Here is a 72,089-nt window from a genome sequence, read left to right as displayed (position 1 = left end):
AGAAACTTTTCATCACAGTCAGGTAAACAGATCCCTGCAGGTCCAGGCAACTGACCCCTACAGCCAAGAAAGAGAAAAGCCTGGCTACTGCTTCAGCTAGCAGCAAACCTTGGCAGCATCCACAAGGTGCTGATTTTGGGTGCAAAGAAAATGCACAAATTGTGAGGGTAAGATGGCTTCCACCTCAATTGCAAAGGTCCTGGGAGGCCAAGCAGTGTGCCCCTGTGAGGGTAATTTGTGAAGATGTAAAGGGGAAGGAAAAGGTGCAGTGGAGACCCCAGAAGTTTGCAAAAGCCAGGAATGTAGGTGATCCAAGGAAAGCTGCAAAAAGCAAGCAGAGAGGACTTAAGAGAGAAGCTGCAGGAGCTGATATGCCTGGAAGGGCCATGGGGATGGAATCATCCAAGCCTTTTGGAGCTTACAACCAGATTGCTTCAGATGCTGAGCATGGAACTCTAGAACTTAATGTTTGTCCTGCTGGATGTTGGACTTGCTTTGTTTCCAATGCTTTATAACTTTTGGAATGGTAATGTTTATTTTGTGCCTTTGCATTTGAGAAATATTTAATCTTGTTTCATTTTTACAGGGGGTTACAGTTAAATTTGCCATAGATCTTGGAGGAGACTTGGGACTTGGACTTTTTAGCAATGCTGAAACTGTTAAGACTTTGGCAACTTTTGGAGGTGGACTAACATGTTTTTTGTATAAAGGATTAACATGAGTCCTGGGGACCAGGAGTGGAATGTCATGGTTTATGTCTGTGGCCCCCAGGCCTCATGAATTTGACTTTGTTAATGGCAGGAAGAAGGTGTGTCTTGCTCTTTGCCAGTTTCTGTTTGTTGTTTGCAGCTGCCATGAACTGCAGCCTAGCCATGTCTGCCTGCCTTGGAGCCAACTGAGTGTGGACTGAAATCTCCAAAAAACTGTAAAAAATAAACTTTCCTTTCTCAACTTTGGCATCAGGTATTTTGTCTCAGTGATGAGCATAAAGTAATTAAGACACTATTTGATGTGTTGTAATCTTTCTTTTAAAACTCTGATTATAGTAAAATTTTATTCTCTTAATTTGTTGAAAAGTTGTTATTCATACTGTAAATCATACTCCCTATTGCTTGAAAGTCTGGGAAGATGAATATGTTTCTCGAGCCTTTTGGAACACAAACCTAAGAAATCACATTATTTAAAAAATATTTTTTGTTATTTCCTTTCACTGGATCGTAGGTACCATTTCAATGTGGTACCTACTATCTAATTTACATGCAGAAAGAAGCACACAGCCAAAAAAGTATTATTGTGAAAGAAAATGTATAAGAGAATAAATTAAAATATGATCCACTAAGTCAGTCTCTGCCTTAGTCTCAGCATTATGTAGGCAGTGAACATTATTTTATGTTCTCATTCTATGAACACAACACACATGAAAGTTACATTACATAACTTGTAATTGTAGTAGCCAGAAGGCTGAGGCAGGAGGATTGTGAGAGAACAGCAAGGGTCATGCTGTAGCAAAGACTGTTCTGAACTACTGTAAAGCAAAGCATTTCCTTTAGCTAATTGTTTGTGATGTGTGACAAACATTTGATTCTAGAAAGACTTTTTCCTGTGATAAACACATTTCAGGATAATGAATTTTGTGTTTGTTTCCTTTGCTAAAAGTGATTCTAAAAGTTAAAGAAATAATCATAAAAATCACACAATGAAAGGAGATAAGATGCCTAATGTTGACACACTACACACCTATAACATGCCATAGGTTCTTGTATAAATCATATATTATCTCTATATGTTTTGATCATTTCTTAAAAGCAGAAAAGGATGTCAGATTTCCCTGTAATTCATGTCATTAAAGTTTTGAGAAGACATAAAGCTCCTCAGAATTTTGAAATAATGTAGGTTTTGTTTATTATTACAAGGCTACTTCAAAGAATAACTAATGTGCTGCATATTAACAATTGAGAACAGTTTTACAACTGACTTTCTACAAATCAATGCAGTTCACAGCACTATCAAATGAAATTAATCATCAATTATTTTATATGCCCTTATAGTAACATGTTTATTAATACTTTATAGCTAGCGTTTGGTAGTAAATTAGACAGCCAAGTAAATTTATGAAAATAAGGCTGGTATTGATTGTTAAGGATATGAGGTGAAAATTAATTTAACAAAGGGGCTATCCAGTTTAATTATGAGGTAAGAGAAAGTGGAGTATTTTATAAATGTTGAACTTCATAGCATTTTAATTGCATATTGGTGGAAACCTACTACATATTCAGGCATCCATAAACTTAGAAGGTATGTCTTAGTCTCCTTCAGGAGAAGTCAGGCTTGGTCAGTCCTGGGACTTTACGGTGGTTCAGCAGACTTTATGTGAGGCTCAGTGTTTTCATAGTCTTACCTACCATTATTTACATGTAGTTCTCATCTTCATAGAATCAGAGTTGATGCAGCTCCACATACTGCATTTGCTTTTCACCCAGGAAGGAGAGTGGAGTGAGAGTGCTGATGCTGAACAAGCATTTCATCCCACTGCTGATTTCCTCAGAAAAGATTCCAACGAAGTACAAAATTATGTTTCCATCTAATAGCTAACAAATGGGCAATATGGTTGATTTTACCTGTAGGAGTGACTGGGAAGTATTTACTTTTTTCTTCAAAATAGATCATAATAAGAGAGAAAGGGAGTTGTGTCTAGTGTTGGAGTAGTGAGCTCACAGTATCTCTTATCACTGCATTGAGCAAACAATTACAATTCCCTGAGTGTAAGCCACCTATTGTCAGTGATAAAAAGTTAGAAGTGGTTGATACTTGAACAGCTGGCACAATGATGATTTCTCCTATGGGGAAATTGGCTTTAATGAAAGGGCATCTCTTTGGAAAAGGTACTCTTACGGGGTTGGTAATTTATACCAGGGTGTTGAGGAAGAGGATTAGGAAACTATTATGAATGAGAGGAAGTTTTTAGTATTTTAGAGAAGTGATTTAGTACAAATTTGAAAAAAGTGACTTCTTTGCATACACTTTAAAATGTGAATAAACTTCATAAATTCTGAAAAGCCTTATTGCAACTTAATTTTTTGAAATTTAAGAGGTGCTTCATGTTGGATTCTGCTTGATGTTAAAGAAAAAATAGGAGAAGCATGTAAAAGAAGTTACAGAAAAACTGCTGAAATAACTACATTGCAAGGTTTTATTTTTATTAGAGAGAAATTTAGACAGTCTCCAAGACATTAGGAGTTTCTTGCAAGCTTGTATAGAAATTTAAAGGAAGGAAAACCCTGTTGACATGCAGTCTAAAAAAACCAACCTTCCCAAATAAAACAGTAAATGACTAGCAAATCTGAATCTTGGCAGAAATTAAAACATATCTATGTGTTAAATAAATAATGAGTGCGCTTGAATGTGTACACGGGCATGCTGTAAATATCATGCTGAAATTTTTTCAAGTTATCATCACTTTTGTTAAAATTTAAAAGGTACATTTGGCCTGAGGGGATATTATCTATTTATTATTGTACTGTTATCTAATGAGTTGAACTGCAATTAAAATTTTTGCTAATTACAGTATTTAAAGTTTTCTTTTAAAGCAGTAGGCTAGTGAAATCCTACCTCAACAGTATTTAAAGTAGTTGCACAGTATCTGATACATGTTTACACCATAATTTATTTAGTCCATTCTGTATTAATAGACATGCAATATTTTCTAACATTTTGTGGCGATAAGCTATACTGTAATGGCACATAATATTGTTCTTATAAAATGATTGTCTTTAGGAATGTATTCCTTGGACAAAAGTATAAGACAATAGAAAATGTTTAGAGTTTAAATTTGGAAATAAATTGCCAAAATACCTATGAGGAATGTTGTACCAGTTTATCTTTTGACTAAGAAATTTTACTCACTATTATTAAAATACTAGCAATAGCTGATAGAACTGTGGGGGACTGGCAGGGGCTAAAAAGATAAGAAGTATGAAATATAAATGACCTTTATTTTGAGCATGCAGAGAGAGACAACCCCGATCTCCTGGGGCGTGGCATCTCCCTCAGGGGTCAGTGATCTCTTCGTGGAACATGTGGAGTGGAGGCATATAGGTAGCCTAGGTTTGGGGTGGAGCCTGAGGGGGCATTAGGGATGCACAGGTAGCCCATTGGTATTCTTTTGGTGCCATAGGTAAATTCCTAGGGGTGGGGGAGATAGGAGCTCTTTGGTTCTGCCTGAGGCTTTTCCAGCTATAGTGTCTGACCTGAGCCAAAACTCTTTCATATCCCATCTTATGATTATTATTATGAAAAGGGTGAAGATTTCTCTCTTTAACTGCTTCCTGCTGGAAGAGGGCACTGTACTGAGGTCTAGGGGAGTTGACGGGATGACAGTTGATGCCCATGTAGAAGCTGGTGCCAGGTGTTTTAGCCAGGATAACTTCACTGGTGAATGCACGTATGTTAGATTGGAAAAACAAAAAGACAAGATGTTATGAGGAGTCATGGCATTGTCATATTTAAGGACCCAGATGAAGTAAAAGGAAAGGTGCCTTTGATTTAGATATGTCATTATATCAGGACCATGTTGAGGTAGAATCATTGCTACAGTAAGGTAGAATTCTGAAAAATAAATGTGGGGTTAGGAGGAGTGAAGTTATGGGAGGTCATTACTCCCCCATCTGAAAGGATAAAAGTTAAGATGTTAAGGTTTGTCTCTGGTATGTATGATGTTGGAGTCTGTAGGAAATATTCAGAGTCCTGCTGTAAAAAAGAATAAGAAATTAGAAACCAAATTGGATAACAAAACATGACAGCCTGTGAGTCATGGCTTTGAGGCCTTGGTAAGGCAGAGATGAGTAGGCAACAAGATGGTTAGATCTAGGGCCTGAGTCATGCGAAACCAGAATGGCAGTCTAGCAACTTTGATCACTGTTGAGGTTGCCAAGAATATCAGGTATGGGTTGCTGTAACCTGTTTGTAGTCCTTGGAATGATTTGCTGTAACAGGATTTTAGTAAGTATATCAGCAGTTTCCCTGGTCGTGGGAAAGGCTTTTATGTATGCTGAAAAAGTATTTAAAAAGTGAGAAGGCAAAATTTATCTGTCAATCTTGACCAAGGTTGCCTGAGAAATTGGTGAATAAGAAAGGAAGGAGGTGGTCTTATATCATTGAGGAGAGGTTTACTAGCAATAACAAGTGTAAGCTGTTGAGGCCTCAGTGTGTCTAAGTCAGTCTGTATTAACACAAAGGAATGAAAAGCAGTTTAAGATTTAGGACTGAAGAGTGAGTGGTGGAGGGAAGATTTGGCACCACTGGGTGGACTGGGAAGAAGCAGTCTGTAACCTGCATGAAATAGGTCCTGTTTGTAAATGGCATAGGTTGACCTTTAATACCTCTTAGAGACTGAGGACTTAATATAGCAGTCTGAAAACTCAGGAAGAACTCTGTATATATGGCCTCTATGTCCACAAGTATAGAGAATGTCTTACCTGAGACTCTTAGTGGGACTTGGACTCCGAGACGGACACCTATAAAGGGGCTGTTGTTGGCCCTGAGCCCCATCAGTCTTTAGCAGCAAGTTTAAGCAAATCTGTCGGCAATGAATCTGGCAGTGTGAGGGCTAGAAGTTAGGATGGCTTACCCATACTCTGGTGGTTAGGATAGTTCAGTAGCCCTGGTGAAAGGTCTCAAAGGAACGCCAGGATGGGGCACTCTCTTGCCCAATGTCCTTCTGCTGCATTTGAAGCATGGTCCATGGGGGGGGGGCAGGAAGCTCCACCTTGAGTTGGTTTACCTGCCTCAGAACTCCAAGTGTCACAAGTGTTATTGTTATCACTGTTGTTGCAAACATGAAAAGTCATATTAAGGTTTCTATGAGGTTTGAAGGTCAAGTTTTGCCTTTTTGTTTGGGATTTGGACTACAGTAGAAGGTATCTGTAGAATTAAGTAAGTATACAGGTGTCAAATATAATTGGTAGGGTATTTATTAGTAATGACCTACCATAAGGAGAATAGGTCCAGAGAATTTTAGGAACTGACATGTTATTTATGTCATATACCTAAGTATCTCCTTATGTTATTAAAATGTCTAATGCCATCTGATTTTTAGAGGATGGTCTGTTTAATTAATTTTTATCTTTTTATTTAGGAGAGAAATCAGCTATGGTGTTATTTAATATCAGTTGAATATAGTTAATTATGGCTCGGTGGAGGGCTGAGCCAGGGGAGGCAGACAGGCTGGGAAAGGTTTAAGTTTGGCTTCTGCCACAGTGTCGGTTTTGTTGTTTTGCATGTATCATATAACCCTTGTTTTGGAAAAGAGCTAGTGGTTCCCAGCAAAAGGAATTTATAATTATTTTTAAATTTTAGTTGTTAAACAGATAGGTGATAATACAGTATAATATACGCAGTAAGCTTAACACAGAACATTAATGGTGATTTATAGCAAAAGTAATTGATAAATATCTCTTAATTTTAGTTGTTAAACAGGAGATTACTGAAGGCTTTAATTGATAAACAATGCTGGTAAATTTACCAGGTGGCCTCTGTCCGGTTTATCAGCCAAAGTCTTGTCTATTGCTGGCTTATTTAACCTTAATTAAATAGTTTGAGAATGTAAAAAAAAAAAAAATAGCATCTCTGAGCTGAGCCCCCGAGCTGCTGTTTATGTGTTTGTGTTCCAGCATGACAGGAGAGCACACCCAGTGTGGTGGAGGGGCAGGCAGAGTGAAGGCATAGCACTCGGGGCGGGCTGGGACTGCCCCCAGAAACCCACACAGGGTAGCAGTGACGGTAGTGGGCAGCACACGGGGGCGGAGCTGGGAGGTGAAGCTGGGGCTGCTCCCGGAGGTGTGGCTGGTAGCCCAGCGACACGGAGCTGAGCCGCCACAGGGAGGAACCATTCATGGGACACACAGATTAGGGCGCAGCATTAGAGCTGAACCCCACGGGGACCTGGAGTGCCACATGAGAGCCAAGATACCGTGCATGGGGAGTTGGGGTGTGGCATGAAAGCTTAAAGTAGCCTGCGCATATCTCTCAACACTGTTTGGGCTCATTTTTTTTATCTCAGCGGGGAATGGGTTGGCATGTGGCGGGGGGGGGGCGAGCGGAAGCAGGGAGGAAAGGAGACACTGAGAAAGCTCTGAAAGGCTGCAAGGGAAGACACTATTATCTCTTTAAATATGGGGAGTGGGAGGGATCCTTAAAGAGCAGGAAAGGACACACATTCCCAAAACAAAGGCTTAAAGATAGAGTTTGTAAATTTGTTGTCAGTGTGATAAGCCATAGATAGGTATAGTTTAATTGGGGGGAACAGGAAGTGGTCCCCAAGATAAAATCTGGTGTGGGGTCTGGCCCACAAAGTTATAGCCAGATGAGACCAACAGACCGTGGTCTACTAAGTGTAAGTCATCATTTTTTACTTATAGACTGATTGGTATTATATGGTTCCAAAGCTTGTAATAATTGACTGTCACCAATATATGAGTGGGTTTAGTAACAGCTCTGCCCATGAGAACTTAAAAAGCTCTGAAGGACATGCGAGTCTCCCAGTGTGGACACAGGTTGGCCCAGAAAGACTCTGCCTTGGGCTATCTAAGGACGTGAGAGTGTCATGTGAACCCACGGAAAGGGGGAGAAAACCCGCCTGGGGCCTGGCCCAGTGGCAATCTCCGAGGGGTTGCTCACCTATGATAAGTTGGGTCGGTGTTGTTTGCAAACTGGCAGCAAAAAGTTTATAGCTTCCAAGTGTAGAAGTGAGGAATTAATGCAGGATGCAGTCCGGTCCTGGTCCTGAACGGCAGGGGACTCAAACTGGGAGGGCCCAGGAGTCTCTCGTCTGCTGTTCCCAGTCAGGGAACCATATGATAGAACTGTGGGAGACCGGCAGAGGCTGAAAAGATAAGAAGTATGAAATATAAATGACCTTTATTTTGAGAATGCAGGGAGAGACACCTCCGATCCCCTGGGGCGTGGCATCTCCCCCCGGGGTCAGTGATCTCTCTGTGGAACACATAGAGTGGAGGCATATAAGTAGCCTAGGTTTGGGGTGGAGCCTGAGGGGGCATTAGGGATGCACAGGTAGCCCACTGGTATTCTTTTGGTGCCATAGGTAAATTCCTAGGCGTGGGGAAGATAGAGTCACAGGTAAATTCCTAGGGGTGGAGGAGATAGGAGCTCCTTGGTTCCACCAAGCTACAGTGGAACTTTTCCAGCTACAGTGTCCGGCCTGGGCCAAAACTCTTTCAGTAGCTAATATATTTTGTTAAGTGTTGGCTTGATTTAATTTAGAAGTTCTTATTGTTATTCTTTATATTTCTAAAGTTAATGAATAATTTGTGAAAACAGTGTATAGGATTTTAAACATATTCTTTAAAATGCAAGTGTTTGTTGCAAATGACTTACTACTTTGTTATTTATATTTTAGTTTTATTTATTAAATTGTCACAATCTGTTTTTCATTTTAGATTATCAAATAAATCAGCTTTCTACTAGATTGTTTCTGGTTCCATTTTAGATTTTTCACAATCTATTGATGAAAACATGTTCACTGACATTTTTTCTGATATCCTGACAGTAGTTTTTTTTCATTTCTTATAAAGGTAGAATTTATTTTGAAATACAGAGTAAACTGAGAGTCTAGCTTTTAATTTTAAAATGGCGAGTCCACAGACTTAGTAAGTAGTATGAAAGAATAAATGTAGAGTTTAAATATATCTCCTATCTCCATCAAGAGTTTAAATATATCTCCATTGCATAAAAGATAATGTAAATTTTGTTGAATTTTGATCTCACTATTCTGTTCATTTAATATGTATACTGAGTGGCTCAAATAACTTTCCTTGTTAATAGAAGTGGTTCTCTGTGTATGAAGGATAATTACACAATATATATATTTAAATATACAATTAAATGAATTATTTTGTAAAAAGTTGATAGTTCAAAGAAAGGAAACATGTCTTGAGTCTATTGTACTCTTGATAATGCATTTAATTACTATTTAGGATACTTCCATTAGAAGATAAACATGGAGGAATTATTGAAATAGTTCTGCTTTAAGAGAGTTACTTAATGAGGAAGATCCAAGTGTTAAAACACACCATTTGTGACCGTCAATTTGCATCCTTGAAACAAGTCTATTGCATCAAGATTCTTCCTCCAATTTCTAAACAGATGACCCTGTTTTTCTACATTGTATGTTCTCATTACTCCATAACTGAGGATGATCCTGTTAGGTATTTTCAGCACAGTTGAAAGATAAAGAGAGATAAAGAGGCCTTTATTATTGTGGATCTAGGAGGGCTACAGAAGTGTGGAAGATCCCTTAAAAAGGAGCCTCTGGGAAACAGCTTTTATGGAGTTGGCCTGGGGGTGAAGTTGGGTAGTTGTGGAGTCCCAGGATTGAAGAAAGCTTGGCACACTTGCAAAAAGAATGTGGGAGATTTGTTTCTGGAATTATAGGAAAAACACAGAAGTTACTTTGGAGAGATAAGTTGTTTCTGGAGCCAATGTAGGGTTTGGCAGATGTCATGTTAGATAGAGATAGCTAAGCTCTAGGCTAGTAGATTCTATCTGTTGCTTGTTCAACGTTTTAAAAAGCTTTCTTATTGCATCCAAGTATAACTAAGTTTAAGATGTGTGTAACTTGGGTTAATTAATGTTCATAATTTCTTTTGTATATAAATATTTCATCCTTTAAAACAATTTATTAGAACAAAGCAATCCCAAGGGAACTTTTTAAGACCTTGCTTTTTATAATCCTATTTTATATTTATATTTTGGTGCACACAATTTATAGTAGTGTTGTGCATAGAACTGGATATCTTTGTGAGAAGTTTTATATTGTTATTCTCACAGGATTAAAAAATACATTATCCCAAGAAAAGCAAAATTTCTTTTCTGTACTTCAAGTAGGTTGCTTTGATTTTATTGTTTAATTTTACTATTCAAACTTTACAAGATTGAATCTTCCTATATAGGAAAGAATCATATTTTTCTATTAAAAATCAGGGTTTTTTTTCCCTGTTAGGAAAGCAGTGCAGTCATGTATCTATATAAACTCTACAAAAGTCTTACTGTTCTTATAAATCAGAATTTTACTTTTGCACTGTTTTTGAGTGGATATTTTATTTATATCTAGTTCCAGTCAAATTATTATGGAAATGCATTAAATTTTAATTATTTGCTTTTTAATGTTTTGGTTAATTTTTTGGTGGAAATATATTATCTACAAATAATGACTTTTCCTTTTTTCTATCCTATAATGGTATTTTTTGTTTTATGTTTTTAATAGCTTCATTCAATAACTCTGGTGCATTGTAATTTACTTGTGAGAATGGTAGGGATCTTGTTTTTTCACCAAATTCTACTACTTTGCTATTAAAAATAAGGTGACTTATATTTGTAGCTTTATTTATATAAACTGAGTTATTTTAAAATATTTTTGGTAAAAAGTATTTTATTTAAATAAATGCCATTTCAAAACCTATTGACTTGGTCATGATTTTTTATTCATTTTACATAAAAGTGATAATCACAATATCTGTACCTACTAATAGTTGTTATTATTAGTAATAACAACATTAGTAGCAACAGCTGATAATTACAGCATGGTTATGGCATAAATGTCAAATAAGTGGATTTATTCATTATTTCTTTGATCTTCAAATAGTATCCTGAAATAGGAACCATTATGTATGTTATTATGGAAGAAGAAACTGGGAATCATAGGATGTAATTAACTTGTGAGCTTAATTCAATATTACATGAACTGTGCTTAAGCCTTATCTGATCAGAAAAAAAAAATATGGCATTGACTCTCATCAATATTGTGATGTCTATACAGGTACAGGTCTTTACAGTTAACCATTTTTGAAAGCTCACAATAATATCTGCTTAAAGATTGAATATTGACCTTTCAGAGTAAACTGAATATTATTAGGTAATGCAACATTTAATTTTTTTACATCATCAGTTATTTTACTTTGCTTTATTTTTATAAAAATGAAAACAATAAAGTGGACCTCTGTCTGTGTCCTGACTCAGAGTGATATTTTGTTAATCAAATTGAAAACACCAATTTTCAAATTGCTGATCAGGGTATATTGTATCCTCACACTAAAGACAATGAAAGCAAGGAAGGAAGGAAAGAAGGGAGCAAACAAGCCAGCAAGCATACAAGAGCATACACCCATACAAGAGCATGCTTTTAGCTTTTGTGTAAAAATGATACTGGATGTAGAAATAGAAAATTAATGCCAATTAAGGACTAGGTGGGATGGAGAATAAGAAGTAGGAATGAAAAAAAAATTGTAAGCATAATTTTTCCTGTAGTTTTGAATAACATACTATGATGGGTTGGATAGTCCTCCAAGGAAAACAATACGATGTCGTCTGGTTTTTGGTACTCCCTGATATGTTCTTTATTTGAAATAGGATCTCTATACCTGTAATAAACTAAATTGAGGTGAGGTCACATTGAAGTGGAATGGGTCCTCAAAGCACTGTGGCTCATGCTCTTTTTGGCAGGTTATGTAAAGTAGATGGGGACACTACCATGAGACAGAAGGGACGGGACTCATAATGCAGCTGTCAGCTGAGCCGTGTCGAGGATTGATGGGCATCAGCCAGGTCTGGCAAGAGGTACAGCACGGTTCTCCCTTACAGGTGTCAAGGGAAGCAAGGCTTGAAACAATTTGGTTTTGAATTCTATCCTCTACGTTTATGAGACAAAAATGTAACTGTTTACAGCCTCCCAGTGTCTTGTACAACTTTATGGCCAAACCTGGAAACTAATACATTTAGTTTGAAAATACTTTATCTATTTGAAAGTGTTCTCAATTTCAAAAAAAAGTATACTCCTCATTTCTCTTTTTATAAACTGTCTTTAAAGTTATCATGCATTATTTCACAAAATCATGTACATTTTTCCAGTTTTTCAGTGTTGTACATTTTGTCTATTTTTTAATTTTGGGTACTAGGAATTGAACTCAGGACCTTGCACTTGCCAGACAGGTGCTTGTGTCACTGTGCTATATCCCCTACCCAGTGTTGTGCATTTAAAATATATATATATATATATATATATATATATATATATATATATATATTCCTGTGTTGTTTCATCTCAAAAATTTTGTACCAGTGTGTGTTACTCTGTGAAATTAACCACTTGAAGTTCATTATTAAGTTCACTGACTATCTTTTTATTTTTGCTTTCTCTTCTCCATTAGATACTAGGAAAAAAAGATGTTTTGTTTTTAATTTTGTAACTCACATTACTTAACATAACATGAATCACGAGGTTGTCACACTCTGTTTCTCACAAGACTAATGACTGCCTTTTCCCTGTGACTTCCCAGAGGTGAGAAGCTCACCAAAGAGCTAAAGTTCTCCCCCTCAACTCTGCTAAGGTGTTCACGCAGTCCAGGCAGCCTGCTTCTAACATAATTTGATATATCTCTCTGCTTAGACCCATTACATTTGCACTAAAAACGGAGATCTTGGCACCACACTGTATACAATCTTAGCAGAGCTTGGTAACGTCTTGTGGAAATGTCTGTCTGTTGTTTTCTTACTACACCTGACATTACACTTTATTTCAATCTATACCTTATTCTCTCTCTCTCTCTCTCTCTCTCTCTCTCTCTCTCTCTCTCTCTCTCTTCTCACTGTCTCTTGGCACTGAGAATCGAACTGAGGACCTTGTACTCGCCAGGCAGGTACTTGTGCTGCTAGGCTATTTCCCTGGCTCTTTAACATACATTTAAATTCATACAAATTTACATACTGTGTGATTTAACAGATATTTCTGTTATAAAATTGTTGAGTCTTACTATTTTCAAATGACTTTTATTTAGAGCATATAATTGGATTTCTGTTTCCTAACCAAGGCAAATTATTCATTTCTGTCCAATTAATTACCATTTTTATTTATTGCATAACAAATAGATTTGACAGTCTATTGTATTTTGTGTAGTGTTTTATTTTTAAAAAGAATTCCAAATAATTTTTTATTTTAATTAGTTAATTTATTTATCACTGTATGATCTTTAGACACATGTTACCTTCACTTTCACCAGGACTATATATGACATCTATAAAATTTGAAAATATTATTTTTTCACCTAATTTTTCTCAGAGAAATACAAAAACAATACAGTCTGGAAAACTTGTAAACTACAAAGTTACAAGTCTTATAGTTCTGGAGGCTAAGAAACCTACAATAAAAGCATCAGCAAAATAAATGTGTAATGAAGGTCTACCTCCTTTTTCTTCACATAGTGAAAGGAATGAAGCCACTCTCAAGGATCTCTTTTTAAAAGGTGTAAACCCATATTTATGACAGTTTTGCCCTGATGACATAATTACTACCCCCAACTCTACTTCCCAATGCCTTCATATTGGAAGTTAGGACGAAAAAGTTTTAGAAGAGCATAAACATTTGGTTTACAGCCTTCCTAACAAAGATATTTAAAATTTTCTCTAATACATTTTTATCTCTACTCTTTAATATATCTACTTTGTAATACTATATAAACACTTGGTTCTGATTCCATGAAACATTAAAATATTTCTGTAGGGCCAGGGGTCCTTTGCTAAAAGACAGAAAAAAGAAAAAAAAAAAGTAGAACAGGGACTTCTTTGGGTCTTCTAGGTCATTCTGATCTGAGGACTTAAAAACAAACTTTACTAGAGAGATTTCCTTGGAAATAGATCAAGGATGGTAAAAGAAAAAAATAAAATGAGATAAAGAAAGACACTAAATATGTTTGGGACTTATAACAAGAGACCAGAAAGAGAGCTGACAGGCAGGATGGAGAAAAAGTCAAGGGCATGAATGATAATCTACCCCACCTCCAAAGAATATAGAAAAAACAAAGGGAGTGCTTAATAAGTTTAATGCAGTATGTACTCATACTATGCACTAATATATACATATTTACTATAGATTCACTATATTACTTGGGTCATTATGGAATATACTAGGTATATCCCTGTCCTCTCACTAAGTCTAAGTTAAGCATGAATAAAACATCCTCTTGCAAAGTAGCTTTCCATACAAAGATAAGGTCTTGAAAGATAGGTTAAGAACAAGTATTATTGTCAGGGTTTGCAAAGGAATGTATTTAATACATAACCCATAATTTATAGGATTATTTTATAATATTCACCAAAAAAGGTCAAATGAAGAGGAATGGTAGAGGAATGGTCCCCAAATTCTAGGGACCTAAAGAATCTAGCTGAGGGCCTGGGTCCCATGAAAGCATCCCGCCTGAGACTAGCTGAAGACTTAGAGCCCATGGCAATGTCCTCTACAAATTCAGCTGGAGGCCTAGAGCACATGACAATGCCTCACACAAGTTTGCATCAAGGATCTGCACTGGGAAGGCCCAAAGGTCAGTGGTAGAAGCCAGAAATTCTCAACTAGTGGGATGAAGGATATATGTCAGCAAGCTAAGAGATCTGCATTGGAGTTAGGAAGTGACACTCAAGATAAAGACAAAAGCTCCCCCAAAGAGAACAGCAGCCATCCTCAGTGACATCAATGACCTGAGCTCCTTCAATAATTAAGACAGCTGAGTTCCTGTCAGGAAAACAGTCCAACAAGCTTCTCCAGCAACAGAACACCATCTTGCCCTCTAGATTTCCTTTTATGCTGTTAGCAACAATAACCCAGTACTGACTCAGTTCAGCTGTGTTTCAAATTGATCATTAGTTAATCCACCACAACAGTTAAACGAGAGAAACAAGCTGCATGTAGATTGCCAGCAGAAATGACATTAGGCAGAGGTGTCCAGGAACTAATCCATTTATGGCGAGGTCATAGGGGGGGGGGGTCAATCACCTCCATCGAAAAGCAACTGAGAAGAAAGGGAACATGGGGTCCTCCATCTTTCCAGATGCACTTACCCTGATTCTTTCTTATCAGGATACTATCTATTTTTTTTCTCCCTTCCTTTTCCTCTCTACAAATAAACTATCTTCCTTTAATTGAACATTGTATAGGGTTTACAATCTTTGTGGGCTGCTTGGATGGCAGGGAAGTGGGACTATTCCCCAACATGTGATGTTCTTGGTTCCTTGACCAAGAGTCAGATGTGATGTTATCAAAGTTATTCTGCTCTCATCTGCTTTTCTTACTTCTAATGCTATATTCTTTTATTAGCTGATATGGTCTAGGGTTTTTGTCCCAATTGACTGATATTACATTATGAATATTTAATTTCAAAGTTAGTAACAATGCCACTTTAAACTATATCACACTTGCATGTTTCATCTAGTGTATGATTATTTTAGAAATGATTAGTAAAGGAATAATGGATAAATTCTGCCTTTGAATTATATACATTTTTTCCAAAGGAGCTGTTTTACATGCAAATATATCTGTCATCATGTATTATTCTAATATGAATAAAAATAATAAAGTGAAATTCACTATTTAAGTCATTCCTAAAACATGTTCCAATACATAGTGCAAATCTAATGAAATAATTTTTACATTCAAATTCCTCTCAACAGAAGTGATGCCTCATTTCTTTTCTCATTTCCTCTTTAAAAAGTGTTCAACTATTGATTTTTATGGTTTCCTTCAAGTGCATTTGCAGTTTTGGGTGGTAGTATTTTTTGATCCTGTGAGCTTGTGGCAATGGACCATTATTAAATATTCAACTAAGAGTCAGTTCTTTAAATTGTGCATAATAAATCAGTGACACACTGTGGTTACCCAGTCATTCCAGTCTGAGGAGCAAGTGACTTTACTCATTCTCAAATGACCAACTATTATGTCAAAACTGCTTAGTGACTTCTGTTGATTTTGACACCATTAATTAAAATATGTATCTTTATTTTTGAATCTAACATTAAACAAGGGGATATTTTCAGATCAGTGAAGTACCTATTTTAATATTTATCTGCAAATCCTTTATTGATGATGGTTAAAATCAAACCTATCTTTAGTTTTAAAGAATGTTTTTGCATGTTAGAATTCTTGTTCGTAATTTTTTGTCTAGCTGGTGCTTTGAATACTTCACTCAGTTGCCTTCTGATCTTTCTCATTTCTGATAAATATTGTGTTGGTCAACCTTTTCTGGATGGTGTTATGATTTTCTATATTTTTGATTTTCAACCATTTATACCTCTTTAGAGTTGTCTCAACTTTTTGGATTTCTTGATGCTTCATCGAGTTTAGAAATATTTAGGCATTATCCCTCTACTCTTTTGGGGACTGTTTTTCTCTCCTTTTAAGACTCTTGTTGTATTTAGTGTATTAGTACATCCGGTATTTTTCTCAGTTTCCAATAATGTGAGAAACTATCTCTCATACACGGCTTGGGGATGCTTAAGTTTTTGTCTATTTCATAATTTAATTTGTTAATTTAACTTAAAATGCTAAGTGACGTTCTCATTTAGAAAACCACGCTTTCTCATGAATCAGGGTCTGCCTTGGAGATTAGGAAGAGACTTAGCAAGAAGACAACCGTGCCTTCCCATGAGCCAGTTCCTGTGCAGGCTGGGAAATCGGAGGAGCATCCCCTCCTCAACCCCCATAAGCAGCTGGTTGATTTGGAGCACTCAGGGTGGGATAATAGCAACTGAGGTGAAAGGAATACTTGATGTTTGTATTATTTGACTGACTTTGCAGGGCTGGGAACCATGGTCTGGGCATCAGTTTGGAGGATAGCCGTGTATATTGTGGCAACGGGGGTGGGGAGCAGGGTGGGATTTCCTTCTGTCTTATTCTTGAAATCCAATGTTTTGTTCTGTTTTACTGTTTTGTTTTATTCCTATATCTGGTAACCCGAGCAACTATTTTGAAGATAACAATATGCAGTATAACAACAATTGTTAAATTCCTGTCATCTTGCTCTAAAAATCTATATAGCTATTTTTGTTGTTGTTGTCATTTTGCTTTTGCTATTTTTTAGGTTTGTATGTTTCTTGAGTATTTTGTTTCCTTTTTAAAATAAAACAATTAAAAATCCCATGCATCTTACTAATTCCATTTCTGTAAATCTATTCAAAGAAATTAGAATATGAATGTGAAGATTTATAGAAACAATTGGATAAAAATTACAATCTAATTGTGTATCCATTAGAAAATGGGCAACAAAAAGTTGTGTATGCATATGTAATGGGTTGAAAACTGATGATCAACTTAAACACCACCTGAACTGAATCTGCATGGTGCTGAGTAGGGGGCCCACCAGAGGACTGTTGCAAACATAAGAGGAGAACTAGAGAAGTTAGTGTTGTTGGTTTTCCCTAGCATTGTTGTTTGGAGTTATTGATTCTTATGAAGCTGTTGGTCCTTCTGGAGGGACTTGTCATCCTGGCTTCCCTGATATGAACTCAGCTGTTATCATCAGTGGAGCTTGGGATCTTGTCACTGAAAATGGTTGCAGTTCACTTTGAGGGAGCTCTGAGCTTTACTATGAGCATTGGTTCTTAGCTCCGAAGGGAAAGATGGTGTGCTTTCTTGCCATATTGGCTTCTTGATTTGAACTTGGCAGTTTTTGTCAGAGGAGCTCAGAACTTCATTGTCTCTGAGGATGCCTATGGTACTTTTCAGGAGGAGCCCTAGTTCTTATTTTGAGTGTCACTTCTTGGCTCCAGTGCAGAACCCTCATCTTACTGGTACAGATCCTTCACCATTCTAGCATAGACTTTCCAACTTCCACCACTGACCTTTGGGCCTTCTCAGTACAGATCCATAAAACAGACTTGCAAAGGACGTTGTCATGGGCTTTAAGCCTCCAGTTGGACTCATGGAATGCCTTATCCTGAGCTCTAGATTTTCAGCTGGAGTCATGCAGGCTATTGCCATAGGATCCAGGCCTTTGGCTAGATTCTCTAGGTCTTTAGTGTGTGGACAGATTTCCCGTACTTCATATATTTGACTCTTGGGGTGACCATCATAAATAATACTATAAATTATGTCTCTTGTATATAATTGTATTCCTTGCTATCCCTGACCACAATAGCATACAATGAAATATTATTCAACAATGACAAGAAACAAATAATCATCATGTTGGAACATGAAAGAATCTGAAAAACTCATGTTTAGTGAAAGTAATCATATGTCAAATATTGCATATTATATGATTACCACTTATATGAAATTTCCAGAAAACACTTTCAACTTTGCATGAAGCTTGTTGTGGGAGTGGAGATTGTCTACAAATAAATACAAATGTCTTTATTTGGGGGCAGAGATAAGAATCTTCAGAAATTTGGTTGCGCTAACTGTAAATTTACAAAAACTAAACTAAATTTAAATTCAAAATACTGACATTTTATGTTATTTGAATTACATGTCAAAAAATCTCAAAGAAAAAGAAGAAAAGATAGGAAAAGAAAAATAATGTTATAATGAAATATTAGATGCATATGTGATTCTATATATTTTTAAATGTATTTTAAGCATAATTTCCTGGAAGTAGAATTAAAAGATAAAAATTTTATACATATGCATTTTTTAGGTAGTGCCAAATTCCTCTATATAATAACCATAGCATATTCCAAGCTCATCAGTAAGACATATGCCTCTTATTTCCTCAGTATTTGTTCATGTGTAATAATGTCACACTTAGATTGTTAATATTCAGATACTTCAAGTATTTCCATATTTATGAACTTTAAAAAAATTGCCATATTTATGAAATTTATTTTGCATTTACTTTACTATAAAAGGGGTTATAAATCTTTTCATGTATTTAAATTTTTGTAATTCATTTTTATTCACATTCTATTTCTTCTTTTCATATTCGTTTTGCATTGATTTAAAAAGCTTTTAAGTATTAGAAACATCTACTTTTCAGTTGCAAATACTTCTCTTATTTTAATATATATCTTTGACATTTTTTTTCTTTTTTAGTGGCACTGGGGATCAAACTCATGACCTTGTGCTTACTAGACAGGTGCTTATGCCACTGAGCTAAATCCCCAGCCTATCTTTGACATATGTTAAAATATCTTTCATTAACTGTTCCATGGTTTGTTTGACAACTGTCTTTTAAACTGTCCTTTTTAGGGGCTTTACAAAGTGGATTTTATTTATTTTTACTGATATGCTATTTTTCTGTAGAATTTTTCATAAATGCATGTGATGATTTTGTGTTTATTCATTTTGTATGGAGACACCTATATGTCAATGCCTTTGCCTCCGCTTAATGTAGATGTATTTCTTCAATATTCACTCTCCTTGTATTTATTTGTTTTCCTTTACACCTTCCTTAAATGAAGTTTAATTATTTATTTTAATTTTGGCAGCTTATCTCAGGTAGACGAGGAGAAAATTTGACTTTTGGTGTGCTATAATCTTGACATTTTTCTTCTCATTTTCTTCCTGATAATCCTGAACTTTCATTATTTGTCTTGATACTTTAGGGTTTGTTCTCTTAAAGATTTTTTTCTTTGCTATTGGTTAATTCCAGATTAGGAAGTAATAGATTCTTTTCTGAGAAGGTAAGTTGAAGTTTGGCTTTTCACTTCAGATTTATATTTTCCAACTATTTTTATGTTAAGTTGAAAATTTTTTATAACTTTACCTTTTCTGTAAAGAATACTGGATACATGAAATAATGATACTATATAACAAAATCATGTTATTCAGCTATTGCTATCCCTTATCATCAAATTACTGTGGCTTCCTATAAACTGAACTTTCCCTAAATCTTACCCATCACTACTTCAAGATATCTCTGTTACTTGCTATTCATTGTGTCTGAGAGTCAGAATTTTTTTTCCTGAAGGTCCTTTTAATTTAATCAATAGTGTATTATTTTTGTCTGATATTACATTTTTTGGAGATATTCTCTTTTTCTCTCTCTCTCCACTCCTTTCATTTCTGCTTTCCTTTGGTGGAACAATCTAATAATTTCCCTCAGGAAAATGTGTCACTTTACTAAGAAAAGCCTTGACTCCAAGTAACTTTCAAAAATGACAAAACCTCCAAAAATAAATTCTCAGTCTATTAGTGTATTTAATCACTTTAAAACATTTTTCACTGCAACTGCAAAGCCAGGATTAAAAGGACATTAAAATACATAAAAAGTGTCAGTTATCAATGGATCAACACCTTTTTGTAAAATTAGAAGAGACATTATTTATACTTTAAGCATTGTTAGAGTACTATAAGATGCCCTATTTGTAGCTAAATATGCATTGTAAGAGTACTATAAGATGCTCTGACTTAATCTTATTTGCTAACTTAGTTAACTTCCACAGGTCTGCAGCTGTGTATAAGTTTTTTGAAGGAAAGAGTTTTGTGGAATCAAATCATATTCTCTCCCTGACCTCCTGGAATGCAATGTTAGGAAATGGCATTAAATTAAAGATTTTTAAAATGTATTATCTTCTATCTTTTTCTACTCATGAGGTTTCCCCAACCCCACATATTAAAATCTTAGTACTGTAAAGTCTTCTTTTAGATTATTATTTAATTCATTAACTCATGTAACTAACTTTACTCATCAATTTAATGTGGTCATTTATTATTGTTACTATCATTATAAACTAGGACTTTAGGTGCTGAGATCACTGAGGATTTGCCTCTGTTGTATCCAAAGGTTCTAGTATTTCTCAATATGGGCTTGCAATCAACATTTATTGAATGGGAAAACCCAGAAATGGGTTTGTAAACCAGAAAAAAAGTACCCAAGTTATAGCTACATAAATGTGAGATTAAGTACTGGTCAGTAGGTATTTGTCATTTTCACTACCTCTGAGTGCCCTGCTCTCTTTCCAGTGTCATTGGATTTCCCTCATGGGAATTTCTTCCCCCTTCTGTGACCTGGAAAAGGCTGTCAGTGAAGATCACCTGCCCTCACATAAAAGGGGAAGAAGTACAGAAATAAAGACAAAATGCAAGCAAGTGCACATAAAAAGTCAACTCATTCCAGCCAACCGAAATGTGAGGCTACCTTTCTGAGCATAGTTCTTAAGCTGTCTGTTTGATTATGTGCACCAGGCCCATATCCTTTCAATAAATTTCTTCTTATCTAAGTTAAGCAAAGTCAATTTCTATTGTTTACAACAATAGCATTTCAATTTACACCAACAGAGATGCTAATAGTCTTAATGAAACATGAGAGAAAGTTATTACATTTGTTAATAGCTCAACTAAAAAACTGGAGAGGAATTTAAAAGGGAGAAAGAGAGTTATAAAAAATGTCGGTCTTCAGTGTCATGAGAGTTGTATATCTGTATGGTCCCAAATATCAAATTACACTTTCAGTGGTAAATATTAAGATGTAGCTTCTTAAAAGGACCAATTATTTTTAACTTAAATTGAAAACAACAAAATTATCTATTTTGTGGATTGTTGGAAGAATTATAAGAAATCATACAAAACACAAACTGGTGAGTTATTTTTATAAGGGTAAGTAACATTTCCTGCTCTATTCTCTATACTATCAATACGCATTGTCTCTTTTTTACCTTCCCAGTTTCTCCGTTCACCAAGTGTTGCTACTTCATAGATCAGACCATTAATTGCATCTGTAGTTTCTCTGAAGAGACACAGTTTTAAAACTTGATGAGCATCAGAGGCTTTCACTGTCTACTTCCTCAACTTCTACTACTGTCAGAGACTAAGTCAACAGAAGAGACAATTTTCTAACTTTGTCTGAGTAGAAAATAAGATACAACTGGGAAGTGGGAAGACTTGTTTAAACCCAATGGTCTCAGGTAGTAGTTTAGAGAATCATCTGGAGAATTTGCTAGAATACAAGCAGCTGAGCCTTCTCCCTAGGTTTTCAGAGTCAGTGTATTTTAATTGGAGTTAGAACTATGTACTTGTACAGAGTTGCTAGGGAATGGTTCTTCTCTTTAAGATCACTGGACCTCTGGGAATTATTGATGCCAGTTATTAGAAAATTGCACAGGGAGCTACATACTTGTAAACATATAAGGAAACTGACATTTCCACATTTATCTATTAATATGAGTAATTATTCTCTGTGAGGTCATGGAGAAGAGTTAGAGTGAATGAAATGACCAAGGAGTAGTAAAATGGTAAGTTAAAAATGTTGCAATACATATGATAACATGACACGACATTTTATCAGATTTAAGGTTCCATGATTGGAAAACACACAGTTATTTTAAGTATCATGAATGAGAAATCAACTCTGCCAATCAACCTTTCTTGTCTCTTAAATTTTTCTTATTGGTTGCATTAAAATAATGGGATTTGATTTAAACTTACATTTTTATCATGTTATTCTCATTAAAACAAAAACCAAAATACAAATCAAATAATGTTTTTGACAAAGGTAGTGAATCTATATTCAAATTTTTGGAGAAATGCTAAATTATTTCACACATAAGCTGCCATAGTATAATGGTTCTACTGTCTTTGTACATTTACTTGTTCTTGTGATTTTGAAGTATTTTGATTATAGGTATTCTGTAGGAATGCAAGGACTCTCCCAAGGTTTTAGTTTGCATTTCCTTGATGGCTGAGGTGTTAAGCACCTTTTTCTGTGTTTGTGTGGGAGAGGTGGAGGAATGTTACATGTTGAGTGTTCTGATACTTGTCTCAATGGTCAGCTTTCAGTGTTCAGTGCCAGCATTCAATGAGATGATGGTCCCCAGACAACCGTCATTCAGACAACAGATGAACCATCTTGCCTAACTCTTAGATTCTCTCATTTCTTAAGTCTGTATCAGCTGGGTCTGCTCCCAGCATTCCTCACAATGCATTCTCCATGCTGTAAAAAATTAGCTCATCCTGACCAGCTGGTGCATTTTAATAACTGCTACCTTGGGAGGTGACTTAGCATAAGAGGGAAGGACATTCTGTCCTTGTGTCCCAAATCTCAAACCACTGGGGGGAGATCCTCTGGGCAGGGGCATTTTACTACATCCCTGTGGACCTTACCCAATAGTCCTGATGTGAACCAATCCACTTCTCCACTGGGTCCAGCCAGGAGGGCATCAAAGCACCTGGCAGTGCTGTCCTCCCTAGAAGGATGTCTCACCAATCTGACAAGAGAGGCACCACCCCTTTCGCCAGAGGAAATGAAATAATTTAAAGTGAGATGTTCTTAACAATTTTGACTTTTAGAGTGTGAGCTTCACTTTTCTTCTTTACTCATAGATACTGAAGTCTAAATTTTTTCCACACAATGTCACATACCATTTGCTTTTGAGAGAACTGCCCTCCGAAACAATAAGTTATGTAGTTAATCCCTTGTTTCTCTTTAAATGCTTTTCTTTACTGGATTCTTCCAAGGTGGAATTCTTTCATGATTTTTCTCCTGAAATTCATTCCTTAATTCTAAAGAACCTTTACTGATTTTTCCCACATTTCTGACTTTTAACCACAGATTATTGCAGTGTTGTGTCTTAGGTGTTTACCTATATTTATCATTACAAATGTTGCTTCTATTCTAATAATTTCCAAATTTATGCGTCCATCCCAGACTTCTTCTCTCCTGAACTCCAGTGAAATATACTCCACATTGTACTTGACTTTTACTATTGCATATATTTAAATTATAGCTCTTTATTAGCACACCTAAAATAACTTTTTGCTGTCCTGTTTCCCTAAAAGTACTTCCCAGACTTTGTGTCTCAGGTAATGGTAAATTTGTTCTTCCTATTACCAGATCCAGTAACAACAAAACAAAGAGTGCATTAAAGGAACTCAAAACAGGACAATAGAAAATCCAAAATGGCTACCATAATATATCTCGCTGTCTTTAAAGTAGCTGCCTATGCCATTGGATATAACAAAATTAAACAAAACAAAACAGAATAAAACACAACCCAACAAAACAATGAAAATGGTACTGGACTTTGAAACAAGATAATAGAGAATTAACAATGGCTACTATCTTGAGAAGGAGATCCTCCATAGATGCTACATTGTATATTGTTATCTTCTGAATAGATGTTCAGACCACCAGCCCTAGACCTGTAGTCAGTGAAACACCAAACACCACAAGCATCAAATTGCATTTCACATCAATAGCTACCATCGTAGCCTGTGTTTCTCAGGATCAGCCAGTTGGGTGGGAGTTGGCTGTGTTTGTTTCCCAGCATGTGCACTGGAACGGGCTGGGATCTGCTGTTGCCCTAGCTGTGACAGTTCATGCATGATGCTGGTCCACAGGGAAGGCTTTGGTGAATTCTTTGTCTCTTTCTCCATAGTCTGTGAATGGCGCTGACTCACAGGGACAGGCTAGGGTCTGGTTGTCCCCCTGGTGGCAGTGGCCTCCAAAGGATGGCCCATTTTTTTTTTTTTTTGAGTTTTAATAAAAAATAAAATTTAAACATGAATTAGAGAAGAAAATAATTACTTAAACTGATTCAGTTATCAAGAAGAATGAGTTATAAAAAGATATTTTTAAAAGGAATTTAAATGACCAATAAGTATTTTTTAAGTTTGAATCCACTTATATAAATGAAAAATAACCACAATACAATTTAACCTGTGAGATTGATAACAAATAATATATGAAAGATACTAAATACTGATGAGTAAAATGCAAGAGGCATTTAAAGTATTGGTAGGATCCCAAATTATTATAATCTTGTGATAGAATATTTGGATAATATTTGGTAGAAATGGCATATCCTTAAATTTCAACTGCCAGGAAGGACATTAAAATTGAAAGGGTTTTATAGTATTATAGTAAAAACAAAGAAAACAAAACACAAAGTTGGGAAATATCTAGCTGCTTTTAGCTTTTCTGATGACTTTATAGACCTAACACCAAAAGAGAAAGATTTTTTAAAGGAAAAAATGGTAAATTCACATATTTCTTCTGGAGCTGTCTTAACAAAGATCCATGGACTGGAGAGTTTAATTGTAAAACTTGATTTTTTTCAGTTCTGAATTCTAAATTCAAAGAATCAATATTATTTCTTTCTGAGTGTCACAAGAGAAAGACCTATTCCAGACCTCTCCTTTTTTTGGGGGGTGTGGGGAGACTTGGGATTGAACTCATCACCTTGTGTTTGCTAGGCAGGCACTTAAGCTACTGAGCTAAATCGCCAACCCTTTCAGTTTGTTTTTCCCAGTCCTCTTTTCATGGCATGTGATTAGTGATTTTATGCCAGTCTTTTCGTACAGTCTTCTCTCTGTGTATATTTCTGTCTGAATTTTCAGTTAATACAAGAACCTACTCTAATGATTTCATTTTAACTTAGTTATCTCTGTAAAGACTTTGTCTCCAATCAGTATCATATGTGCAAATATTGGTTGTTAGCACTTCAAGTTATGAAGGGGGAAGGCTGGAGAATAGAATTAGATTAACAATTGGACTTTCTTCATTGTAATAGCTGTACTATGAAAGTTACTATTCAGAGACTGAAAATACAAATCACAGACTAGAAGGCAACTCTATCAAAACACATCTGTGATAGATGATTGTACACTCTATTTTTATGTAAGCTTAAAACTACTCAGAAAAGTAACTAAAAAGTGGAAATAAGCAAAAAAGTCCCACTTTATAAATATGTATATCACATAATGAAGTAAATATAGCTATTAAAAAGAATGGAAGTGGGTGTGATGGTGCATGTATGTGATCCCAGCACTCAGGAGGCTGAGGCTGGAGGATTGTCATGAGTTCAAGGTCATTCTGAGCTATGTAATGAGTTCAAAACCAGCCTGAAGTACATTGTGAGATCTGAGAGAGAGAGAGAGACAGAGAGAGAGAGAGAGAATGGATATCAGAACACATGAACATGAAGACTTATGGTTTGTGTCTTGATATCCCCCCAAAGCCTCATGTAGTCATGCGGGGGTCAGGTTTTGAATGGTGGTGGTTTTGGTCAGGTTTCGGTCAGGTGGCTGAATCTAGAATTTGTGATTGATTCATTGCCTAGTGCTAGTATTGGAGATGTGAATTCTATAGCAGCCCAAATATAAAGGAGGAAAAAAGGCTTTCTCTTTCTTCTTCCCTTTTTTCTCTTGTTGCTTTTGCAGTCTCACCCTTGCTGTGAACTGTTTCCTTTAGGCCATGTTACCCTTCCTTGGAGCCAGCTGAGTATGGACTGAAAACTCCACAAACTATGAGCCTCTCCTTCCTTAACTTTGAGTGTTGGGTATTTTGTCTCAGCAATCAGAGGAAAGTAACCAGAACAAAGACATATAGGAAAAAGTAAGATACAAAGCAGTTTTAATATTTATATAAATAATTTTAGATTTTACACATATATATTTGTGTACATGAATATTATGCATATATATAGTATTATAAATCTTTTTTTCTGTGGAAAAAGTTGGGCAAAAATTATCATGATTTTGCAAAAAGAGCTTGGCAATGGTAAGAAAACAGATGGTGAATAAGAGATTATAGCCCTTTTCTAAATTGTTATATGTTTGCGATATATTTACATTTTTTTGGAGCATTATTGCTGGGAATGTAAACTAGTACAATCACTATGGAAATCAGTATGGAAATTCCACAGAAAACTAAAAATTGATGTTCCATTTGAGCAAAAGTCCTATATTACAGTGATCCATGCAAATCCCTATTTATACTAGTACAATTTAGAAGAATCAAATTATAGAAGTGGTGTACAAGCCCATCAATGCATAAAGAAAATGCAGTATATGTGCATACTGGAATAGTACTCAGTTGTAAAGAAGGATAAATTTGACTTTGGGAAAATGGATCGATCTCTAGATTATAATACTATATAATACTATAATACATTATAATACTAAGTAAAACAGGTCAGTCACAAGAGGATAAATATTACCTATTTTATCTAATATAAGAGACCTAAAAGTATAAATAACGTAAAGCTCAAAATAAAAAGCATTGAAAAGCAAAGATGTCGATTTTATAGAGATTAGAAGGGAGAGAGAGGGAATGTAATCACTATGTATTAAAAAGTTTTTTGAAAAAAAAACCAAATTCCACTTAATGCAATTAAACTCCTCTGGATACTTCTTGACAAAGTTCTGTAGTAATATATGTACAGTCAGTATAAAATTAACAGTGTAAAATTACAACAGCAAAGTCCTCTTCAGTTTTTATTGTTTTTCTTATACTATGCTATAACACTTTAAAGTTTAAAATACTCTCTATACACAAATTAAATACACTTTCCAAAATTTAATGTAGAATGAGTGAAATATATCCCAGACACAAATAATAATATGTACATGAGAAGCTTCTCTTTGCTGCCAATGTAAATGGATGATTTGGTAGTTAATAATGAATCTATTACTTACTAGAGAGTTTTAACGGTTTGAAATATGAAATCTGTAGGTAAGTGAGAGATCTAATTTGTAGTAGGAATAAGGGTCAAGAAGGAGATTTGAAATGAATTGGATACAAGAATAATGTTCAAACTGGACCTAATATTTTGAAATTGAAAGTAGACTGTTCCTTTGATATTAGATAGGGGGAAAAAGGATAAAGGTGGAAAAAATGAAAACTTCCTTTCTAGTCTGTCTAATATGCCATAATGGGTAGCTGGAGAAACAGTCATTTGTTTCTTTATACCATGTTGGATTTAATTATTAAGTATGATTCCATTAGGAAACATTAACATTGTAAATTCCAAATTTCTGTAGCAAGAGTTCAGTCTAACAAATGACTAATGTATCACCCAACATGATCTTCCATGAACAATAAATAAAAAAATAACAGATTTTTCTCTCATTTCAGAGAGATCTTTTCTGATCTCAGACATACGCTAAATTTCTATTTTTCATATATAATGAGGAAGATGAATTAGCTTCTGTGATACATCACTATAATCTTTGCTAATGGTTATAAAGCAAGAGGTGGTATTTTAGGTCAGAGAAGAAAAATGATACTAACAGCAAATATTTAAGTTTTAGATATTTTTTATTTATGTGAATAAATTGATAACTTTTAAATACATTTGTCTGGAATCATGTTTTTGTTTTGTTACTGTTACAAATCAGATATGTTTTCTAGACTTTCTCTATAGCTACATTTCCAAGTTTGAAGAAAAAGCAAAATGGGTAAACATCTTTATATAATTTCCATCAACTGGTGATCTGCTATCAGGAACCAGTAGGGACCAGCAGGGATGCTTGTGCCTAGCTTAATGTGAGCATTTCTAGTTTGTGGTACTTCCCTGGAGACGGATGGGGGAAGAAATTTGACCTTTTTTCTTGCAATGATAATGACGTGAGGAATCCCAGCTTAACTTCAAAGTCAACTTGAGAGTAATGTATGCAAGTAATAACACTTTAATTTGTGGCTCTGGTGAACCCTGAAATAATGAACAAGAAAATGGCACTGCCTAAGAGAAGAGTGCATCACAAAGCTAGTTTGGACAAGTTGTCCCAAGTACTCGTCTCTGGCCCTGTGTCTGAGGTTTTATGCATCTATAATTGAATGATCCTGTTATAGCCTTCTCTAGACACATTTAGCTCTTAAAATTTTTCAGTTAATGTAGCAACCTGTATATTATATCCTGTACACAGAACATAACTGTTAAAGCTCTTTGCCTTACTGATTCTTTTCTGGTACATCTGCAGGAATCCTTAACCTTTAGTACTGACAAATCAGAAGTTGGTGCTTATAATGGAGGCCTTGGACCCACCATCTCCTGTTATAAATCATGAATAAGATAAGAATGAATGCTCGTAACATTGCCTAAAATCAAGATGTGTAATCATGCCCTAGATTCAAAAGGATTGTGTGACTTGTTGTAAGTGTGATGGAAGATTAAATGAGCACAATAAAAGTCCTTTATTTCTTCCCACTGTAGATTAGTTTTCCCCATCTAAGCAGACATAGCTGAGAATAAAATGGCACTATTCACTAACTTAGTACACCAACTCGTCAAATATTGCCGTCTGTTGCCATGTGGTGTATTGTGGAGCTGACACACATTTAGCCTTTGAAGAAAAGGCATATAATTGCATTGATGTGCGGTGAAATTCATTTAAATCCAGCAGTGTACTGCAATGCTTTGTTAGTAATTATAAATTCACAGTGGTAGTTGATAAAAACAGAGTCATAAATGGAATGTCAGGAAAAATGAGGATCACTTGCTGGCAACCGTCTATTCAGTTGCCAAAAATTAAACAGTTTGAGTTTCATTGTGGTATTAGCACTACTTCCTAGAAACCAGCAGTTAATTTTCATACCCCCTGCCATCCCTATAGGATTCTCTGGAAGCAAGCAGACTTGGATTCCAGTGCACAGAGATGACTTCATGAAAAACACTGTCTCTAAAAGAAGATGTATAAAAAGAAACTACTTTCTTGTATTTTAGCACCTTAAACCACACCAATGGGGACCAAAATAGAGTAATTAGTATTAATCTAAGTACAACTGCCTAAAATATTAAAAAAATAACATTTTGTGTTTTAAAATTAAGCAAAGGAATTCAGTCAAACACTGTATATCTAACCATCGTGCTGCGATATGGACAAGTCTCCTGAGTGCTACCCAGGTAGGTAGTATTAAATAAATTAAATAAATGGAGCAACCACTTTATGTAAATCCCCAAAATAGACTTTAAAACCCTATTATTTTATTTTTAAATAGAATCCATAACTCAAAGCTTATGTAATACCAAAGGTAAGATTTTTAGCATCAGTGTTTTTTCTTAATGCTAATTTCCTTCAGTTCTAGCTTTCTCAAGTATGCATATTGCATTCTTCATAAAAGCTTCCCTCAGAAATACTTCTGGAATCACGGCAGTGTCTATGCCTCTGCACATGCTGAACTCTATTTCTTTAATTTTCAATTTCAAAATACCTTCTCTTTTCCAATTCTTTCTCAACATGGTTTTCCTTATTTCTTGCTACAGAATCTCTAGATGATAGCAATTACTGGCAAATGAATAATATATAGAATAAAATGTGGTCACTTCAAATGTAAGTCTTATTTTTATTGCAAACTAGAAATTTAAATCATATCAAAATAGGCTGTTTTCTTTATTTCTAGATTTGGAGAAAGAGCATCTTTATATGGAATGCTAATGAGACAATGAGGTTAGATATTTTATTATCTAATTTTGAGAATACATGAAAATTAAATTAGGTGCTTTCTTGGAACAGTGAAATTGTATTTCACATTATACACCTGCAGGACTAGAGTTGTTCACTGAACTTTACATATAAACATTCTTCTGTAAGATTTTTAGTAATCTTAATGGCAATTCACGATGATGAATGAATGCTCATGGTGAACTGAGAAGCAGGATGAGCTCATTAATCAACTCAATATAGTACCTGTCATAAGTAACGTTAGAGTTATCTATTTCCTTCTCATATCTGAAAAGGCTTAGTTGCCAGATGACTATTGATAAAATGTCATAGTGAAAAAATATCTGAAATTGAAGTGTACCTGCTTTCATATAATGTTCTTGAATATAAAAGAAGAATAATGTTAGTATTACACTGACTCTAAAATATCAATAACAGACTAGTATTTTACATAAAATTAGAACAAAGATATGAAAAAACTAGATAGTAATAATTTTTTACTAAATACATCATGGGTACCAAATTTAAATGTTAATAAATCCAGAATATGAATATTAAGCCTGTTTCTTCTTTCTGAGTCTATATTTTAAGCCATTGACTCTCATCAGAATCCTATAGTTTTAACCAAAAACCACCAGTTTATCTGATCGTACCCTGTTACTTTTGTCTCATTTGTAAACTATGAGCAAGTAATGTATATCCACCTCCATGTATATCCATGTATTTTTTTTACCATTGTGATCACTATTACATAATTGTAGTTTCTGGATATCTTGCTAAATAATGATGATAATTATTTTACTAATTGTCTTTCTTAGCATTTTGCTTTCTATTTCTATTGTCAGTAGCATGGCCTAAGCCATGATCTAAATTGTGCCTAAACATAAAATCAAACCATGCCAGCACACTAAAAACAAAGTAAAAAAAATATTAGCCTTTGTTTACTTTGTCAAACTCTTGAATCCACATAGATACAAGCACTCACAACAAAGACCAGGGCTGTCCTGAAAAGCGAACACCATCACCATTATTATGTTCTAAAATTATTGCAGCATTTTTGGTTAACAATGGGAAGTATATTTCCCTCTTCAGGTCTTTACACAACTATTCTCTGCTTAGAGTCTATGTCTGTTTTGTTTTCCCAAGACAGATCCTCTTTCCATTCACGTCTCTATTGAAAGTTGTTTTCTGCATCAGTCTATTTACCTGATATCTAAATCTCAGCTCATAACCCTGATAATCTCTATCTCATTACCCTGTTTTAATTTCCTACAAAAACACCTATTGCTATTTGGCATTTTCTTAAGTTTTTATTCATTTTATTTCTATTGACTTTCACCCCATAAGCTTCATTAGAGTATGAAATGTAGCTGTCTTTTTCCTCCTGATAGGCTCAATGCAGGTACTAGTAATTGGTGCAGATGGGCATTCTAGAAGTACTTACCAAATTGATTAATGAATCGTATATTTGCAGCTGCTTAACTACAATAGCTCTTGTAATTATGAACTAGTCAGAAAATAATTTGAAAAAATAATGAAAATGTTGAATGTTCATGCCAGCATAGTGTTCCAGAAATTAATATCATTCTGTATCCACGTTTGGATTGTGTTGGAATATTTGTAGGTTTACTGTGCTCTTCTAGATTGTAAAAATTTAAAAATTTTAAAATAAAATAAATAAACTTATCCATAGTGTATAATTTAAAGATTTTGCATTCCGTCCAATGATTTAGTTGGTTCAAATATATTAATTGATTTAATTTATAACACCCATTACAATGGATTAAGAGCTGGTGGTGAACTTAACGCCAACTGAATTAAATCATCATGGCACTGCGCATAGATGTTCCACCTGGAAAGTTGCCAGCATGAACAGAGACATGAAGAAGGAGAAACTATGTGTTAAGTGCTGAAGGGTTGAGACTTTGTGGGTTCTTCTATGTGTTGCTGGTTCTTCTGGAGAAGCTGTGGTCCTCACATCGAGCATTGCTTCCTGGATCCAGAGGGGAAGATGTGTACTGCTTGGTCTCCAGGATGAACTCGTCATGCTGGCTTCCTGGCATGTACTCCACTGTGCTTATTGTTGGTGGAGGTCGGGGCCTCTGTGTTGCTGAGGATGGCTGTGGTGCTTTTCAGGAGAGCCCTGGTCTTTGTTGTGAGTGTGACTTTTCAGCTCCAGAGTAGAACCACCAGCACAGCTCCTTCACCCTGCTGGCATGGACTTTCTGGCTTCCACCATTGACCTTTGGGCCTTCCCAGCACGGATCTGTGAAAGAGACTGGCGTGAGTTCTTGTGGGGTCCAGACCTCCAGTTGGACTTGTGGGAGGCATTGTCCTGGGCTCTAGATTTTCATCTGGATTCATGTGGGACATTGCTGTGGTATTTAGGCCCTTGGCTAAATATTCTATGTCTTTAGGGTTGTGGATAGATTTCTTGCATTTTCTTATGTTAACTCTTGGTGACATCATAAAACAATATTATAAACTCAAGGTCATGATCCTAATGTTCTCCTCACAGCCCCAGAATACAACACACCCTAATTAAATAAGGTTTATTTTACTGATGTAAGACCTAATTTCTCTGAAATATTACACATATATCATACATTTCCATGCTACTAACAAGTAGCACACCTGGGTATCAAGTCTATACACTGTGAATTGCTTGTACTCATAAAACCAGAATTTCACTACCTCTTAAGCTTGAAACACATGTTAAATCATTCTAATAACATTCACTAATCATCTATTGAAAGCTCACTGTCTAAGAAAAAGTAGGGAAATATTACACTTATATTCCAAAGACTAATTTTTTCTTAATAGAATAGCAGAAAAGTTTAACAATCAGTAAAATGTTGATAAAATAAGCATGAAAATGTTAGATAAGCAAGTTATGGGAATGAAGTGAACACAGGAAAACATATACAAGCAGGCCTTGAACATGTATTTAATATGTAGTGGACACATTAGCCAAGGAACCTAGAAGAACTTATTTTTAAGCTCAACTCAGGAGATGCAGTTAGGATAAGAACAGGCATGCTCAAGGCAGAGCAGTACAACAGGTGAGTAGTAAACTTGAGGTCCATGTGGACTGTGTTTTGGGTTACAGGAATACACTGAGGAACACACCTTCTTAATATAACATATTCTTGTTGGCTATCAGTATTACACGTTCTAATGTGCAACAGTCTTCTAATTCCTACATTCAGTGGCCTTCTAGTCCAAAAGTAACAAAGCCAACCGCAGGTAAATTAAAGAACAAGGTATGAAAAACATTTATATAAGGAATCTTAAGTCATTGCTAAAAACTTAAAATATTTGCATAATAAGTTTATGTTTAAGAATCTTACTAAATGGAAAAAATATTACTTTTATAAATCTTTACTACATTTAACAGTTAAATTGATTGCATGGAAATTTAAAGTCAATTTTAGTAATTTAATACCCCCAAGCAAAACTTAAACTATTTTCTTAATGAATATAACCAATAAAGAGTAAACATCAAAATAATCACAATCAGCTTTGTGTTGGTAACCTTGCACTATTATTTGATAACATTGTTTCTAGAAAAAGCAATCCTTATTGTAAATTCACTATGTGTGTAGCTGTGAGTAGATGTGTATGCATATACATGAGTTTGTTTCACCATGTTGAATGCTTATACAATTAAAACAGAGACAGACTATTAAAAGACTATTCTATAGACTATATTTACTTTTATTTAATCGTCTATCTACACAGTGGAACTCTTGGTGCTATACTAATCAAATAAAATAAAAATGAAGATAATATTGAAATATATTGTATGTAACAGATTTCAAGAAATCATTAGAATGTTGGAACATAAAGTAACAAAAACCTTTAAAAGAACTAATTTTTTGTGTTAGTTTATGAACGAACAAAGTGTATGAGTTCAACTCTTTGTTACTTATTGGTTCATTTATTTTCAAGGGATGAGAGTGTACCTTATGATTAATTATCCAACTTTCCACGGCTATGGTTGGTGCTAAAGAACATCCCATCAGAAAGTTGGAAAAAATTTCGAGACATTTATCAAAGTTCCCATTTTGAGTCTAGAGAAACAATAAAGTAGATATTGACTTCTCTTGAGGAATAGATCATGATTTATTGACTCAAAAAGGAGAAGCAATATTTACCTTTAGTGAAAATAGTTCTTGAAGGCCAATGAAATGAAAAATTTCATACATTAGCTGTAATCAGAAATTTCTTGAAATCTATTAAAGGATGTCACTGCTCAATAAATTGCATTACATATGTTCAGTGGAGGAAAATATTTGTGTATTTTAAGAAACTTAGTAATACAGAGAGAAAGTGAAAGAAGGGCTAATAATTTCCCATTAAAGGGAAAACATCTGTTACTATTTTGTTGTGTTTCATGTCAGTAAATTTTCCTATAAAAATAATGGAGTATGCTTATATACATGAAGTCTGATTTAAAACTTGGTAAAAATAAACTATGCTTAACATAGTTTGGCTTAACATTTGCAAGTATATATTTCTGCTACCTATAAAACAAGTATACATCTATTCACATATGACTTGCCATGTCTCATATATAATAAGTGTACATCTATGTCTCACTGGCATAGTGATTATTTCTGAAACTTGGTTTGGAAAATGGCATGAGGCATAGGTACATCTACCACAATCTGTAAGGCATTTAAAAAAATCGTTGTTTATCATTCTAAGCCAAGGACCTATAAAGATTTTGGGCCACTGTTACTATTATCTTATTAATACCTTCAAATATATTAACAAACAAATTGTTCTAAAATTGTTCTATAGGTAACTATAATATGAGATTGTACCCCATTTCCAAAAAGCAGAGAGAGAGAGAGAGAGAGAGAGAGAGAGAGAGAGAGAGAGATGTTTCTCCATGTGGTGAAGTTAAATATTGGCTGTTGAACCTGAAGCCAGAACAATGTCTTCAGTTTCTAAGATTCTACACTACAAGATAATGCAGTAATAGCCAGATAATACCTGTGCATACAGAAAAATGCCTTTCAATAGAGGTCCATTCAATTTAGGAAATTTTGTTCTATTATAGGGATACTGGAGTTCTGTTCTACCTCTGTTCCCTAAAAAGTTACTTTACTTTTATTCTGGATTAAAAGTTATTCTTTTGATGGGAGATGAAGAAGACTGTACAATCATGGAAGATCAGTGAGGTATAGTACGTACTCTAAGTTTATTACAATAGCCAAGAAATGATTCTGCCCTCTTATGTACTGGGGAATATTATCTCTAGAAAAAGATTGGAAATTATCTTGACTCTAAGTATTGACTATGTAGAAATATAAGATATTTTGTGTGCATAGATACACATATACATGCATATATATTTGTGTAGAAATATTTCATTTGATTATGTGTATTTGGATCTACAGATTCTATATACATACTCTAATTTTTAAAACCATAATGTTAACTTCATTCATCTTCACACTGTTATCAAACAAGAGGTAATGTCTCCCTTATGTACATGTGTGTTTTCTCTGAAAATAAAAAAAATATCAATAATTCATTATCACATCATGGTGTGCCAAAACTATAAAATAAAGTTGGTAATTTTCTATTATTGTATATGTAGATAGTTTTCCAATATTTAATGGTGTATAGTGCTATAAAACCTATATTTCACCTTATAAATCTATTGATCTTAGAGGTTTAAGGTTAGAAATTAGATAGATTTTTCCTCATATTAATATTGCCATAACATTTTTTCTGTTCAAAAAATAAATATATTTCTCATAGGTACACAGTTAAGTAGTGATAAATTACTTTGTTTATCAAAATCAACTAAACAAAATGTTTGGATTTTTATGTCACTAAATCTTACTATTTAACATATATTCCTCCAAATGATGATGATTATTGTGTCACTTATGATTAGGATTTAGGAGACTCTAAATCCTTATATATGTCAGCCTCAAATATCTAGAGATTCCTAAGAGTTTAGCTGCACTTAAATGCTTAACAACCACGTGTCTTGAATGCAAAAGTCAGGTTAATACAGGGCACCTGATGAAATTAAAGTTTCACAGAATAATTTTCTAAGCTATACATATTCTGAAATATGGCCTGGCACATCTTTATACTAATAAAATATTTGTTATTTATCTGGAACTCAAAATTAACTACACCTTTATTTTTGCTGAAATATATCACATTAATAATGAATAAGAAAGCTCAGATACTGAAAACCAATCATAAATGGTTCAAAAACAGAAGATTTTAGAAGATTATGTGTTTGGGATTTTTAAACTTGCAAAAGTAAAATAGTTAATTTACCTACCTGTGCCTCTGATTTTGATTAATTCGTAGATTTTTTAGAGTGAAATAGATCAAAATATGGCTTGTTTTCAGTGAGTCTGATTCAGTTTATCAGTTTTCTTAATTATCCCAAAGACTCAGCATTTTATTTCGGAGACTTTTATCTGCTGGTTGTGTATTTTCTGTTTCACTGATTTCTACTTTGATCTTAATTTCTTTCTTATAACTTTTACTTATTTTTGATTTTCTTTTTCTAGTACTTCAAATGAAAACTGAATTTTAAAAATTCTGTCTAGGCAGTCGTGAGTTCGATCCCCGGTACCGATAAAAAAGGAAAGAGACAAAAAAAAAAAAAAAAAAAAAAAAAAATTCTGTCTAAGGTCTTTATTCTTTTCAGATATATACAATAAATACAGGACAAAAATATATTTTTAATGAAAAAAGTTTCTAATCTACTAATGTTGTGTTTATAATTTCATGAAAAGTAGTTTGTAATTTATCTTTTGATTTCATTTTTTAAAAGGAATGCTTACAAAAATGTATTTTAAACACCAGTTTTCCAAAAAGTTATTCTTCACCTATGATTTTACTTTTTAGGTGATTATATTTCTCCCCAAATTACATAATCAACTTTAACCTCTAAAAGAAACTTTACAGTGCAAGTCTATTGTCAAAGGTTAAGCCAGTTCTCTAGGTCAGTTCTGTACAAGCCATTCTGCACTTTTAAAAATGGTCTAATTGCAATTTGAAAACAACAATGACGTTCTTGTTTCCAATAAAATTAGAGCAAATCTTAAGCATTCATAATAACTAAATTTTTAGGGGATAAAGGCAGCACAGTGCCTGTCTATCAAGTGCGAAAGCATGAGTTAGAGGCCTGATATATATCTGTTATTTTAAAGAACTAATCTGAAATACTAAAATTCCTTATCAGTCAATGTGGATTTCTTCAATTTTGACCTATCCCCAACTAAATGAGAAAGAATTAATCTCTTATCCAAAGACCAGTGTGAATTAGATCATTTACATTGCTATTTACTCCAATAAAGACACTAATAAAGACTCAGGCAGAAGTACAGCACATGCAATTTGTCCCTTTGTGTTTCTGATATCTATAGGGAACATGTGATTGGTGTGATATAACTAACTGGTGGAGAAACCCCTGAATACGGAGAATAGATACAATTGGTGATAAGAGGATTAGTGCGTTACATACAGGAAACACTTTGGGGTCTTCAGTTACTGAGTCACATGGTACATTTTAGTGGTAGATTCAACTTGGTATTTGCCAAGGAAGCCAAAAGTTTATACAAGCCTTCATAATATCACAGAAAGAGATAAAAACCAATTAGGAAAGAAGCATGTAGTATGTGAGTAAGAACAAAATAACCTGTTTGATACTTGTTGCATAAAAAATAGGAAGCTAAATAGACAACAGTAATATATAAGGCAATATTAAAAACTCTGGTAAATGGTGTAGCTGTATGGCATCCAGAGGAAAGGGAGACTTTTAAAACCATTGTGACATGTCCGTATTAATCTTACTCACTGGATCTCCCACCATGCAACTTCCAGATGGTCTCAAAAATTAACATGACCGTGAAACTTAAACATTTTAAGTTGATTCATAACATGAAGGCAAGCACAATCATGCAACTAAAGATGTTCAAGAAAGAAGCTGCAGAACTGTTTCAGCAAGAGGCAAGAAAAATAAGGTATGGCAGGAAGTAATTTCCAATGGATTAATAGCGATCTATCTTTTATTATTATATTTTAAAGTTTAAACATTCATTGTACTTTTATCACACCTGTATATTGTTATGAATTTTAAAAATTTTATCAAGTGCATATAAAATTCAAAATCTATTGCAATTTTTAATACATTCTTATGAAATGAACACAAAGTCAAAAGACAGAGTGCAGAAAAAGTCATTGATGGAACAGTGCTAGGGTCATTTTTCTCAGCCACAGATTAATGTTCCTTCTACTGTGTAATGTGGAACTCTTGGAAATTAATAAAGGAAACACATTTCAGAAATTCTTATAAATATCTTCTATATATAATTATGCTAAGATATATCTATATTAAATTTATTTTTTATTCCATGTTATGGCCCAATGATTTTCAAATTAATCTTTTCCTAACAAAGAACTTATCTGAAGAAACTCGTGTAACTTATTTTTTTGTTTGTAAGTGTCATAGTCAAGAATTAGTAATTGACTTTTACAATGTGATTCCTAAAATGGACCATACAGTTAAAAACACATTTCATATGGACTTTTAAGGCACAAGGAAAATTACTATTGGTGAAGCTATATTCTCCATGGGTACATTGGTGGCATGGCTATACTAATTTATATTTCTCTGAAGTGCTTCAAGTATATTAATTTATAAAGAAAAGTTCTATAATATATACATGTATACTGTAATGGATTCTTAAATAATCAAAAATAAAGATCTTATGATTATGCAGGTGAATAAGAGACAATGAAATTTTCTCACCTGCCAAGCATTTTCAATCAGATTTACCATTTTAGAGATGAAATTATCACTGTACATAATTTGTTAGTATAGCTGTTGGATGATGCTTATTCTTGTAAAGAATATTGCATTTTCGGTAAGTGACATTAATGTTCAGGAAAAACTGAAGCTTCAATGTACTCTTGGGAACAATTAGGACTCTGTCACATAACTACTTGAATGTATTCTATTTAAGCTGATTTTCTGTATCATGGGAAGTAAAAGGGTAATTATCAAAATGGATGCAAATGAAACATGCAGTTTAGAACATAGTTGAACAAATTACTCTCCAAGAATAGATAAGGGTTAGAAAATCTTAGTCAATTTACTCATCCACTGAAACTTTATTTCCAAAGTGAGCAATAATTATTCCATAGTATTTATTAAATGTGTGAAATGTGACTAGTTCAAGCTAAAAAAGAATACTTGAAACAGAAATCTTTCAACAACTCATAGATTTTAAAGATAACTTTCTGCACTAGAAGCTCACTTTGCAACAATATCTAATGATACAAGGTACCACTGTGACAGCACAGATCACAAGGCATACTAAATCTGTGTCTTTTTACAATAAAATATGCTAAATATAATTACTGACCCTAATCACAGAGGACTGGAAAAATAAAATAGTCATATTCTCTAAAGAGAGGCAAATGTACGCAAGTTCTTATTGTTTTAATAAGTACATTGCATACTTTCCTATTTCATGACTTTTTAAAATATTTGACATTTGGAAACTTGAATCCTTATTGGATCCTTATAATTGACATTCAGAGTTCTTCTTTAGATTTTTCAATTCAGTACCAAATTGAAAAAAAAATAAAAAGACCACCTCTGCTTCTGATTTTCCCTGCCATGGCCACCAGGACGAACCCTTGTCTCTGTTCCTTCACATGTCTTCTTGCAAAACTTGCAGAATCAAGTGATTCCTGGTCAAGAAACAAAAGGAAAATCATCTCATCTTCCAATGCATTTGGATGAAAGCTGATGATAGGCCTACGTGAAACTCCATGAGGACACTGTGGAAGACAAGTAAATTGTTTCCTTAAGAATTTTACAAGGTTACATAAATATTTATGCTATGTAAAGGTCACTATCTTCTTATATATAAAGCTGAAAATTTCTCCACTATCTGGACAGTTGTATACATTAATTAGGAATTTGATTTTTCTTTATCCTGTGATCTGCACTGATGAGTTTTTTAAAATAAATAGATGAAGGAGTTTGAAAAAAGAAAACTTTCTTCTTGCAGGAGCAACAGAAAGGAGGGATCCTGTCTTTTCCTTTTCTCTGCCTTCTCTAATTTTCCCCCTTTTAACCTTTATGACCTTAATCATCATTACTACTATCGATACAAACTGAAACATAAAGTGTGAATGGGAGATGGAACATTAAGATACAGTAAACGGTAAGGTAAGTGTAAAAGGTAATAATGTTCTCAAGTATCTGAGTCTTTTGGGCAGTGTTCATTACGCCTATTTGTATGGGAAAGTAAATGAACAGAAAATTAAAGAGTTTGTGAAACTGATTCATAGATACTTGAGCCAGAGTACTTAAATACAATATTTGATAGCTGAAGGATATGGATTTGAGTCCCCATTGTGCTAAATCCTTAAACTGTGATACGATGGTAAATTGTTTAACCTCTATGGTGTAGACATATACTTTACCACTTTATGTGATTTAAACTCTCTAAGCATATCACTGGTTTGGAGATTTGCTTTCTATTAAATAATATGTACTTTAGCCTCTTAAAAGGAAGTATTTGTGTGGGAGGAGAGTAACAAATAAAAGCATGTCAACAATAACTGTTATTTTACACATTACCCCAGGTTAATTCATTTCTACAGTACTGAACATTCTTTTCTAAGTGATGGATATTTCTTATGACAGGTCTAGTATCAGCGACTTCTCGTAAAGCATGATTGAACTGTGTTGGGTGACAGTATATATGATGATTAACAGGCTGAGCTCTACATTCACACTGTCTAGATTTAAAGCCTGTATATACCACCACTGCATATGTAACCTTTAGTAACTACTCAATCTATCTGGTCTTCTTTTTATTATTTCTTTTTTCTTATTTTTTCACCTATAAAATGACTCTAGCAATGGTACTATGTCAATACTAAATTATTAGATATATGAAAATATTAAATATGCTTGGCACATAGTAAGTATTACATACATGGTAGCAATTCTCATTATTGCCAAATCAGGGCACATCCTTGTTTCTTTTCTATACAGTATGTATTAAGAGATATTAACATATCATGAATTTTGTTCAACTAAATTCAATACTAGAGGGTGTTTGCTCAGTCTCATTAATTTATGTCTGTTCCTCTGTGTGTCCTCATAGAAATCTCAGTTCTCAAAATCATAACCTGTGTGCGATAGTTTATAATGCCCTCAAATGTCTCATGGCAATAATAACTCTATCACTCATGAAAGATTATTTAAAGCAGAAAATGCTTACTTTTATATTTTTTGTTTGTATGGTATATCCATTAATGATACACAGAAACCTAGCTTATTAAAATTTATCAGATTTAAATCTAAAAGCAAGGTATATTCAAAGTTCTCTGGCAGTTAATATACATTACTCTTTGTATTTTATATTTAGAATTTTTGCTTTTACTGGCATTGCTATTTTAAAATAAGTACTACTATATAGTACAGTTTCTGTGCTTTTCTTCTCCTCCATCTTTCAGGTGACAGTGTATCTAAAAGATCACTTCATAGCAGGATATATGTATATGTGTCATTCCTTTTCCAAAAGGAATTTCAAATTTCAAAACCAAAGTACTTAGTTTTATGTGTGACTGCATGTGACCAAATATAAATAATGCTTAGATCAATAGGCTTGTAAATAACAAACCAGTCTTTCTGGAAGCTTTTGTTGTTTCCCAGAGATTTTTCTTGGCGGTGGTGCTTTTGGCAGTGTGTCTTTGGAATATATTCTTAGAAGTGAGATTGCCAAACTAAAGGGCACACATTCATGTAATTTTGCTAAATATACAGTTTCCCTCAAATTCTTCATTCTCACAAGTGATATATGAGTGTTTATGTTTCCACTGGCATTTCAAAATTTTAAATACTTGCCATCCTAATAGGTGAACAATAGTATTTCAGTGTAGTTTTGATTTACAATTTTGTAATTGTGAATGAGAGTGAGACTCTGCAGCCAATGCATATTTTCATGCCTTTTGTTTTTTAGTGAAATATGTGTTCATGTATCCAGCTCACTCAGCACAGTGAAACATTCAGCACAGTGTTAATGTCTGGTACATTTTAGAATGTCTGGTATTTTCATGCAATTGATGTTTTTATCCATGTGCCTCCCCTCCTATGCTGTATAACCGTCTGGTAGCTGTTCACTTCTCACACATTTCTCTTAAGGGGTTGGACCTGTCTGGAAACTTGGAAAGAGATTTTAACCATATAGAACTGGCTTCTACTTTGTACTCTTTCACTGAACAAGCCTCAAGAATATACGCAGTCTTGAGAGACCTTTAGTTTAAGTGTATGAGATCTCTTACTAGAGATCTTTCCTTATAGCCTTTAAGGAGACATGGGCATTTATCCAGTTCTGTTCAGAACCTTTCATTTGTTGCTTACAAACATAAGTAGAACACCCTTTTTCTTGGGAGACAGATATGTGCTGAGGCATTTAGGAGTAAGGAGCTATGAAGTATTCAATATTCTCTAATGTTTTAATTAAACAAAAATCCCACAATAGTAGTACCTACCTTTATGTTTGTATTTACTATATCAGGGGGAAAAGTAAACTATTAAATTAACAACTCTAATGGAGTTATATGTGGGTAGATCTAGGAGAAGAATGTGGAAACTGATTGTACCATCACTACAACTGTTCTGTAAATATAAATTTTTTAAAATTAAAAAACACAAAAAACTAAGTTGAAGATAAAGAAAAATTACAAAATTAAAAGAAAATAGAAGTCACAAAGATATGAGGGAAGACAGGAAAGACAAGCAAGAGGCTGGTGAGTTATGCATAAGAGAATACTGCCAATATAGCACTGGATAAATCCTAGAATGAAATAATATTCAGGTACTGAAAAGTTTAACAAATATTATCAACAAAAATATATTTAATTTCCAATAATTAATAAACTTAGAATTTATGACTGTGATGATTAAAATTCAGAGTAGCAAGATGTGTTTTTAAGGAATTATTTTTATTTTTTGTGGATGATAGTGTTAGTTTCTCAGTTCTCAACCTGTGGTATTTCTCTCATTTTGCTTAAATTTCTCTTAAAAGACAAATGAGGAAGACAAATAATTTATGTTTCCTGATTGAGGTCTGTGTATATAGCCTTATCATTACTTTCAAAGAGAAATGATCTCATCATTTCTAACCTAAGTGATTGTCATTTGATGATATCCAAATAGAATTTTAGTTTTTTGGGGCACCAATGTTTGGATTCACTCTAATATTTAATAAATATATTAGAAAGGACCAAATGAGCATAATGTTTCTTCTTTTATTTTATATTATATAATTATCATCTGGGATGATTTTCTAGTTGCCAAACATTAAGCTGTCACTAGTGAAGAAGTGATTACTTAATAAATGTTTATATTGTTCTATCAACAGGGTATTTTAAAAAGTTTTTTTTTCTCTTACTAGTAATGTTTTCCAAAACATTTTCTCATTCTTCTACTATTAAATGAATTTGGAATTATTAACAATAGAACAGATTTTCCAACATTTAACTTAGTAAAAGTCCAAAAATTTAAGCCCAGTAGTAGCTCCAATAACCTAAATTACTCTGTTTTTATCATTTATCTCTTGGTTGGTTTCTTTAAAATAATCTTCAGTTGGTCCCCAGCCTCAGACCTGTATCAAAGTCCCTCCAAGCAAGCATTTTGGTGTAGCTTTGCTGGAGATGCAGCACTTCTCAGCAGAGTCCTCTCCACTCTGCACTCTGGTTAAATCAGCCTCAGTTAAAATCCAGGATTCTGACACCCCGTTGTGAGTCACTTATAAGTTCTTGAATTCCATAGCCTTCGGAAGACTCTTGTTAAGGTCTCCATTTTTACTTTTGTTTTTTGTTTTTGAGCTGAAGATTGGGAACAAGGCATGACATACACTAAGCAAGTGCTTTACCCCCAGCACTGCTAAGGTTGGCGAATGGTATCTTTCCATTATTTTTAGATAGGAGGACGCATCCCCAGCATGGGCGGATTGCATGTCACACTATGAGCTAAGTCCAAAGAAATTTTACCTAGGGTTCCTTCCACATCGTTTTTTTCAGCCTAGTATAGATGCGGAGGCTTAGTGTACAAGCTGCACTTCTCTCACCATGTCTGACATAGGTGATGGAGCACCTCAGGAAACATATCTACCTGGGATTGGCCGCACTGTTCTTGACCTCTGTGTGTGATGCCAAAACTCTGACCAGAGTCCAGCAAGAGATTCTATTAGCATTACAAAACTAACCAAATCAGTTTCCATTGTTTATGCTTGCAAGGACCTTTAATAAGCAACTGAGGAGAACAGTTTTTTATACATTAAGGGGTGTCTTGAGGATATGGAGATACGAGACATTGTTCCTTCAGTGAGAATAGGATCTGAAGGAGAAACAGCCATGAATTTTTTTGAGACAGGGCCTCACTAGGAAGTCCACGGTGGCTTTAAGCTCACTCTGTAGCCCTGGCCGGCCTCAGACTCACAGTCATTCTTTGGCCTCAGCCTCCCAAGTGCTGGGCTCACAGGTATTCACCACCATGCCTGGCCAGTTACTGTTTTGTAAGACGTAAAATGTAAGGTAAGATAATTTATAAGCACACGAGGACTAAAAGCTAAAGAAAGGAGCAAGAATAACCAGCTAGAAAAGATTATTATGGTTTAAATGTTTCAATTACTATCATTAGTGTGAGCTGTTCATGAGTGCCAGGATGGCCCCTAAACACAAATCTATCTAGGTAACAGGAATGTTTAACCGCATTAGTCATTGTTCCAAAAAACTCTTCAAGTAGTTTTTAAGGAGTTTTGAAAAAGTCTCTGATGATTTTCATTCCAGAAGTCAGGCAGGTGACTTTTTAATTGCTAATTGCATCTTGCTCTTCAGAATGTTTGTGCTATTAGAAAACACAGATGAAGAAATTAATATTTGTCTTTTTGGTAAGAAATGAGGAAGGGAAAATGTATTTTATTCCATTTATGGAGAAGAATAGCCCCCCAAATAACTTCTTTCCTTCTGTTATTCCAAATGGCTTTTAAAATATTCTTCATTTGAAAAGAAAATTACTGTGCTTTTCAGATGAATAAATACAAGACTTTGTGTAAGATAATATTTTGCCTTATTTTTATGGAAACTAATAAATATAATCTATCAAATACATAATGTATCATATAAATATATCAGATACAATAATGAAGTTAATTTTTAAGCAATTGTTAAATATTACTGACTGAAGACACAGTCATTTAAAATACAATAAAATTTAATGTCTTTTTTTAAATAGTATTAAATAGTTGTGGAATAAAAATAAGCACTATGTATCTGAACTGAGGAGGGGTTTTATTCTATAGGCAACCTCTGTATATTAAAATTATTTTCAGTATATGTTCAGAAAACACAGACATTTAAAGTGTTTATCAATATTAGGCTAATATTATGATGATGCATGCATTTTGTCATATGAAAATGAAATTCCAAGAAAACATTATGTTTCATTTATATCTGTTCATCCTATGTTGTGAAAAAGATCTATAGCAAAATGTTTAAAACATTCCTGAATTTGATATAATCTTTTGATTTAAAAATGCAAGCAAACTTCAGTTACTGATTCACTGCTGCAATTATCTCATTTATGTGAATTTTAACTACATCTGAGCATAGCTATTGTTTTTATCACGACTCCTATAGACCCTTTAAATATCTGAATTATTTAACCACATTTTTATGTGTGTCTGAATAAAAACAAAATACAAGTACAAAATACAAAATAAAATTTTGTAAACTTTATCACAGTTATAATAAATATACAAATACTGGGCAAATAATAAACTCAGCTCAGGGGAAAGTCTTTGAATCTGGATAGTGCTTTACTATGTGAAAACAATGCATAAGTAAAAAAGCTTTACAGACATTCTCTTAATCTTAACGTGTTTGGATTAAAATACCAGCAATTTATTTCACCATTGTACCACTGTGAAGTTTTCAACATTAGGATTTAATCATTAAGATATAATTATTATCCTTTGCTCCATGCTTTCTCACAGGTATGCTAAAGAACAGTAAAGTATTAAAATCATATTTTTTCTTTCTATTTCTTTTGCTAGTCATTAGCAATGATAAAACATATGAGGAATGCAATATGTTAAATTACACAAAAGGTGACTAAATAAATTCTGTTCATAAATATATAGAGTGAACACTTCTATTTTAGTAATATACGCAATTAAACTCAGGTTATCCTTGCATCTTCTTTGTACATTTGTAATGCTTGTGGCTGGGTGTTGAAGCAATTTTGAAATATATATATCAGTGCTAACTACTTCTTTTTTACCCAGTTACAATCCTAGTACCAGCTTATAAAATATTGGAAGAGATCAATCTCTTAGAACATTCTATATTTATGTTTGAGATGGATACACTATTAAATCACTGAATAATATTAAATACTTAATTAGTTATAGAGTAGTCTTGATATATTGGTTTAATATACTTATGAGAGCATAAATATTGCTCACCTATACACTAGTTAAATATTTATAACTACTTTACCTGGGATCCAGTTATATTGCCCATATAAATTTTCAGACTTAGGCAAAATCTCTTAAGGATTTCATCCTGGATTATTAAATTTATGTCATATTATAAACTGATTGTCTCATTTGTGTTAAATATATGTTTCTACTAAAATTAACAGATTAAGATATTCTGAAGTTATTTAGAAAGAGTACTTTTTAGATACATGGCTTATGTAATCTTTTCTACACTTTTTTATCTATAGGTTAAACTTCGCAATGTATTCAGATTTTCCCATTCACTTTTCCTCAATTTGTAAGAGAGAATATTTAATTAATTAAAGTTCATATGATTTGGAGGAAATATCATATTTCAGTTTACATAGGAAAGGAAGAAAACTCTAAAAGCAACCAAATGACACAATTTAATGTGTAATAAATTTATAACAAAATAAATTAAATAAATTCTGATATATAGTAGAAGGCTTTGATCACCGTTTATTTGCATACTCAAAAGGTCACCAACAAGTATCTCCTTTCCCAAAGTTGATGTCTAGATTCTATTCATTTGTTTGTTTTTAGAGTAATTTCTCTGACATTAAAGGAAAAGGGGAAAATTTTAAGTTTTTCTTCTATGTCTCCATTTAAAAGTATATGTATATAAGGGTTGAAATCGAAAAAAATTACTTCATATTTGTTATAATAATAATATCTATCTGAGAAGCCAAGTAGTCGGGCACATGACTATCAGCTGAATAGTCCTGTGCTAGTCACTTTTCTTGTTGCTGAGACAAAATATCCAGTGTCCAAAATGAGGAAAGGTTTACTTAGCCCTTGTCATAGACCTTGCAGCCCATCATCAGCTAACTCCAAGGCAGAGTGGCACATAGCCAAGAGACAACAGTTCATGATGGCAGACGACAGCAAAAGCAACATGGGAGAAACACAAGCTTCTTTCTGACCCTTTTTAATATATAGTCTATCAGGATTAGGGCAATGACAGTGCAGTCAGCGGACTGATCCAGCAATCATCCACTCCTACTCCCAGCATTGCACTATGAACCAGTCACACAGTCTAGATTCAACCACCACCTAAAAACAAAAACGAAAACAAAGCAAAGCAAAACAACACCTCTGAATGTATGAGAGTTTGTGGGGATATCTAAATACAAGCTATAACATTCCACCTCTGGCTATCCAAAGACTCATGTACAGTCCTTTATGAAAAAGGCATTTAGTCCATCTCCAAGGTATGCCAAAGTCTTAAAAATTTTAAAATTGATGAAAAGTCTAATTTTTGAAATTTCCCCTGAGGTTTAAGGCAAACTCTTAGCTGTGAGCCCCTTTACAAGTGAAAATAAAGTTAAAAACGTCAAACATTCAATGGAACAATATAACATTTACATTCCAAAAATTAAAACAAGAGGATACAAAGGAATGATACCAAAGCAAGTCCAAAACCCAACAGGGCAAACATTAAATTTTGTAGTAAAATATGCATCACCTGAGGAAATATTTGGAAGGATATGAGCTCCAAAGTGTTTGGGTGGCTCTGTCTGTACAGGATTTCCAGTGGCTGTAGCCTCCATAGCTTATTCCTTAGGCTCCTCTGCTCCTCCTTGCTGTTTTCCACAGAAAATCCATATTTGTGGTGTCTCTAAACTTCTAACATCTCCAGTCATCTCCAGTTTCACACTCATAGCTTCACACATTGCCCTTTCAGGCACACAGTCTGGCCTCCAGGCTTTCTGCTGGAATCTGGGTGGGAGTATTCCTGATCCCACAACTATTGCATTCTATATGCACCTAAAACCAGTGCGATGTGAATGATTCTAAGATCTCCTGCCAACTAAAATAGCAGCTAGGCTTCCCTTTCTCTTAACTTTTGGGCTCAAGTGCTTGGATCACTGAGTTCTCTGAATCCAACTCCAAGGAATAGTTTTCTATGCTGCTGCAATTCTGGAACATGATGCTTTGTGGCTTTCTTCTCAAAGCAGTCTTTCAATTTTGCAATTTTGAGGCTGCAAAGGGAGGGATCCTGCTGTGGCTTATCATGCTCTCAGGTCACTTTTTTTACTAGTTCTTCTCAGTAGTCAGTATTTCCTCCGCTTTGTCTTTCAGCCTGCAGCTTTACTGTGCTTCTTTTCTTGCCGAACTCAATCTTTTAAATCATTCTCCTGGGCCCTTTACTCTTGATTTTCAACATAGATCTGGGTAAAGCATTTAACAGTAACCATGTCACTGTGTCAACATAGTATTGCCTTGAAATTACTCTTACAAGATTAAGCTTCTGCCCTGAATCTCATTCTCAGGTAAAGTCTCTGGACACAGGCTGGCCTCCCAGGTTTTCTTCTGCCAACTCATAACATCATCTGGAATTTGCTAGCCAATGTAATCCTTCTTCATATCTGAAATTTCCAAAATAGTCAATATCAGCAGGATTTCTATCAGTCTTCCAGTATTCTGTGGTCTAATTAGAATGTTTCATATAGTACAGCCTACGTTTTAGCTATACTTTTAGAGCTAGCATATCAGAACCTTTCTAACTCTTGCCCTTCTAACGAGCAAGTCCCAAAGTCTCTTGAGTCACATTTGGCCAGGCAATGGCACACCAATGACCACACTTGTAGCACCAAATTCTCTGTTACTTTTCTCAATGCTGAGACCCAATGCCCAAAGTTAAGGGATTTTTTTTTAGCTCAGTTCATAGAGATTTCAGTCCATACCCAGCTAGCTCCAAGAAAAACTGACACATGGCAAAGGGGCAACAATTCATGATTATAAAACAGCAAAGTAATGAGAGAGAGATGAACTTCTTTCTGTTCCTTATAATGTATCCAGCCTACTTGGATGAAGACAGTGCCAGTCCAATCAGTAGACTAATCCAGTAATCATCCACTCTTATTTCAGCACCAGAGTAAAAATTAGTCACACACTCTCCATTCAGAAACCTCAGAAACATCTCTGACCACACAAAGCTTTGGGGAAACAGTAGACAGGAACCACAATAGTCCAAAATTTGTGGTTTTGTGTTGAAAAGTACAATTTTATTCTGAGTCTTACTGCTTTGTTGATTATTTATTACTTTGACAACTTTAGTTTCATTTTGATTTTGTAAATGTATGCCAGTTTTTTAAAATATAAAATACTTTTCATTCTGTGAATTTCAAACTGAGATCTTTAATTTTTATTTGTTATTTTATTGAATATCTTGTGTTTTCACAAAAAAGATATATATATGACTATATTTTTCTGTTTGCATGAAACTTACATTGACTACATATTGCTCTCTAATTTTATTTTAATCCTATATATCTGTCAAGTTTATTTTTTGATATTTCTTATCTTTTTTACATACTCTTAGAACAGTAATCGTTCTGCTCATTAATTTCTTCTATCATAATCTATATATTTGTTTTTATCAATCATAATACATATGTGAATATTCATTTAAAATGAATTTTTGTGATTTTTTTCTTATTAATAGTAACTCTTATCTTGAGAATACTTATTACATAGTATTAATATATGCATTTACTTCATATACTTTGTTTTGTTTATAAAAATAAAACATTCCTTTAAAATTTAGAACTACCATACTTAATAGTAACTCCACTTCTAGATATAGATCCAAATCAGCATGTTGAAGAGATATCTATACTCTAAGTTTAATTTCATCATTTTCAAAATAGCAAAGCCATGAAATCAACATAATCATGTATGATTGAATCAATACAGACAGTATAGTATATATGAATTATATAATACTATTCAGGCTTTAAAAATAAAAAAAAATTCTATAATTTCCAATGATGTCGGTAAACTTCATTGATGAATCCTACAAGAAATTTAGAGATTTAATGCCACTATTCTGTAAATCTTTTAATTAAATTACAAGGAAATCATACTCTCAAAATCATTATTGGAAGCAAATGTTACCTTAATTCTAAAACCTGACAAGTTTTAACCAAAAAAGCAAAATATAAGACAATCACTTTAAAGAAAATAGATACGAAAATACTCAACAAAATACTGGAAGAATGCAGCAAATCATTAAGAAGATCATACATCATAAGGAAGTAAGATTCATTACAGGAATTGAGGAATGGTTCAACATATACAAATCAAAACTGTAATATACTTTATCAACAGAGCCAAAGACAAAACTTACATGATCATCTCAATAGAAACAGGAAGCAGATACAACAAACTCCAAAACTCATTTATGTTAAAAATACTTCAGAAAAATGGAATAGATGGTTTTTAATCTCAATCTAATACAAGATATCTATGACAAACCAACAGTCAACATCATGCTAAATGACTAAAAACTGAAAGTTCTCACCATAAAATTAGGAACAATACAAGGATGTGCAAACTTTCACCACTACTGGAAACATTAGACAGAGCATTTAGAAAAGAGTAATAAATAAAATATAGGCATAGGAAAAGAAGAAGTAAAATTACAATTTATTTGCAGGTAACATGACACTCTATATAAAAGAACCCCCAAAAACTCCTACCAAAAGACTTCTATACTCAATATCCAAATTCAGGTGCATGGCTGGATATAAATTCAACACTCAAAAATCAATAACACCCCTGTACACACATTACAAACCACTTGTAGGAAAAATTAGAGAAACTATACCTTTCACAAAAACACTGAAAAAGGTGAAATAGGAATCAATCTAACAAAGGAACTAAAATATTTTCCTTTGAAAACTATAGTGTTCTGATAAAGGAGATCAAAGTGGATATCAGAAAATGAAGCGATATCCTTTGCTTTTTATGTAGGAAAAAGCAACATAGTAGAAGTGACCATACTCTCAAAATTGCTATACAGAGTTAAAGCAATCCTAATCAAAACACCACTAGCCTAACTCTGAGAACTATAGAAACTATTCCTAAAATTCACATCAAAGCAGAAGAGAATCAGAAATAGCAAAAAAAAAAAAAAAAAATGCTAGAGAAGAAGTATCACAATTCCTGACTTGAAATTATACTATAAAGCTACTGTGATAAAAACAGCCTGGTACTGACAAGAAAAGACTCAAAGGATCAGTGGAATAGATTAGAAGATGCAAAAACAATTCCAAACACACTCAAGCCCTTATTTTTGACAAAAGGGTCAAATACATTCACTGGAAGAATTCCTTTTTAAACAGTTGTGCTGGATAAACTGGCTTTACACATGATGAAAAAAAAAAAACAACTGGATCCTTATCTATCACGCACTAAATTAAATCAAAATACATCAAAGATATATACATTGCACAAAAATACTAAAAGTTTTGGAAGAGAAAATAGAACTCTTAAAGATATCAGTGTAGGCAAAGACTTCATGAACAAAACCTTATTTAAATGATAAATATTCAAAAGCATCAACAACTGGGATTTCATCTTACTTAAAAGCTTTACACAGCAAAAGAAATCACTAATAGAGTTAAGAGATAACCCACAGCCTGGGAAAAATTTTGCCAGTTGACCCTCAGACAAAAGACTAATATGAAGAATATAAAAAGAACTAAAAAGTTCAGAACTCCTAAATTTAAAAACCCAGTTCCAGTATGGGAATCGGAGATGGACATACACTTCACATGTGAAAAAGTACAAATGTTAAATAAATGTATGAAAAATTACTCAACATCACTGGTCATTCAAAACAGACAAATTAAAACAATGCTAAGATTGCATCTCTCTCCAGAAAGAATTGATACTGTTGAGAAATCAGTTTATAAAAGGGACTGGTGGGGCTGTGGGAAAGAAAGAAGCCTTTTTGCTTGTTGTTGAGAGCATAGAATGGTTCAGTCTCCGTGGGGATAAATATGGGGATTCCTCACAAAATAAGAACTAGAGGTACCATTTAACCAAGGTATTTCTCTTTTTTGGTATCTTCCTGAAAGAATTAAATGCATCATACCACAGCAATATATGCACACTCATATTTATAGAAGCACAGTTTGTAATAGCTAAAACTGGGAAACAGCCCACATGCTTATCACACAATTAATGAAGATGTAGACTTCTTTATGCAATATAGAATTACTCATCTATAAAGAAGGATAAATGATATCTCTAGATATATAGATGCACCTCAACGCCATACTCGGAAGTGAAGTAAATCAGACACAAATGTGTTATTACATTGTTTCTCTGGTATAAGAAGCCATAAGTTTAAATAAGGACTAAAACATATAATAGATAATGTGAAGTGGGAAGAAATTGTTCAAATCAGAAGGTGAACCAACGGCGTGGGGGAGGGAAAGGAAGAGAAGTTCCTCACCCACTGTATCCCATTTAACACCTGTTATGGAATAAGAACTGGTGGTCAACTTAATGCCAGCTGGATTACATCAGCATGGCACTCAATGTAGATGCTCCATCTGAGGAAAGTTGCCCGCATAAATAGAGAGGTGGAGAAGGAGAAGGAGGGCGTTAATGCATTATTGTGTTGTGTTGAGGCATTGTGGGTTCTCCTACATGGTGCTATTTAAATCATTAGATTCTCCTGGAGAAGTTTGGTCCTCACATCAAGCATTGCTTCCTGGCTCTGTAGGGAAGACACGTGCTGCTTGGTCTCCAGGATGAACTTATCACCCTGGCTTCCTGGCATGTACCCAACTGTACTTGTCATCAGGGGAGCTTGGTGCCTCTGTGTCACTGAGGATGGCGGTGGTGCCTTGCAGGAAGCCCTGGTCTTTGTTGTGAGTGTGACTTCTCAGCTCCACCAGAGAACGCTCATCCCACCAGCACAGCTCCTTCATCCCACTGGCATGACTTTCTGGCTTCCACCTCTGACGTTTGGTGCCTTCCCAGCACAGATCTGTAAAAGAGACTGGCATGAGTCCTTCTTCTGGGATCTGGACCTCCAGTTGAACTCGTGGGAAGCATTGTCATGAGTTCTGGGTCTTCATCTGGATTCATGTGGGACACTGTTGTGAGATTGAGGCCCTTGACTAAATAGTCTATGCCTTTGGTGTTGCAGATAGACTTCCTGCATTTTCTTGTGTTTATTCCTGTTGGCCATTATAAAAATAATATAAACTCCATGTCCTGATTCTAGTTACTCTCTGCACAACCCCTGGCTAAAAACCCATATTTGGTATCATTATGAATATTTAAATATATATATATATTCTGATTCACCTTCATTAGGGTTTCTTAATTTCAGTACTAGCATTATTTTGAATTAGATTATTCTTTTTTGTAAGGAACTTTCTTGTGCATCAAAGGATGTTCAGCATCATTCGTGAACTGGACTCATTAAGTACCAGGAACATGTTTCTCCCATAGTCAAGAGAACTAAATATGTTTTGAGTTGTTGATGAAAGTCCCTAAGGAAAAATTTCCTCCAGGTTTAGAATTGCTCTAATATACTACTGGAAAGTACAAAAATCTACAATTCATAATGTAACCAATTTACCTTATTTCTCATTTATCATTTTGAAGTTCCACACTTCCTTTTTATGAATTTAATAGTTTCACAATCTACTGTGATCTACTATGTGCTAGGAGACATCTTAGATGTTGAGGATATAGTGGCATACAAGGCACATTTCCTGGGCATGAATCTGAAACACTAATAGAGTAGAAAAAATAATGTATTAAAAAACATAAAATAGTTTGAAGGGCTATACAATAAACTAAAATAGATTATTGATGTTATGGAATTTGTTTGTGGGATACCTGACATCATATAATTCAAAAGACCTTACTTGTTGAACTGATGTGTAAGTTAAAAGTGAATCACAATAACATCTTTGTTTGTGACAAAAAGAATAGCAAATATTCCTCAGAATGAAGCAGTTGAATATAGATTAGTGAGAGGAATACAAATAATGATGAATAAAGGGAAAGTAGTTTAAAATAAATTAAGTAAATTTCATAAAAACAAAACTTTCTCATATTCCTCTTTTTCAGCATTTTGGAAGGAAAAATTGCCACATAACTGCTCATTTGCATTTGGAATTGTTCAGCATGTTGTCATTATTACAAACAGATGTCTGGATACTTAAGTACTGAAGCAGGTTTATGTCTACTGACAGATGAATGCATAAAGAAAATGTGGAATCTGTACAAAATGGAGTACTACTCTGCCATAAAGAAGGATAAATGAGTCACTTGTAGGAAAGTAGATATACCTTGAGACTATAACGTTGAGTGAAACAAATAAGACATACAATCTTAATACAACATTTCTCTTAGGAGACAAACCTAAATTATACACAAAGAACAAAATGAAATATAGATAACAGTAAGTAAGTAGATAGATCCTTCTCAAATAGGAAGGAAATCAAGAGATGGCAGGAGTGAGAAGGAGGGAGGGAAGAGAAATGAAAAAAGTATTGGGATGTGTTGTATGCATGCACCAAACCCACACCAGAAATATAAATATTATATACTTCAAACATATATTAATTAAAAAACAAAGGAAAATAACTTGCATAATTTGCATTTATTGTGTTGATCAGTCAGACTCTATTTCCTTTCTTAGTTCATCTCACATTTTGGATATTTATTTTTTATATTGTAACTTTTTCTCTGACCTCAGTGACTCAGTAAACTTTTACTTAGCCTAATATATTTTCTGATTGAATCTCCCCCCTCTTCCAGGCGACAGATTTCCATACAAATAGTTTTCCATTACCTTAATTTACTAAAGATATGAACTCCATAGCCCGAAGCGTGGACTCATAACTGATGTGATCCCATAAAAAATAATAAGTCTTAGGAATCTCAGAAATTCACAATATGTGGACCATTGTAAGGCTAAATTATGTGTCAGGAAATCATACTACATCAACAGAATAAAAAGTAAAACCTCCAAATGTATTTCTTTTAATTTTTTATTTCTTCACTTTTCATGCATCCATTGAACATAAGTTCAGTAATCTATGTCTCAGAAAAAAATATCCAGTGTTAGGAATGCCTTGGCAAAAACACATAAATCTGGTTTCTGCCATTCTTTGCTTGCAGCAGAGGTGAGTCATGGTGAGATTACCATTAGAAGCTTTTGAAGCACTCTCAAAATGAAAATTGGCATGAAAGAATACTTACCAGATGTAGTGATGACTAAATGATCTGCCTGTTTAAATCACTTCCATTTAGGGCTGGTGCGTTCAGCCCTCCAGTTTCCTGGAGTAATATAGACGGAATGCCCCCAAGTAAGACTCTTTTATGACTGTCTAAAGTTACAGGTGATGTTACATGCAACATGGCATCTCTCACAGGTTGATCCTGCTCAGTTTATATTCTCTCAAGGTAGATTGCAAAGACTAAACCAAATTCCTTGTGTCTGTTCTGGGCAATTCTAGTAGTCTCCACAGCTTTAGAGTCCTCGGGAAACCTCTTAGGTGCTTGAAGTGCTTTGCTATGGCTACACATGGACCAACTTTGGCCTCTGGTCAGTGCTGCTGCCCTCATTTCTACTTCAGCATTGAGTCAGCATTTCCTATGAACTGTATGCACACAGTTCTCAGTTGTCAGGAAGTCTCCTCTCTGAGGAATCCAGTGAAAAATGCCAGGGTAATTTACTAATATTGAAGTAATGAGATTCTGGGTTAATGAGAACATTGCCATAATTCGCCTCTGGGGGATGTGGATTATTTTAAGCACAAGAAATTCTGTAAGAAAACATGCAAATATCATAATAATTTTAAAATAATCTCCTAGTGAAAATCAAATTGTGACAGAAGATTTAAATATTAGTTTTAGTAAGACACACAAGTAAAAATAACAAAATTTGATAATAGCTAGTGTTGAGTCATGAACACTTAGGATATTTTGATTAGAATTTTATAAATCAAATTGGGTATAACTCAGAAACATTCAATCATTAGTAAGCATGAAGAGTTTTAGTATAATTTCTTCATCTGCACAAAATTTCTAATGAGGAAAATTTAGATTATTCTTCATCATATAAATTTGGATATTGTATGACATGAACACATCAGCTTGTTACAAGATAATATTTTGATTCTTTAAAGAGAATGCTTCTGGAATACTTGATATTTGTAGCTGAGAGTCACACAGGTTTAAAATGCAATACTGAGTTTGGGAATTCTTAATAGCATTTGGTGAAAAAGGATTACACCAGTCTGTAAAAATCATGCTCCTCTGCTGCTTCAGTTATAGTTAGAATTTCACTAAGGGAGACTGTAAATAGCCCTATGGGATAAAGCTGTGAGAGCAAAAACATTGTTATTGTATGAAGGCAGCTTAGGTTTTAATCCCTTGAGAAAGTTTGATTGTGTGTTTGTGCATTGCAGAAGCAAGCATATGATAAAAAACAAAGAAGGCTAGAACAATGAAATACACAAGTGCTTGACATCGACTGTGAACACACACACACACACACACACACACACACACACACACACATACATGCACGCACACAGCTACAGCCGATACATCACACCATGCACACTCCCTCTCTAAGTATCTCTTTTCCCTCATCAAGTGAAGTGTATCGTGTTCAGTTCTTCCTGTGCACTAGCTACTAGAATATAAGCAGCCATAGCTGTGCCCCTTCCTAGGATTGTTATCCGTTTTACCCACATATCTTGCCCAGGGCTATCATTCATAAACTGATTAGTACCTGCTGAAATAAAAAGTTTCTTTTCAGTTCCTGACATCTCTGCACCATGTGTTTCCAGGTTCAGGGCACCTACAAAATTACTAGACTTTTTTTTTTTTTTTTTTTTTTTGTATCAGTTGCATCAGCAGTTCAATATTCTGTTGTGTATTTCTGTTTTACTGGTAGCATCTCGAGATTGTGCAGAAGTAAATTAATTATTTCAGATCTCCAACTCATCATGTTTTTGTCTATAATATGTGGGTGATAATTTGGCAATGAAATCATTGATTTGTCATTGAGAGACTTAGTCCTTTGGAGAATATGATAGTTTTTAAACATCATAACTTTGTGTGGCACTGAAAATTTATTAAATGTTTTAATAGACACATAAATAAACCTGCCATAAAGGAAGATAAATCGAATATTTAAATATTTTCATAATTATCATGCCATGTTATTTATACTTGTTATATACTATCATGTGTATTGTTTCACCTCATAATGGAAACTTTTTAGGGAGGAATTTGGGAGTTTTTCAATTCAAAATGTTCAGTAGTTGCATGAAAGATTATATATCCAGAGCAACCTCAACCAGCCAGGGAGTGTCCATGCACCACATGGGACCTGGTGAAGGTCTTCCCAGTGATTCCAACTAGGTGAGGAGCCTAAAAATACAGCATCAGGTATTGGTAAAGTCCTACCCAATGACCCAAGCCAGCCTCACAGGATCAGTGAACCACACAGGTCTCCATATAGCCCCCTAGCAACACCAACCAGATCGGGAGCATCAGTACAGCACGTGGAGCCTGCTGAAGGTCTCCCCAAAGTACTCCACACATCAGGGGAGCATTGGTGTACCACATGGTACCTGGTGAAACCCTGTCCATTGACCCCAACCAGGCTTGGAGCTTCTGTACTACTCATGGGCCCCCGAAAGGTCTCATCCTACAGCCTCAACTAGGTAGAGAGCATCAGTACAAGATGTAGGGCCTCTGAAAGGTCTGCCAACATACTCCACCCATCCAGGGAGCCTTCATAAACCAAGCAGGGCTTGGGAAAGGCCTGCCTAACATCCTCCACTCAGCCAGGAAGATCCCCTTCTAGAATGACAATGATTGCCAACTAAGGAAGCAAGTGGAATTTTGCATACAGCTGCCCTGGGAAGAATGCAGGAAACTGACCAAACAAAAGAACAAAACACAGTATCAAAACCCCAGACTATCCCAAAAAAGTCTGAGAGACAGAGACATAGAAGAAAGTGTAAGCAATACACCTGAAACTTCTGAAATGATAGCAACTGAAGTAAAGACACAAATCCATGAAGCATAAAGGAACTCAGATCCAAAATAATCTCCCAAGTAAAACAAGAAAGGATAAACATAATGATAGAAATGCTGAACATATCTAAAGAAGACATAGTTTTATTTTATTTATTTACTTATTTTTGGTACCAGGGATTGAACTCATGACCTTGTGCCTCCCAGGCAAGTGCTTATGCCACTGAGCTAAAATCCCCAGCCCCAACATAGTTAAGAAAAAAAAAAAAAAAAAAAAAAAAAAAAAAAAAAAAAAAAAAAAACAGAGAATCATTGGAAAATGACAGAAACTTTGAATAAACAATATAAGAAAGATTTAGAATGTATGAAACAGATTCAGAAGGTTATCCAGGAAATCAAAACTTCCAGCAAAAACTGTCAAAACCTCTTGAAAACGTGTGAAGATAGACTTTAAGACCTTGAAGACAAGATTGCAGGTAGTGACTAGGAAAGGAAAGATCTTTTAAAAATAACAAGGGGCCAGGAAATAACAATTCAAAATAGCTGTAAAATGATACAGAGAAAAACAGTATAAGATAATAGATGTAAATGAAAAAGGTGAGAACACAAATGATAAAGAAAGATTATTTACAGAATTAATATCAGATAATTTCCCTAACATGGGAAAAGAAACTGAAATACAGGTAAGTGCAGAACACAGGACTCCAATTAGCCATTGCCAAAACACATAATAATCAACATCCCAAAAATCCAGCATAAGAACAGAATATTAAATGCTGTCAGAGAAAAGAAACAAATCACCTATAAATAAAAGCCCATCAGAACCACAGGAGACTTCTCAACAAAAATGGTCAAGTCATGAAGAGGATGAAATCTAGCTTTCTAAATCTTGAAAGAAAACAGCTTAAAACCCAGATTGATGTGACCACAAAATTAACTGTATAAAAGTACTGAAAAGTGCTATAGATAGACATAAAAATGACTATTACTTCAAGAACAAAAACAGAAAAGGTCAAGTAGGGCAAAAAAATTAAACAGAGAGGAAAGGTAAAGAACCAACAGCAGAAAGATAACACGACATAAATAAGACAGTACATATCAGTATAATCACTAATGTAAATGACTTTAATTCACCAATTAAAAGAAACAGAATGGCAGAATAAAGAAACAAAATCCAACCATATGCTGTATACAAGAAACTCACCTAACTCAAAACAAAGTTCATAGACTAAGAATTAAAGGATTTAATGCAATATTTCATGTGATAGGAACTCAGAAAAAAACACGGGTAGCTATTCTGTCTGCAGACAGTATGAGCTTCAAATTAAGAATGATCAGAAGAGACAAAGAAGGTCACCTCATAATGGTGAGGGGAAATATTTAAGGGGAAGAGATAAAAATCATATATATATATATATATATATATATATATCCCAAATATTAGTGCACCCAGCTATACAAGACAAATATTAATAGACATGAACATGAAGAATCAAATAATAACACAGTTATAATGGGTTAGCTTAATACCCCAATGACACAAACAGACAGACCAACTAGACAAAAAATCAGCAAGGAAATAACAGAACTGAATTAAACTTGTGAACAAATGAACTTAGTAATTGTGTACAAAGTATTCCATCCAATGACATAAGACTGCACATTCTTCTCAGTGGCTAAAAGGACATTTTTAAAAATAGACTGTGTACTAGCCCACAGAACATGCTTAAGTAAATGTAAAAGAATTGAAATTATATCATGCATATTATCTGATCATAGTGCCATGAACCTGGAAATTAATTGCAAAAGAAACTGCAAAAACTCCAGAAACATTTGGAAATTAAATAAAACCCTCTTGAATAATCAATGGGTCACAGAGGAAATTAAAGAAGAAAATAATATCTACAAGCAAATGAAAATGCAAATATAACTTACTGGAACTTGAGGCATGAAATGAAAGCAGTCTTCAGAGGGAAATTTATAGTGGTGAATTCTCACATCAGGAAAAAAGAGTGAACACAAATAAACAATCTGATGCTATCTGTCAAACATCTAGAAGAAGACGAGCAAGTCAAAGCCAAAGCACAAAGAAGGGAGGAAATTATAAAGATAATAGCCGAAATTAACACAATTGAGACTAAGAAAATGATACAAAGAATTAACAAATAAAAGATTTGGCTCTTTGAAATAATACATAAAATCGATAAGCCCCTCGGCAACCTTATAAAAAAAGGAAAGGAAAACCTCAAATTCATTCAATAAGAGATGAAAATGGTGAAATCATTACAGACCATGTGGCAATACAGTAAGTCATTAATACCTATTTCAAAAAACTTTACTCTTATATGTTCAATAACACAAAAAAATGGACAGATTTCTAGAAACAGAAGAATTACCAAAGCAGAATCAAGAAGATGTAAAATTGCTGAATAACTCGATTTCAGTACATGAAATTGGAAATGTAATTAGAACCTTACCAACAAAGAAAAGCCCAGGTCCTGATGGATTCACTGAGGAATTCTATAAGAAATTCAAGGAAGGCTTAACTCCAACGGTCCTCAAACTCTTCAGTGAAATTGAAAGGGAAGTAATTCTCCCTAACTAATCCTGGAAGCAATTATTACCCTATACCAAAACCAGAGAAAGGTCCAGCCAAAAAAGTGAACTACAGGCCAGTCTCCCTAATGAATATCAATGCAAAAATTCTCAATAAAATACTGGCAAAGAGAGTGCAGTAAATTTTCAAGAAGATTATGCATCGCAATCAAGTGGGATTCGTCCCCAGTAATGCAAGGACAGTTCAACATATTCAAATAAATAAATGTAATCCACCATATCAGTAGAGTCAAAGAAAAGAATAGCATGATTATCTCTAGATGCAGAAAAAGCATTTACCAAGGCCAACACTCATTCATGATAAAAATCCTATAGCAAAACAGAATAGACAGTTTGTACTTCAATTTGGTGGAAGCTGTATATGATGTACAAACAACCAACCTCTTACCAAATGAACAAAAACTGAAAACTTTCAATATAAAATCAGAAATAAGACAAGGATGCCTAATCATCACCACTCTTATTCAATATAGTTCAGGAAACATTAGCCAAAGAAATTAGACAAGAGAGAGAAATGAAAGGAATAAGGATAGGAAAGGAAGAAGTTAAATTATTATTATTTGCAGATGACATGATACTCTGCATAGAAGACCCCAGCACTCCATTGAAAGACTTCTAGATATAATAACAAAATTCAGTAATGTAGCTGGATATAGAATCAAAACTGAATTTTAGTAGCATTCCTGTACACAAACAATAAACTCGCTGAGAGAGAAATAAGGGAAACCATATCCTTCACAATAGCATCCAAAAATATGAAATACTTAGTAGTCAATCTAGCAGAGGAAGTAAAAGATTATACACTAAAAATTATAGTACTCTGGAAAAGATTTGACAGGATTTCAACAAATGGAAAGACATTCCTTGTTCATGGATAGGAACAATACACACTGTGAAAATGGCCATTCTTCCAAAATTGTTATACAGATTTAATGAAATTCTAATCAAAATACCAGTATCATACCTCACAGATCTAAAGAAATCATTTCTAAAATTCATCTGGAGCCTAGGATAGCAAATGCAATTCTGAGCAACAAAGGCAAGGCAGGAGGCATCACAATCCCTGACTTGAAGTTATACTACAGTGCTACGGTAATAAAATCAGAATGGTACTAAAATAAAAACGGACCTGAAAATCAATGGAATAGATTGAAACATGCAGCCACACTCTCAAACAAACTCAGCCACCTTATATTTGACAAAGGTGCCAAAAAAGTTCACTGGAAGAAAGATAATCTGTTTAATAAATTGCTCTGGATAAACTGTTCCATATGCCCAAAACTAAAATTTGATGATTACCTATCACCATGTACTAAACTAAATAAATCATAGATTTAAATATTAAAACATAAACACAAAATGTACTAAAACACAAAGTAGAAGTATTGAAGGCACAGGAGTAGGCAGATAGTTCACGAATAAAAAACAATCTGCAGGGGATATACTTCACAGTTGGAGAACTGGGATCTTGCCTTATTAAAAAGTATTTGTATGTCAAAAGGAATCTCCAACAAGGGAAAAGGAAACCCAAAAACTGGAAAAAAATCTTAGCCAACTGTCCCTTAGACAAAGGACTACTATAAAGAATTTTAAAAATCAGGCCTTCAAAATTCAAAGACTCAATCCAAAAATGGTTATCTAAAATGAATATATACTTCTCAAATGAAGAAATACAAATGGCAAATAAACACAGGAAAAAAAATGTTCATCAATATTGGTCATTTGAGAAATGCAAATTAAAATAATACTGATATTCTATTTCACTCCAGAAAGAAGGGCCAAGATCAAGAAATTAACCAATCACTCATGCTGGAGGGGTGTTTGGGAAAAATGAACTCTTTTCCACTGTTGGTGGAAGTGTAGACAGGTGCAAGCACTGTGAAAATCAGTGGGGGGTTTCTCAAAAAGCTAAGATTAGAGGTCCCATTTGACCCTGCTATCCTGCTTCTGAGCATTTTCTCAGAAGAATTAAGAGCATCATTCTACAGTGATGAATGTGCATGCATACTTATAGCAGCACATTTTGTAATAGCCAAATTTTGAAAGTAGCCCAAATGCCCAGCAACTAAGGAATGGATAATAAAGATGTGATATTTTATGCAATGCAGGACTAGTCAGTTATAAAAAGGATCAAATCAAGGTTTTTATAGGTAAATGGATGAAACTTGAGACCATACTAAGTAAAATAAATCAGACTTACATGGATAAATACCATATGTCTCCCTGGTATAAGAAACCGCAAGACTAAATAAAATTCAAAGTCTACATTAAATAATGTGAAAGAGCAAGGAACTTCAAAGGAGAAAAATAACTGGGATTGTTGAAAGGAGAAAAAAAAAAGTAAGGGAAAAGGAAACATACACACATCACATAAAATAGTTAAGATGATTACACTACTAATTCTATTAGTTCTTCATAAACAACAGTTAATGCCCGTGCAATTAGATCAGTTTTGCATGTCTGTATCAGGTAATCTAAGCAAATCTTTTGAAGATAACAATGGGCCATATAATAACCGATGTTAAATACCTACTTTCGTATTTTGAAAGCCTGTAGTATTACTGTTTTATATTTTTTGTTGTTCATTTCTTGCTTTTTGGTATTTTCTGTGTTTTGTCTCTTTAATATAAAAAAAAAAGAAAGAAAGAAAATTATATCCAAAGGTGAGGCATTGACATTCAACATGGTGAGATTCAGTCTTGCTCTCAGAAAAAATAATTTAGATCCTTTTCTCCTCTTGATGGAATATGTTAGAGATTTTTGAGCTAGTACTCAGGGCCTCTATATGGATTACATGAACTTCCAAGTTATATTCTACACTTTTCATTTATTAATAAAGAATAGTCTGATTTTGATCTAAGAGTTGGAAATGAATACAGCTATTTATTTGGTCTAGACCCATACTGAAATGTAATTACCAAGTGATGTGAATAAAATGCCTAGGTGTTTGTGAAGAGCTTGAGAAAAATCAGAAGTTCCTCTTGTGTGCCTCAGTCCCTTGGGTTGGAGTTTTCTGGTTAAACCCAAAAAAAGGTGTCAGAATCTGAAAAAGGCTTCCGTGACGACTCTCTTCTGAGTTATCAATTTAATATTTTTATATTACTTTTTAACATTTTCCTACCAAGTCTCAACAACTCTTGTATTTGATAGAAATACACTGGGGTGAGATATTAAGAGTGACGATTAAAATCCATCTTCAGGTTTATTAACCAAATAATAAAAAAGAGGGAAAAAATCAAATATTGTATTCAAACCATCTGTTTAAAAATAAAAATCATATTCAATTTTTGTTTTATAAAATACATTTGCATATGGAAAGGTATCTTAAAGAAGGTTATGAAAGAAAAAATTAGTTACCTGCATTTTTATGATTCCAAACTATCTCAAAATTATTTGCTTTCACTTATTACATAACAAGGAATAAATGCAATAAGCTTCCATGGTCCTTTTGTCAGCAGATTTATCTATGCCTCGTTTGGAATAGACTCAGATTGTCTTCTTTTCCCAAATTCTATTTATTGGTAAAAACAACTCAAAGTCTTTAACTTAGTGTTTAGTATCCCTTTAATTTTAATGTACATATTTCAGATGTGTCTGACAAGATTTGGCAATCAGACATAGGTCTGTTCTTAACTGATTTAATAGACAGGAAGCTAAATCAAGCCAATGTCAATTAGCTTCAGAAATTTTGTATGAAACTAACAGGAAAGAAACATGTTCTTTCTTTCTGAGTTAGTAAGCCATAAAATGTTCTTCTTCTCTTAGACATCTTTGACATTTGGTGGAGAGGAACTTTCTTGGGTTAAAGGTAAAATGGAAAAAAATAACACCTACTAAGCGAGATCATTTCTTGAAGACTCATTCTGTGAAACTTGATATGGCCAAGTATGATGTTCATCTTCTTATGAGTCTTGTAGTATATGAAAGCTCCCTTTTGTAAGTAAACCAGACTAAATTATGTCTCAATTTTCAGCATAAATGTACTTTATTTTCAAAGCTATCAGAAACCTCACGCTTATCCACTCGTAGAATATACTTGTCTTTTTGGGTTTTCAGTATTTGTTTTCATTTTACTAATTATCTTTCTTCAATATTCATTTGTCTGTTTTTGTCTGGTGGTTTCATACACAGAGACCTAGAATTGTAAGGGAGAAGTTCTGCCACCATACAAAACTCAGGTCATTTAAAATAATGTTTTCTTCTCAGATATTCTTACATGAAGACATAAAATTAGAGGACACAGCAACTAAGGTTATAAATATGGAAGGCATAAACAAGGACATGGTCATGAGAGTTATTTAAGAGACTACTTAGCATTACAAATGAAGAATACCACAGAATTTATGACTGTTTTTCTTTGATTCCCAAAAGAACAATGGCAGCATTAGAAGCCAGGTTTTTAGAATGAAAATATGAGTATACTTGTCTCCATCTTAACTGTTCCCAACTAGTTTAAATTACTTTTCCATGATTACATCATATCCCACAAGTAATAATCTTATTACTGGCCTCCCCAAATCTACTCCCGTTACCTTGTTCTCATTAGCCAAAGTGTTAATTTCAAATTTCAGGCATAATATTTGAACTAGAACACATAAAAGTTTTCAACTCCTCCTAAGACTAGAAAACAAGTTCTAATTTTGCAGAGAATTAATATTTCAAAGGCACAACAGAATGTACTATCATTAGGTAAATATTTGATTATAATGAAAATATATGTAAATAACAACTGATTGCAAAATTTGGTGCCTCTGTGCCTATGAGCCATGGTCAGCCTCAACCTTGATGCCTCTGTCCACCTACTCCACCTTGGCACTCCCAGGATAACCAGTTCCTTTCATTCTTTAGTCTTTTGTTCATGCCTTGCACACAGTTAAAGAGATCAAGCCTTCCACATCCCATTTTTCAACTTAATTTTTTTCAGTAATTTGATATTCATATTCATCACTAGAGAAAACCTCTCTATTAAATTTACATTGTCATATTTAACAAATGGGTATTAAGCCTATTTATATGAGTATTTCATTATCCAATCACCTTTTCAGTAGACTTTGTGCTCCAGAAGGTTGGAAGCCAAAATTTTTGTACACTATTATATTCATAGTGTCTTTTGAGTGTCCAGCTCATTTTAAAATTTAGCATATATTTATTTTTAATGGAGTAATTTTTTTAAAAAACTGTACATATTTATTCAGAAATATTTTTCTTTTGCTTACCATTGCAGGCTTGTGTCAAAAAGAAGCAGTTTCCACAGAAAACTTCCCTTTTCCAGTTAGGCCTGAGATTTGCTTTTATATATCATTGAGACAAGATTCCTAATTTTCTCTTCTGACAATAAATATTTGCCCTGAATATTAGTTAGTAGGATTTTGAATCTTAAACATAATATATAATGCTGGTATGTAGCTCCATGGATAGCTCTGCTCTCAATTTATGCAGGGTTACTGATAACATTCCTTTGATAGAGGAAGTTAATTTTTCTTGCTGTAATTCATTTACCTGGAAATATCAAAAAACTCACTATTCAGAGATTTCTTAATCTCTTCCCATTTAAAATGACAGTTTATGGGCTAGGAATAGTGGCACAAGGCAATGTCATTTATTTCCACAAGGCTTATGTCATGGACAGAGTGCAGGGAGCAGATAAAACTGAATATTTGTGCCTGGGATAGAGCATATTTTAATTGCAAATTCACCAGTACAAAAATTCTTGTCACTACCTTAGAGGAGAATAAAAAGATCGTATCCCTCTTATTATAGCATGCATACTTTTGAATTTTATCAAAGAATCAGGCTATACATAACTGTGCTCTGTTCCTCTGCTTTCTATTGCTGCAAGTGTTTTAACTAACTCATTATATTTTTTGGGGGGTAAAGAGACTTTGCTACCGATTATGTCTTTGTGAGATTCAAATGTTCAGATTGCACCGCTGAAAAGTGATTTGCACAGAGCAAATAAACCTTTGAGTGTCATGAATATAATGACAAAACCACAACTGTCAGTTTTTTACAGTGCTAATTGACAGTGGTTAATTTAAAATTTTCATTTACCAGATTACTGTGAATATAATGCTAGAGACACTAGTCTAAGTACTGGATGAATAATAATTTTTAAATCTCTGTGGAAAGTTATAAGACGCTTATTATAATCTGTGAGAGGAATTAACTTGCACCACATATAAATGTCATCTGAAATCTCATGATCAGTGAATATTGGTGCAAGGCCTATAGCTAGCCATCTGGTGTGGGAATTCATGCTTTTCACCACTACATGGCAAGCTGTGTCCAGTTGGATATAAACTCGTTTATTTTATTATAAAATGATAACTAACACCCACTCTAGCTTCAGAAACAAACAGACAAGAAACAACCTTTAAAAAGTAGGATTCAGTAGCACTAGTTGCTTCTTTCACCTTCCTGGTAAATGGAGCACAGTGCTTGCAATATTAATTCCTTCCTATATGCTCTTCTTCCACTAGACTTTGTGACTTCCTCCATGATAAGTGAGGATGAAGCTGCCTCCTTCTTCACGGACATCTGTCTACAAGGCAGTGATCCACCAAAGGTTCTCAAAGATGATCGACTTCTATCTAGTCAACTTGAAGAACACAGTGACCATGCAGTGATGAAGTGCAGGCCACAAACAGGGCACACTTACTTGTTTTGACCCTCAGCATGGCTGATATCCCAGCCAACACGCCACATCTGCTCCAGTCGTGAACACAGTGACTCCTCTGGGTGATCCTGATCTTCAATGTTTCTAGCTGATGCCTTGCACACTGCATTATGCAGACGATTCATTCTCTCTAAACCATGTCTAAATTCCTGTCTCAGGAGCTCTGTAACATAATAACATTGTATCTTTATGCAATTAGGAATTGGGACACTCTTCTTACTCAGCAATATATTATTGGATAATAAATACATTTTAAAAGTAAAGCAGAAGCAGTTTCTCTGGATTATTAATAGGTACATGGCTGATAGATTTTCAAGGAAGAGGCATAATTTGAGTTATTAAAAAATTTAATCCTAAAAAATCACTTTGGATCAAAAGAATCTCAAGCTTTAAAAGTTATAATAGGAATTTACATTTGAATTTTAATGAGGACTTTTTCACTTTTGTTGTCTGGTTTGTACAGGCAATTTTTGTCATATCTCTTCTAAAATACTTGTGTTTTATTTATTTTTCAAATTCTAAATTTCTAAAATTGTGATGCTCTTCTCATTATAAACTTTTGCAGAAAACATTTGTGTGCTAAAAGTTTAATTATATGATTGATATGTCTATCAAATTTTTGTTTGAAGAAGTGGATTCAAGATTATTAGTAAATAACATTTATTTCAAATGATATAATTAGAAACTGTAGCTCAATAAAGTAATTTTAAATAATGATGATTCAAAAGTTGTTCTCTTATGATGTGAAATAATATCAAGGAAATTCTCTGGGTAATTTTTAATTTAAAGAAACAAAAACTCAGGAGTGTGTGTGTGTGTGTGTGTGTGTGTGTGTGTGTGTGTATTGAGGTCTCATATCCAAGTATCTTAAAGTAAGATTGTGTATAATAGATACTGCAGTAAGATTGTCTATTATAGATATTACAATAATTTAAGATTATAGTACCTGAATTTTAGTGCAACTTGTAAAAGTTTATGTTACATTAAGTATGTGATTAAAGACATAAAAGCATTTTATTTTGATATATAAAACAATAATAACAACTCAAGGGCTTAAGAGTTTTAATATGTTAACAATCTTATATGATAAATTCATTTACTTTAAGCTCTTACACATATAAATTGATATAAAACTTAGAATTAAATAAAACAACAACAAATATATTTCAATAGCTACAGTATTTTTCAGGTCATCCCCATAAAACGATGCACACTGGATCATAAAAAAAGCAAGCAAGAGAGAGTAAAACGTTGGAATGAGAGGTCGCTATTATAAAGGACAAAAGACAAAGTTCCCTTAGCTCCATTAATTAATATCCTCAGGTAGGCCCCAAAGTAAGTCAGGAGGACAATAATAGCATAATAACTAACCACAATATAAAATAGACTGTAGTAGTTTTACCAGAGTTAGAAAATAGTGGAGTTTTTTCAAGGACTGCAATGAAAGGTACTGAGCACTGACTATGAACCAATACATGATTGGGATAAGCTTTAAGGAACTTAAAAAACAGTGTCTCAAAACTACCCTTGCTCTTAAGTAAGTTTTTCTGGTTAAAGGAATACAAATTTTCGTTAGGAATATAATGGTAGAAAAGTGACAAATAATTCAATAGACAGACTTAGAGGCCCCAGAGACCTCACAACTGAAATGGAATCAGTGACCTTGGGGCTGTGGTTATGATCTTCACCCAGGAGGAGTGGGTTTCGCTGAATACTTCTCTGATCCTCACTGGATCCTCACAATCGCTGCAGAAATGTGATGCAGCAGCCCCCTAGGAGCCCGGTGGTCTCTGTAGGAGTCAGATTGTAGGAAGTGAATATAATGAGGAAGGTGGTGGAAAAGTTTTCAGATCTCTGAGTCCTCAGTCTCCAGATCAAACTTAAAATAAGGAAACTGGACTCCATCCATGCAGAAGCCATGTGTGTATAAGGAAGCAGTCATTGTCTGTTCATCCCTCAATCTGTAGATTTGCCTAATTTTTTTTGCCTAGTTTTCTCAGGAAATCTAATGCAGCATTTAAATAGGAGTCATTAGGGAAAAGAGTAGCAAGATATACTTAAATCTGACATGTAATATAAATATAATGTAACAATGATTTTAGAGAACTATGATGCTTTAATGTATGAAAATGACAAATAGTCAACTACAAATAATAACATTTTTCTCCTCATGGAAATATTAACCAGTACAGTATATAATTTTAGGAAGCAGGACAGGTGTCAATGCCCAGCACTGGGCCCAACAAGGTGAGAAATTGTATTATCAAATGTTCGGTCTTCTAGTCAGCTTTTTATTTCAAAGTAAATGCTTGCTACAAGAATGAACTTTTATGATGTTACTTATAGATTTGCAAAGTAGGAGAAAAAATAGTTGCTAGTGATTGGAGGCAAGAACCTGAGTTACCCAAATTAAACTTTCTTAAACTCTTAAATTTTATACCACTTTGTACATACAAAATTATTTTAATCATACATAAAATGCATATGCTATAGGATATAAGACTGTGTACTCCACTGAATGTTGTCAACAATGTTAGTCATGTTATGCCCTTATGTCTTAGTCTTTAGATTCTATTTATTACTGAAATAAGTTAAGTTTGTGAAAATTAAAATGTCATTTTAATGCTTTATTTATAGAAATGCAACTTCTTGAATGTTACATGATAAAGTTAATAAATTCAGCTTGACTGAATCACCTTTATTTTGGTACTATACTTTGAAATGACATTAACATTTTCTCTAAATTATTCAACATAATAATATACATGTAAGAACTTTGACATTATTTTAACAGATATGTGGCAAACACAATAATACTTTAACATAGCATATTTTGGGACTTCCTGTAATAGTCTATTGTTTCTCCCTCAGTGAGTTTTTGTCTTTGCTGACGTGCCACTAGAGGAACAGACTTCCTGCACACAATTACCAAAGAAAAGCTTATAGACTGTAAAAGCACACTTTGCTAAAATTACATATGGTCAGCTAAGTAAATCCCCATGTAGCAGCATAATGTTTTGTGTTGTGATGCACTTGAATATGTCCAGAGTTTTTATAGGTTGCAAATTTGCAAGTTATCTTTACCATAGTTGATTTATAAGGTATACATGTGCTCATTGAAGCAAAGGATCCAACTGAGTATGGTGTTTATAGTTTATAGTTAATGCCAGTATTGTCTGGCTAATACTAAACCATATGGTGATGAGTTAATATTTGCCATACTAAGATAATATATTTTTTATAATTAGTGTTTGGGGTAATAATATGTGTATACTCTGATATAAAACTATATCATGTGATATGGTTATGCTAATGAACAAGAATTCAGTCCCAGCAGTGACATTTAAAAGTCATATGATCCATTTAAGATATTCAGGCTCTCTGGACTACTATTACCTCATAATTAAAATTGAGATAATGCCTGTTTTGTACTTTTCTAAGATTTAATGCCAAAAATGGACATAAAATGTTTAGCACAGCTCCTGAATGAAGTCAGCTCTCAATAACTATTAATTTTCCTTGGCTCATCATTTTCTAGGAGCTGAATTCTATGCACATATTTTAGGCAAAGTATTTAATAGCTTGTACTGTTTACATCTTGAAGTATTAGTTACCAGAATATCTTATCTCCTATAAATGCTAGAGAATAACAACAATCTTTAAGGCAAATATGTTCAAATAACTTGTGACAGCAATCTTACTACTTGGCAATAAATTATAATAGTAATTTCCCTATGAATTTGGAAACCTTTTCATAAAAGAACAGTTCTTCTTAATCTTTAATTTTGTCAATCATAGTATACAATCTGCTCTCAACATGAAAATAAAGATGTTCTTGGTACATGTTGAAGTTTGTAATGTTATTTCAACAGTAGAAAGAATGCCACTTAAAAGAGATCAGGTTTCATTTTTTTTATCAGTAAGAATGGAAAGTTTTTTTCTATGTAAAAGCAAATTATAGAAATTATGACATTGAATGTCCTTTGTATTTTATTTTTGAGGAAATTCTTTGATATAGGGGAATGAAACTCCCAATCTACTATGTCCCCAAGTTTGTGTTCTCTAAAATTGAAGCATGAATTTTAGGGAACAGCAGAGGATAAGAGTAGAACATATATATTGAGAGAAAGAAAGCTTCTCTCTGAGAGAGACAGAAGGGGTTCCGAGCAGGTTGCCAAGGACTCTGTCTTTTCCAGGGGCTTTTATAGACCAAAATCATGGGTCGAGATGAGTTCAAGGTGGGAGAAACCTGGAAACTCACAAGGCAGATGGGCACAAGGTTGCACATAACTATAGTTAGCCAATGAGATTAGTAGTTCAGGTAAAACTGATTAAATTGGGGACAAATGGGGAAGCGAGTCACATAGAAAATGGGCATTCTTAGAGAGCAGAGACTCTTCCCTAGGGGATTGGAATGGCAACTGACTTCTGGCTTCCTCAGGTTGATAGGGAACTATTTAGAATATCAATC

The sequence above is a fragment of the Cavia porcellus genome, unplaced genomic scaffold (assembly GCF_034190915.1).
Source record: "Cavia porcellus strain 051 isolate PalLab524CR breed Dunkin Hartley unplaced genomic scaffold, mCavPor4.1 scaffold_8, whole genome shotgun sequence".
NCBI lineage: Eukaryota > Metazoa > Chordata > Mammalia > Rodentia > Caviidae > Cavia > Cavia porcellus.
Note: the sequence above shows the minus strand (reverse complement) of the source record.